The sequence below is a fragment of the Squalius cephalus genome (assembly GCF_949319135.1).
Source record: "Squalius cephalus genome assembly, chromosome: 9".
In the NCBI taxonomy this organism is placed as follows: Eukaryota; Metazoa; Chordata; class Actinopteri; order Cypriniformes; family Leuciscidae; genus Squalius; species Squalius cephalus.
In genome coordinates, this window is record NC_137130.1 from 43,369,732 (window position 1) to 43,441,820 (window position 72,089).

Here is a 72,089-nt window from a genome sequence, read left to right on the forward strand (position 1 = left end):
AAGTAAAAGAAAACAATCAGACGCACTTTCATGATCTCCGTAAACTGGAGCGCGAGAACTGAAACAAAATATAGGCTAAAGCTTGAAATGTTCACTTTAAAACGAACAAATTCGAATCGAAAGCTAATACCTTCTGATTTTGTAATTCGTATGAAAGGTGCATTTCTCTCTAAAAGCGCATCTGCTTAACAGCGGAGCGGAGATGGAGATGTGATTTTAGCCAAAACAATAGTTTATTAATAGCCTAATATTAATGGCTCTTCTCATTCAGCACTGCGGGAAAACATCAATTCCAGGTTCTAATTTGGTCTTAGAAAACCAGTAAAATCGACATGTTTTCCATATTAATTTGTGACTATTTTAAATGTTAAGGGGCAAAAAGTCATAAACAAAAATCTGAAAATTCGTCGATATTTACTTTTTTGCGCAGCAGTTGGTGTAGCCAGTTCAAATTAAAATTTTGGTGTTCAACTTTGCGTTTTAAAAAGACAACAACCGTTCATTTTCGTTTTTCAATTACGGGTTAAAAAAGGAAAAACGAATGGACACAAAATAGCCTACGTGGATCGTTTGGACAGAATACGAGACAGAGTTCTTTATTAAATTCATTAAAAAAATAAATAATTAGACTATAGGAATTCTGGATTCTAAATCTCAAAGAAATGCCACAATCAAAACCTCGGAGCAGAAATGAGGGCGAAACACTCAGAAACTCCATGTGTCGTTCGCATTATAAGGGTCTTTCCCTGCCATTAATGCTTGGATAACACGCCACGTGTTAATAATAATGTTCCATTAATAATAATAATGTCTAATGCGGTGGCTGTGATATTATATAAACCAACGTCAGTTGCCGTGATTTTGGGAATGACTTATCGCGAGAGAAAAAATGACGTTTTAGTAGCATAACATCGGTTAATGGAAACGCCGTCATTTCGCAATAGTTTTTTATCGATATTTAGATAATAGCGCAAAACATTTGCGCAAATCTGTAATGGAAACGCGGCTTGTGATAGCTGGAGAGGGATTCTGTCAATCACAGTCTCTTTGTGGTTTTATACAGGCTGCCAACAGATAAGCCACGCTCCTGCTAATTGGCATCAGCTGCGGACGATTTGGAGTGCTGCATGAGAGAGAGAGATAGATAGAAAAAGAGAAAACAAAAATCACCAGCACAATTTAAACAAGACTACGTCACAGGACGTAACAGAGTGTTTGAACATCAGGTGCAGGTGTATGGTGTAATCAGTCCAGGGAGATGCATGATGGGAAATGTAGTGAAAAAGTCCATATTCAGGCGAAGGTGCTCTCTGATGGCTGGAGAGGGAGGTTGCAGAGTCTGTGATTGTGACATTTTGTCTTCCCGTGGATTACTCTTGGACTGTTTATCCTCTCTGTGATTCTTTGCTGCCTGCCCTGGACTGTTTTCTGTTGTGGACTGATTTATATAAGCTTGCTGCCCTGACCTAGCCATGCTCCGCCCTCCTACGTTCTTCCGCTCAATTTTCATTTTCCTTCAGTATACTCCGTCTGGGTTTGCGGTATATTCTTGGGTTTTCTCCGGCCAATTTTTTGGCGGTCCAATCAGTGAACAGAAGGAGTGGCTGAGAACAATGACGTTGGGCGCTAGTTTCATAGATATCATATAAAGGCTAGATGGCTCAAGGCGGAGTCACTTCCGGCATCACCGGCGGCCATCTTAGGACAGGACTCTGTGAATTAAGGTGAGTGAGCAGCACGCACACAAATCCTCTTATCTCGCTGAAATCTGGACGGATTTACAAACGGTTTGGTTTCTTACAAACGTTATTAACGTGGCTATAATTCTGAATGCTTAAACATTTTGAACATAATTATTCATATGTATGCAGTATAATAGCTACATCTCTGACGTTTATAACAAACCAAACCGTTTGAAAATCGGTAGAAAATTGAGCAACTTATGGTTATTTAAAAGTACATGCACCATGTTATGAGTGAGCGAGCACCCTGTCGTAAGATGGCCGCCGTGTGCGGATGTCGAGCTCCATTGGCCAGCAGCGCGGACGAGACATCTAGCCTTTATATGATATCTATGGCTAGTTTGAGTTGTAGGTTACGTCACGACCAAACGTTAGCGATTGGTTATGGCAGATCCAGAGTGACTCTGGGCAGATCCAATCGTTTTAAACTTCAACAGAGTACCCGCCTTCAAGGAAGTTAACGCTTGTCAATGGAGAGTGGCCAGACTCTCTTACAAATGAAATGTACGAGAGTCTGGTAGGACCAGGCTAGCCCTGACCTCACGCCTGTTGTGTTTGCTGACTATGAAATACATTTTGAACAACTACATCGTTTAAAACGATGGATTAAATATTTACAAACTGTTTGTTTGAACTTTTTAGGGTTAGATCTTATTAAAAAGGTTGTTAAATAGAGCTTAATTAATACCATTGCCTGTTTGCATTAAAATAATGAGACCTGACCAGCAATGATACTAATAATTGATCCAAGGTCTACTAAAGTTAAAAGGCAATATGGGGTGTTTAGTTTTTTATTCTCTCATTGTCTGGAGACAGAATGTTGTGAGAAGATTATTATGTGTAATGTGAAGGTTTAAAGCAGGGGACTGTCCGTGTTATGAGATGATGCACACCGAAAGGAATGGTAAAGATGGATTGTATTATTTTTTTTATTAATTAGCATGATCATCTTCTAAATAAAAAGAGCCAGTTTGTGAAGTCATTGCGTTTGAGAGAAAGGACCACAGGTGCTTAGGAGGCTATAGTTCTCGTCCTGGAGCGTCGGTCAGACACAGGACAGGAGGCAGAATCAGTTTGAACACTTTACTGAACTTTCTTCGGCAGCACAGACATTGTGAGTCACCATTCCTTAACGTATTAATCTGTACAGTACAAAAAATTATATACATGTTTGAATAATATAAGCGCAACACTTAGGCTAAATCAGTTACAAACAACATGCATAAGCATTCTGCAATGACGTTCATTCTTTGCTAACTACACGGCATGACTCATATCTCTCGAGTGGATTTATGACCCAAATACTCGATTATTCCTAGATATTCACATATTTAATCGATTTTAAACAAGTAAGGGATAAAATGAAACTCACTTTTCTCATAAGGACTTACATAGTTATTCATATTCAACACAAACACTGCACCGTGACTTCTGTTACAGTCTTGCTGTGGAGAGTGCAGCTGTTTATGTCATGCGCATTTCTCGAGTGATCACTTACAGCGCATCCGCCAGTGGCCACTAGATGGCGCCTTTGCACTACCTTTGTAACACATTGGGCCCTATCTTGCACCCAGCGCAATTGACTTTGTACACCGACGCATGTATCATTCCTATTTTGCACCCGCGCAAAGCGCGTTTTTTCCTCCACAGAAGCACGTCGCTAAACTAGGGAATGAACTTGCGCTCCCTGGGCGGTTCAGCGCAAAAAAGGAGGCGTGTTCCAGCGCAAACGTTCCTTCATGCTATTTTGCAGGTTTAGAAAACAGGTGCGCCACTAACCAGGAAAAAATGGTTTAAAGTCAGTCGCGCGTAGCGCATGTTAGTCATATGCTATTTTAAGGGCGCATGCTTGGCCATAATCAATGTAGCGTGTGCACAACGCGCATACACTTTGATTCTCTCATCTACACAGAAGCAGCAGTTTTAATTTTTGCAAATTATACATTATTACGATAGATAGATAGATAGATAGATAGATAGATAGAAAATTTATTATAAAAGCATACATCTAGCTTACACATTTACCCAAATCATCATACGCCTTTTTAACCGAAGTTAATTTGGGTGTGTTTCTCCATCCCCAACGTCCCTGACGAGAGCGTTGCTCTCCTTGGCTGTGAACCGCTCCTGGCGCGCGCCTGGCAAATCCGCCGTTATAATAGGAATCCGCCATGGAACAAGCGCGCCTGCTCTTAAAGGGAATGTGAGATGACGCTCTGATTGGTTTATTTCACGTTACGCCCAAACCACACCTATGAATAATGAAGCTACTTCAGACCAACCCATTTTAGATTTGCGCCTGGCGCAAGAGTCATTTATCCCGCCGGGAAAATAGCAACAGCGCCAAGACCCGCCCACAAAGTTACTTGCGCTTTGCGCTTTGACACTTGCGTTTCAGATCGTTAAAATAGGGCCCATTGTGTCACTGGCGCTGCTGTAGAAGCTCCTGCACTGCTACAGGAACTGTCAGCGTTTCTGAGAAGCTTATGACTGCACGTGCATTGGCTGGTCTAGCCTGAAAAATAACACTATTTGAGCATATGAAACAGCATTTGGGACAGTTCATGTCCGATTTTGTTGCTTATTTGAAATGTTTTATACACTTATTTATATATAAAAACAAAGAAAAGAAATGCTATATTATTATTATTATTATTTTCAAAATGACATTCCATATTTGTTCCCATACAGAAATAGCTTCAGTAACCCGGCTGGGCTCTGGTTATGAGTGACTGATGCTCAGCACTGGCACAGGTATACTGTTAAAGCTCTGCCTCTGGGGTAAAAGAAACATAATAGAGAAAAAAAAGTCTACTATGTTGAGATATTAAAAGATTAAAGGAGTCACCTTGAAAAGAAGGGCCAACTATTTGGCATTTAAGTTAGTTTGGTTATGGTTAGAAAAAGGAATCACACACACCAAACCACAACAAGTGCAGTGTACGCTGTAGTGAAGAGTTGGTGGATGAAGGTCACCAGAGCTGATTCATATTAAGCTGAAAGAACCGAGTGACTATTACATCAGCTATGATTTAGAGACTTGTATGAGAACGGCAGACGTGTGTCTACAGTCGGAGCGGCTGGGAAGACCAGAATCTCTCCTAAAAGAGAAAGACATGAAACTGACATTTCCTGTGAAATCCATGAAATCTGACAGCTCAAATTGAAATCATTATATAAACGTACCGTTGTGAATCAGGGTAAAGCAAGGAGACGGTGTTGATTTTGATCATATATTGCTCAATAATTGATTTTTATTTTTAACCAAAACATCTTCCATACTGCAGCTTTAAATTCCACCATGAAAGCCTGTGCATGACTTCCTAGATGTAGTTCACAAGACAAAATAACTGCATTTACAGAAATGTCCCTAGTTTGTCCTGAACAGTTAAACTGAACATCACAATTCAGAAAAATCCTGCAACTCTGGTTTTCCAGCATCTTCTGCATATTTCTAAAAACAATCACACTAACAGACATGTGTGTGTGTGTGTGTGTGTGTGTGTGTGTGTGTGTGTGTGTAAGTCGCATTATTCTCTGTCAATTGCCTAGTAATAATTAATACAAAATGAGGTAAACAGTTTATTTTTTTAATATAGTGTATATAATTGCTGCCATAATAACAGACCATTTCAAATGTTTACGTGCTTTTTTTCTTTATCTTTTGAGCGGTGATGAAATATTGTTCTGTAAATGCTTTCCAGCATTTCAGTAATACAGTAATAGCCTACGCTAGATCTTTTACATGCATACGAACAGTTATTGTACGGTGCTCTGCAGTGGTCAAAAAGGAATTAAACAGTGAATTTTGAATTAATCTCTTCTTGTAAACTCAGAGATGTGGATTCGGACGTCAATTAAATTACCACACGACCTTGGTGTTTGTCAAAAACAGTAGGGTGACCATACGTCCTCTTTCTAGACCCAAAAAATGCGTCCGGCCAGGATTTTTCTAAATCGCCCAAAATGTCCAGGATTCGGCTTTTGCTTTCTACAGTCGCCGTTTTGGCTTAGCTTTAGTTCCCGCCGGGCGGTCATGTGTGTAGCGCAAACATTGGTTAAACTGCATCTTAATCTTCGCCCTCAGCACACGAGCACAAGAGACGCTTGCTTGTCAACTGTGGCACATCCGGAACCGCGGACAAGAAAGCCCAAATGTGAATTCACAGATGATTTACTGAGAACATTCCTGTGCTTTCGTCTCGGTCTGGATCTGTGTAAAGCAGAATACATGTCCTGCAACACTGGCACGTACGTGTCAGTGTCAAATAAAGGTGCTATAGCGACCTAGAAGCCCTCATATACAAGAGAACATCAGGAGGACAGAAATGCATTTTTACTGAAATAGTGCTGTAGATTTTATTTAATTTTAAACTATGGCCATGAAAAGAAAGAGTGTGATGTAAAAGCTAAAAAAAAAATTACCTAAAAATAATGGGCCAAAATGTGAATGGAAAGTATTTATTACTTTATGTATTAACACATTAATATATGCTGTAGAAGTGCAGTTCATTATTAGTTCATGTTAACAAGTAATTTTAATCAGTTATTGTATCGAAAGACGTTACAACTTTAATTTTAAAGAGGGAAAAGTCATGAGAAAAAGTCTTGGTTGAATATCATTTCAGAGTTAGATACATACAAAGATAAAAAGATACATACAATAATGCACACGTATTAATGTGTTTGTTCTTGGCATTTTTATATTATTATGATTAGTTAAATGATTGTGAACACAAATTAGGATTTAGGTTTTTTGACAAACAGTAACACCGACTTTGGACCGCGTCGCCTTAATTCACAAATAGGCTACCTACACAATGACAAACTATACTATTTTATATGCGTACGGCAGTGAGCTGTTGATTTATAAACAAAAACATCTTAATTTAAAACGGCAAACCAGCGAACTGCTATAGCCTAAGTTAACAGTTAAGTTACATTAAACTTTATTGTAAGTTCAGTAAACTGAGAAAATATTAACTAGTTCAACCCCTTCCTCGATGAAACGAATAACTAAACGCATAATAACATGCAATATTGACACGTAATGCTGCATATTTCATTTATATGACTTTAAAATGTCAAAACATCACTTACCTGAATGTACACAGTCGTGAGGAAAGCAGAGTAAAAGGCGTCAGCTGCCCAGCGTCGCACTCAAAGTCGCGCTGTAGTCTCACTCCACCAATAGGAGGGAAGATGCAGAGCAACCTGAGGTGTGGAACGGCGGATGTTTGCGGCACTTAATTTCAGGATTCCTGTGTTTTTCCACGTATAAGCCAAATGTTTACCACAAGTCGGTGTTTCTCACTGTGTGCCATATCTCAACCACATATGGCTCTCATGTGTTCGTTGTTATCTGGGCCATATACCTCAAAATCAGTTGTGAACCAAGAGAGCATTTCCCGCAGATTTTAAAGTTATGGCAAAACAAATATGGCTACAATTTGGCCCATATCTGTTCAGCCATGCCACATCTAGGCCATATGTGCCAGATAATACCCAAATGTGGCCCAAACGTAATTGCTATCTGGGTTGTCATCGGGTCCAGGCGAAGGTTCCTCATCAGATCTGGATACGACCTGGATCCTTCAGGCTGAAAACTTCGGGATAAACACAGACACTAAAATTAGCGTAGATGCCATTCTTCTCATGATGTAACGAGTACATCAGGATTTATGGGAAGTGTTCCCGGTTCCAGCTGACCAAATCTATGCAGCCTAACATTGAATTATAGAAGTCTATAATGTATTATGTGAATGCTATGTCAAAGAGATGTGTCTTTAATCTGGCTTTGAACTGACAGAGTGTCTGCTTCCCGGACAATGGTAGGAAGACTGTTCCAGAGTGTTGGTGCTAAATAGGAAAAGGATCTACCGCCAGCAGTCGATTTTGATATTCTAGGTGTTATCAACTGGCCGGAATTTTGAGATCGCAATAGACGTGACGGACTATAATGCGTTAAGAGCTCGCTCAAGCACTGCGGAGCTAAACCATTTAGTGCTTTGTTAGTAATCAGCAATATTTTAAAATTGATGCAATGTTTAATAGGGAGCCAGTGCAGTGTTGACAGAACTGGGCTAATATGATCATACTTCCTGGTTCTGGTAAGAACTCGAGCTGCTGCGTTTTGAACCAGCTGTAGTTTGTTTATTAAGCGTGCAGGGCAACCACCCAGTAGAGCATTACAATAATCTAGCCTTGAGGTCATGAACGCATGAACTAACTGTTCCGCATTTGTCAATGAGAGCATATGGCGTAATTTAGATATATTTTTAAGATGGAAAAATGCAGTTTTACAGATACTAGACACGTGACTTTCAAATGAAAGATTGGTATCAAAGAGCACACCCAGGTTCCTAACCGACGACGAAGACTTAACAGAGCAGCCATCAAGTGTTAGACAGTATTCTAGATTATTACATGAGGAAGTTTTTTGTCCAATAATTAGAATCTCTGTTTTTTCAGAATTTAGAAGTAGGAAATTTTGATGTTTGGTTATGATTAGAAAAAGGAACACACACCAAAACCACAACAAGTGCAGTGTACGTTGTAGTGAAGTGTTGGTGGATGAAGGTCACCAGAGCTGATTCATATTAAGCTGAAAGAACCTAGTGACTATTACATCAGCTATGATTTAGAGACTTGTATGAGAATGGCAGATGTGTGTCTACAGTCGGAGAGACTGGGAAGACCAGAATCTCTCCTAAAAGAGAAAGACATGAAACTGACATTTCCTTTTGAAATCTGACAGCTCAAATTTAAATCATTAGTATAAACTTACTGTTGTGAATCGGGGTAAAGCAACGAGACAGTGTTGATTTTGATCATGTATTTTCTCAAGAATTGATTTTTGTTTATTTCTAACCAAAAAAAAAAAAAACAATTCTTCCATGCTGCAGATTTAAATTCCACTATGAAAGTCTGCACGACATACTCTTTCTGTCACAGGAATTAAATTAAATTAAATTTATTTTCATTTAAAAATGAAAACATGACTTACAAGAAGAGTAACATGACCATATGTTCACCAACACTACAGAAGAACACACATAAATGTTTGTTTGTAAACATAAGGTTACTGTACATACACCTTACAGAATATTTATGTAAATATTTAAAATTAAATAAGTGGGATCATGAAAATGTCATGTTGTTTTTTATTTAATGCTGCCTCAACTAAGCTACTTCACTTTACAGATGTTTAGATGTAGTCCACAAGACAAAATAACTGCATTTACAGAGATGTCCCTAGTTTGTCCTGAACTGTTAAACTGCCCATCACAATTCAGAAAAATCCTGCAACTCTGGATTTCCAGCATCTTCTGCATATTTCTAAAAACTATCACACATCAAACAGACGTGTGTGTGTGTGTGTGTGTGTGTGTGTGCAATCTGGGAGTGGAGATACCCCACAAGAATGATTTTTTTTTTTTTTTGGTTAAGAAAAAGAATGGCAATAAAAACACCAAGCCTTTAAAAGCAGTATCCAGCTTTATTAAAAGCAATATCCAAATGGTATATGCCATAAAGTAAAACGTGAAAAAAAAGATATGAAAAAAACAAAACTGCTATTCATTAGCCTACATGAATACTCCAAATGCATGAGTACAGAATGCAGCTATTATGACTTGTGAATCAAACACATTAGTAGACTTTGGTTACACTATGACAAGACTGAGCACCCTTTTTTTTTTTCTTTTTTTTTTTTTTATAAAATTTCCCAAAGCCTGATTTAGCCACCATATTGAAAGATTTGCAGTTCGGAAGAATGTGTGAGATTTTAAGAAGAACTTTCAAAAGATTTAAAGTAGGATTCTTTCTGTTTCTTTTAATCATAAAGACAAAGTTTCAATAATACCATAATGAATAGTGTTGCAATTTGTAGTTACATCATCTGAAACTGAAAAATCTCTTTGCTATATAAAAACAATTTTAGCTTAATTTTAAGCAAAGCATGCAGATATCTGAGTAATTTTTTGAGAAGTTATAATTAAGGTATTTAACTGAAGCACTTGATTATTCTTGGAGTTAAACCATCCTGATATGTTTTCATGATTGAGCGGGTGGCAGTGGGACTTCAGTCGGAGGTTTTGGCTCATCGTCAATCTTTAAATCACGGCAGAACAACACTGGTTCTTGACCGATACCCAGTTTGTACTGCCACAGATATACAGACTCGTTTGGCTTCAGCTCAAATGTGAGTGTTTCTTCCACTTCAGTTGCTTCGTTCCAGGTTTCTTTTTCAGTGCTGACGTGTGAGCCTCCATATTCTGCAGAAAAGGAGAACTGAGCCTTCGCAATTAGCTTGGCAAGATCTCCAGTTTCAGCTGAGACTGACGCGGCTATCTTCCAGTTGTGTGTGATCTCAGACATCTTCTCCTTATCGTATCCAACCTTTTTATTGATTTTCTTTTGCCATGTCACTGGTGTTTTGCTGTCATTAGTTATAGTTTTAATATTCTCCCACGTGCCAAAGGTTGGGCCTTTAGTTACGGACAGCCCACCAGGAAGGAAGTTAACAACATCGGGATGAACAGAATAGACACCATCGCGCTCATCTTTGCTGAGGTCAGTACCGGTGTAAAACTCAACTCCCCAATCTGAGACTGGCTTTAGGAAGGAGATGAACCCTTTTACGCCCCAGTAATAGAGGCCGTTTCTGAGCTTGGGATTCAGCTTGTGTACTACACCTTCCGAGTCTGTGTTCAAGTTTTTTGTTTCTCGGTAAGTGCCCTTTTCTTGGAAGATGATGAAAAACTTGCCAGAATTTGCAAAGTAGTGGTTTCCACCCTGGCAGTTGGAATGAAGGCTGAAAACTTTGGCATCGCTGTCTGTCGTCAGGTTCTTGACTCTGCGGTAGGAATTGCCCTTGATGATGTAAAAGGAGCCATCTTCATCTCCAAGGTAGTGGTCTCCATTTTGGCAGGAAGTGTGCAGACTGAAAATAGAGATGTCTAAACCTTTATTTAAATCTTTTGACATCATAAAGCAGCCGAGATCAGAGCGGATTATATAATAACACCAGTCGCCCATTGCACAGATGTCAGTGCCTTTTGCTTTGCTCTTGGGAATAATGCCTTTCATCGTGCCTGAACCTGCAACACAGAATAAACCAAAAATTAAATCTCCACACCAGATGAATGCTGTTACTCTAGTCCTTCTATAGATTGAGCTCACTGATTACCAAAACAGCTTTATAGGAAAAATGAAAGCTAACTGATGAAATAAAAGCTCAGGATTATATCAGTGCATTTAATCATCTAGCAGAAGAAGGACTTTTTTGTCGAAATGAACCTCTTCAACTTGAGGATTTAAGACTGTCACGGTTTATGAATTCGCTGTCTCTTTTCTCGTCTCGTGTTTATGTGTGTGTGTGTGTGTGTGTGTGTGTGTGTTCATGTGGGTGTGGTCGCTGTTCTCGGCCACTGATCCGCACACCAGCTGATTCTGATCAGCGTACTCTATTTAGTCTCTCTGTTGTCGCATTGTCTTTGTCAGAGCATTGTGGATGTTCCCGCTTGTGAGAAACTTCATGAAACTTCCTCAGTTGATTACTTACACAAGTATATAAAAAAATGTATTACAAGGTTTTGTTTTTTTAAATTTGTACTTTTAATTATGCAAATTATGCATTATCTTATTAAATATGTGCATTTTGCATGTATTTTCGGGTAGATAAATCTGAACATATGATAAAGGCAGGTGCAAAATTCTTATTTCATTTTGTTTAGTCATAATATGAAAAAAAAAAAAAATCAGAGGTATTTCAGGATATATGCTTTCATTACCTAGGAAATCAAAATATACTGTCCATTTTTTTTTATTAAAATGTGACATAAATAAGGCCAGGGATGATTTATTAACAAATCCCTCTGAAAATATCTTCAGACTACTGTTAAGTTTATAACTGGAAAGTTTGGTGTATAAGTGCTACATAGGCTGATATTTTTGTACTGGAGAATTACAAAAAACTCATTTTGAGAAAATGGAATTTAAAGATTTAAATAGATGAATTTAATAGATTTCTATTGGAAAAAAATTGCTTTAAAACAGAATAAATGCTTAGGCCTATGGGTGGGAATCTCTAGGCACCTCACGATTCGATTCAGAGGGTAACGATTATCGATTATTAATGAATATTAAATTAAATTATGAAATTATTGTTTTACTACTTGGTACTTTTAAAGCAAAGTATTTATGATGACCCATAACGAACTTACTTCCAATAATTCCTATATTAATTTTATTAATAAAACAAATGGAAGTGATTTGGCAAGTCAACTGTAAGGTTACATTTGCCAGCATTATGTCCCAACATTGCTGAGAACCAACAGGAAAATAAATGTGTGCCTTTACTAGCAGCGTACTTGTAGTAAATTAATACAAACTTCAGCATATTCTGAATCTCTAGCATTTAATAATAGACTTCTAACCAACATCCTCTTGTTATTTCAATTAAGCAATATAATCCTTCAGACAAAAAACATTTTGCTGTAGCAAATTCACAAACAGTTTTCGTTCAAAAATATAGAATTATGTACCAGCAGCTATCATAACGTATAATGCTTGTGGACTTACGCATATTCTGAATAATTAGTAACATACTAAGCCTCTCTTATTCACAGCTCAATAACTAGATGTACCGCATGGCGGTACAAAATATGACAGCCGCTCAGGCCTGCACTGGCTTTCAACGCACCGCTCCGCCTCTTCCTGTACACGCGAGTCTGGTAAGACCCATGCCAGTGTCAACGCCGAGCTTCTCCGCCTCCTCACTATGGTCGTCGACAACCTGGGCCTCGAATGGTCCCCGGCTGTGGTGCCCGCACCGAACAGGCTCGACGGGTTCTTCCTACCCAGCCGCCGCCACTCGCCAGCGTCCAGACCAGCGCCTTTTCTGCCCGAGCTCCACGCAGAGCTCTCTAAGTCGTGGGACGCTCCAGTTTCAGCCAGACTTCGCTCTCCAGCCTCGTCGACCCTCTCGCACGTGGACGGAGCCACGGAGAAGGGATATATCCACATCCCTCCGGTTGAACAGGCGGTCGCAGCGCACCTTTGCCCCCCATCCGCGAGATGGCGCTCAAAGTCTGCCTTCCCGTCTAAAGCCTGCAGGACCACTTCAGCCTTTGTCAGCCGCGCTTTCTCCGCCGCTGGCCAAGCCGCTTCAGCCCTGCACACAATGGCGGTTCTTCAGATCTTCCAAGCCGATCTCCTCCGTCAGCTGGACGAGAAGGGCCCGGATCAGACCGCCTTGACGGACCTGCGCAGCGCGACGGACCTCTCCCTTCGCGCTACAAAGATCGCAGCACAGGCTATCGGGCGTTACATGGCCTCGCTCACCGTCACAGAGCGCCACCTCTGGCTAACGCTCGCCGACATGGGAGAAACTGAGCGGTCCGTTTTCCTCAACGCCCCGCTCTCCCCCACCGGCCTCTTCGGCCCTGCAGTGAGCGGCCTTGTGGATCGTTTTTCAGAGGTGCAGAAAGCTTCGCAGGCCATGAATCTCTTCCTGCCTCGCTGCTCGAGTTCCGCTGCAGGCCGCTCTCAAACACAGCCTCCTGCACGCAGCTCTACTCAGCGCTCGTCTCGCCCTCCGCCTTCGCAGCAGCGTCAACGTGGCCGCCCCAGGTCGCTTTCAACCAGCCAGCACAGGCCGCCTCCCCCGCGGGGTCCCCGGCCTAGGGTTTCGCTGAAACCTGAGCCTGCGAAGTCCTCCTAGCACGCGCTGGGAGGAAAAGACGGCTGAGTCCCGCCGCGGCCGGACCACCGTCCAAGCTCGTCTGCCTTCCTCTGCCAGTCCCCTTAGTAAAGGCTACTGCAGTAGTGTTTTCCGCAGCCAACGAGCCAGTTCCACAACTCGCTCGCCTGCACCCAAACGCCGTTTTTACGGCGACCCAGATAAATCGCAAAAAGAGCACAATGTCTGGTCATTTCGGCTCACGCCGACAGTGTTATGAGTGTAGTAAATATGCCCACGCCCCAGTGTTCATGTCTACACACAAGCACGATCTCCCCTGTGTGTCCCACAGAGCACACTCACATAAAGCGTGCGGTTGCCGCTCGAGTGTTAAATGTAGGAAATGTGCCCACTTCCCAGTGCTCACGCCTACACACTGCCCGCTCTGTTTCACATACTCAGGGTCTAGATCTCATAAAGCCCCTTGCCACCGGCCGTGTTTTAATAAAGAGTCTTGTGCCCGCTCCCCAGCGCTCACACTCGCTTGTAAACACCCCCATGACCGCCCCGCATTCGCGCTTCGGGCTGCCCACTACAGCGCGCTCTCAGTCCCTAGAGACCGTGTCTGTGAGCACTGCTCAGCCAGTTGTCGCTATCAGTGAGCCCCCGTTCCCCAGCACCGACAGCGCGCGCGCTCTCTCGCCGCTTCGGGTCTCCTGCCCCGCGCAGAGCAGCGGGCGAGACCCAGAGGCCATTCGACCCCTAGCTATGAGTGCAGATGCAGGGAAAGCTATCCCGGGCGTGTCGAAATGGGTACTGAACACAGTAATACGGGGCTATTCGCTACAGTTATTTCGCAGTCCTCCGCGCTTTTGAGCGCGCGTCGAGACGGAGGTGAACACAGAAGCAGCCCATCTGCTTCATACAGAAATAGCGAAACTATTGCGCAAAGGGGCGATAGAGAGAGTTCACCCTTCTTTAACCGAGGCAGGTTTTTACAGCCGTTATTTCCTCGTTCCCAAGAAGGACGGAGCGCTCAGACCTATATTAGATCTGAGATATTTGAACAAAGCTCTCATGAGCCGGTCGTTCAAAATGCTCACGACCAGACAAATCCTCGCGCAGATTCGCCCGAGGGACTGGTTTATCCCTCTCGATCTGAAAGACGCATACTTTCAGATTCAGATTATACCCCATCACAGGCCATTCTTGAGATTCCAGTTTTGGTTCCCAGAGCTGATGGCGCTGTCAGAAACAGCCCCGTGGCCGATCCCGGTGAGAAGAGACCTTCTCTCTCAAGCCCGAGGCTCAATTCTACATCCCCATCCAGAGCATTGGTCTTTGCATGCGTGGGTAATCAACGGATATTCGTTGATCTGCCAGAAGGGGTAGTTAACACGATCGCGCAGTCCAGAGCTCCCTCGACGAGGCGGCTCTATGCGTCTAAATGGTCAGTGTTTAACAAATGGTGTGCGGGTAGGAGTCTAAATTCTCAATCTTGTGGGGTTCCACAGGTCTTGAACTTCCTCCAAGAGCTCTTGGACGCGGGCAGGTCCCCCTCCACGCTCAAGGTTTATGTTGTTGCGATTGCTGCGCTCGCCGACTCGGCGCGCGGCCGCGCATTGGGAAGAAATGAACTCATCACCCGCTTCCTCCGAGGGGCCAGGAGATTGAATCCTCCACGGCCGCCTTCGGTACCCATCTGGGATCTGTCTTTGGTCCTAGAGGCCCTAAAAGCTTATCCCTTTGAACCCCTGGACTCGGCGGAGTTGAAATACCCGACGTTTAAATCCGTTTTTCTGTTAGCCCTGGCTTCAGTAAAACGCGTGGGTGACTTACATGCGCTATCAGTTAGCGCGACGTGTCTTGAGTTTGGACCTAATGACTCGATAGTCATTCTCAAACCAAAGCACGGCTATGTCCCCAAGGTGTTGGGTACTCCGTTCAGAACTCAAGTTATTTCCCTCTCAGTCCTGCCGTCCGGCAGTAGCCTCCTTTGCCCTGTCAGGGCACTAAGGTGTTATGTCACACGCTCCGCCGCCTTCAGGCTCTCGGAGCAGCTCTTTGTTTCGTTTGGTGGGCGCACCAAGGGTCTCGCCGCCTCGAAACAGACGCTATCCAGATGGATAGTGGACGCTATTGCAGCAGCTTATGCGTCCAAAGACCTGCAGTGCCCAGAGGCATGGCCTCGTCGTGGGCATGGTCCAGCGGAATTTCCATTCATGACATTTGTATGGCGGCGGGCTGGGCGTCCCCCTCTACATTTGTTAGGTTCTATAACCTGGAAGTTCCCGCCCTGCAGGCTAAACTTCTGTCAGTCTAGTCGGGTAGATGCCCTGCTTATGTGTGCGCAGGCTAGTTACTCGATTTAGCTCTCCTGGTCGAGCTGCACTTTGGGGTATGTAAGTAATATATAGACCCGTGTTGGGTCTATATGACACACGTGTTGGCCCGCCCCGCTGGCCACCTGTTCTTTCCACTTCTATGCTCCTCGGGCTTCCGGGAGTTTTGTGTGGATGCAAGGCGCGCACGGCATTGACAATGGGGCTTACGCAAATACGAGAGAACCTCTCGTAAGAGAACGATACTTGGTTACTCACGTAACCTCGGTTCTCTCTAGAAGAGGGAACGAGTATTTGCGTTCCCTGCCGTGCTCACGCCACGAGCTCATGTCGCTTCATTCGACAGAAACCAGAGTTTTAGCCTCCGAGCCCTCCTTATATACGCTCTGACGCCGCCCATTCTGGCAGGCTGTGACGCGCTATGGCGCACGCGCCCTCATTGGGCGTGACGTCACGCCGGGCTCACTGGTAGGCTTAAGCAGTTGCCGCGCGGCAGCCAATGAGCGCACAGTATTGCCCGCTCTAGCTCTGCTAAGCTGCCTACTGCACTGCGTTGACAATAAATGAAAATTAAGGATAATTTTTTGGCTTCAGTATCTCGAGAAAAAGATAACTTTTCCCGTAGCGTAAGCTAGCTTACGCAAATACTCGTTCCCTCTTCTAGAGAGAACCGAGGTTACGTGAGTAACCAAGTATCGTTTTCCCTACATAATGTATTACAAAAATGAGTTTCAAAAACACACTTATTGTGTTCAAGCAAGTCTTTTTCATGCTACATCGGCAGTTTGTTTAATAATTCACAGAGTTTGTAGGACACTTGTAAAGTGTGTGTATTTCATGTAATGTCCATAACGCTGATAAAATGTATTCATAGGATGTAAAATATTATATGAAATGTGAGGATTTTTCAAGAATCAGAAGACAGAGGTTACATTACATTGTGTATTCTTACTCCCCAATATTTTAAGGAAGAACATTTATTTTTTTCACGATACATTATTCATTCACAAAGAAACTTGGTGTCCTTAAAGGTTGGACTTATTTGTTATTCCTCTTTTTAGTCAACTTTAGCATGGGTGTGTAAAATTATGCACACAACTGTAAATGGCATTAAAGGCAGTTTTAAATAATTGTGAAAAAACACAAACACCAAATAACATTTACTTCATGAACAATATATGAAATACATGAAAATGCTGATAAAAAAGCAAGTCAGTTATAATGTTTCTTTGTAAACCTATACTACAGTGACATTATTGAAAGGTGCACGAGGTATTGTTATAAATGTTGAATGTCTATTATTGATCTGTAATTAACTACATTTGCTTACTAACTAATATATTTTAACATATAAACATGTCAAATTCAACAGCAACACATTTCCAATGTGGTACTTACATATAATGTCAGTTGTCCTCAGGGTTAGGGTGTGTTGTGAAATTACTAATTTCCCATGTACGGCATTCAGAAGAAACCGCAAAACCATATGTTCGTTAACAGAAATCTCAAAAGCCATAAGATATTTGACTTTGCAATAAGATTTATGTCATCAAATGATAACAATGGATAACATCCATGCAAAGTATCAATATGAGAAATACAAAGTCCTGCTATAAAAGAGCCTTTTATAGTGTTATGTTACACATAACACATAACCATAACGCAACCTTCTGAGTGAGTCCAATATGTGAGTGAGTTGACCTTTTAATGACTATAGTTAACTGAAGTGTCTAAGAAAATTATCTTGTCAGGGTTTGAATTATGTAGGTTTTGGAGTATGTACAGTTATAACTGTGTGAATGTGTGTGTGCCTGCTGCATATGTATATGTTCCAGTTTATAACTGTGTGAATGTTATAACATGTTGCAACATTACAAGAGGGGGTTGTATGTCCATGAATGTGTGTGTTTATCTCAGCAGAAAAGACATTTCAACATCAACATCAAACGTGTGTGCATGGGTGTGTGTCTGTGCGTGTGGATGTCAGTGTGTGTGCATGCTTGCATTTGTTTGTATTCCTGCATGTGTGTAACGAGGACGCTGAGGCTGAGTGGGAATCCATGTGCAGAAGTTTATTAAAGAAAGTTTCCACAGACAAATACGATGAGGCAGGCAGAGGGTCAAAACCAAGGTAGCAGTCAGATCTTTCAACGTACAAAGGGGAATTCCAAAAGGCAAGAGTGAGTAGGCAGGCAATAGGTCCAAGCAAAAACATCAGTCCGATCAGGCAACCAAAACAAAGGGGATAATCCAGAAAATCGATAAACAGAGGACCAGGCAGAATCATACACAGTAGACAGGCAGGATAAACAGGAAAATAACACTCGGTAAGGCAGATAACTGGCAATACTTCGCAATGAGTACAAGAATGGTCTCTGGTTAAATAGCAGTCAAACAGGAAATGAGTGCAGAAGAAGCAGAGGGAGTGGAACACAGTCAGTACTCAGGCGAGGGCTCCCTCTGCTGGTTTGGCATTACAGAACCCCCTCCTCTAGGAGCGACTCCTGGAGCTCGACGTGGGCGTCCCCGTGGTCGTGGCGCTGGTCGGTCGGGTCTGGCTCGATGAAATTCCTCGATGAGAGATGGATCCAAAATGTCCCGGGCAGCTACCCACGATCTCTCCTCAGGTCCATAGCCCTCCCAGTCCACCAGATATTGGAGCTGACCCTCTCTTCGTCGTGAGTCTAGTAACTCATTCACTTGATAAGCAGGAGTTCCATCAATGTCCAATGGAGGTGGTGGTTCTGGGGTCTCATGGCCAGGGTCAGCATTCAGGTGGACCGGTTTGAGGAGGGAGACATGGAAGGAGGGAGAGATTCGGTAGTTATCAGGAAGCTCCAATTGGTAAGTGACCTCATTAATTCTCTTAAGAATCTTAAAAGGGCCAACATACCTTGGACTGAGCTTCCTGCTTGGCAGCCGTAACTTGATGTTCTTTGTCGAGAGCCAGACCCGTTGTCCTGGTTGGTAGGGAGGATGTGGGCGACGTCGTCTGTTGGCCTGGAACTCCTGTGTTCTCACGGCCCGCTGGAGACGGACGTGTGCACTGTCCCACACCCTCTCGCTACGTTGAATCCAGTCGTCCACCGCTGGGACTGAGGAAGGTTCGCCAGACCACGGGAACAAGGGAGGTTGGAACCCCAGGACGCACTGAAAGGGGGTCAGGCCAGTGGATGTGTGTGTGAGAGAGTTCTGAGCATATTCTGCCCAAGGTAGAAACTCAGACCATCGGTGTTGCTCTCGACTGCAGTAGGTTCGTAGGTATCTGCCGATTTCTTGATTGAGGCGTTCAACTTGGCCGTTGGCTTGAGGATGATATCCTGACGTGAGACTAACGTTAATATCCAGTTGTTTGCAGAAAGCTCTCCAGACCTGGGAAGTGAATTGTGTGCCCCGATCGCTGACAATATCTTCTGGGAGACCATATACTCTGAAGACATGGTGGAACAGGGCTTGGGCTGTTTCCATGGCGGTAGGTAGTCCCTTTAATGGGATTAGGCGACAGGATTTTGAGAAACGGTCTATAATGACTAGGATAGTGGTACAATTGTCGGAGGGAGGTAGATCAGTGACAAAGTCTATGGATAGGTGGGACCAGGGGCGTTGTGGGATGGGTAGTGGTTGTAGGAGACCGGAGGGTAATTCTTTAGGGGTTTTAGACTGGGCACAGACTTGACAAGACTTTACATAAGCGGTGACCTCTTTGGCCATTGCAGGCCACCAAAATGAATTTTGTAGCAGATGAATAGTACGAGAAATACCGGGGTGGCCTGCACTAATGGAAGTATGAATCCATTGCATGATGCGTTGACGTAGACATAGTGGTACGTACTGTTTGTCATGAGGGCAGTGAGCAGGTGGTGGTTCACGTTGTTGCTCTTCTTGTAATTCCTCCATGATGTCCCAGGAAACTGGAGCGAGGATGACAGAGTAAGGAAGGATGGGTTCTGGAGTGAGATGTTTTGTGGGAAGGTCGTATCGTCTGGAGAGGGCATCTGCTTTACAGTTCTTACTGCCGGGCCGATAGGTTACTGTAAACTGGAAGCGAGTGAAGAATAGAGCCCAACGAGCTTGACGTGGGTTAAGACGTTTTGCGCTTTTGATATACTCCAAATTTTTGTGATCTGTGATGATTTGAAATGGGTGGACCGCTCCCTCCAACCAATGTCGCCACTCCTCCATGGCTGCCTTCATGGATAGCAGTTCCTTGTTCCCCACATCATAATTCCGTTCAGCGGCAGTTAGTTTCCTTGAAAAGAACGCGCATGGATGTAGTTTGCCTGGTTGACCATGTCTCTGTGAGAGTACTGCCCCGATACCACAGTCAGAGGCATCCACTTCTACTATAAAAGGTAAACTGGGGTCTGGGTGTTTCAGAATGGGGGCAGACGTGAATCTTTCCTTCAGGGTGATAAAGGCATTGGTGGCTTCATTATTCCAGCTGAGTTTTGTGGGTTTACCTTTTAGAAGTGATGTTAGGGGGGACGCTATGGTGCTGTAGTTGCGGATGAAGCGTCTGTAGAAGTTTGCGAAGCCTAAGAATCTTTGTAATTCCTTGACTGTTGTGGGTTGGGGCCATTCGGTGACTGCTTGAACCTTTAAATCATCCATCTTTACTCCATGGTGACTTATGTGGTAGCCTAGAAACGAGGTTTGATTAACATGGAATTCACATTTTTCTGCTTTGACGTAGAGTTGATTTTCGAGTAGTCGAGAGAGGACTACTTTAACATGGTTGATATGCTCTGCCTCAGACTTAGAGTAGATGAGAATGTCATCAATATAGGCTACCACAAACTGGTTGAGAAGGTCCTTGAAGATTTCATTGATGAATGATTGGAAGATGGCAGGTGAGTTGGCCATCCCATATGGCATAACTTGGTACTCATAGTGCCCCCTGGTGGTCAGAAAAGCAGTTTTCCACTCATCACCTTCCTTTATTCTAATTAAGTTGTAGGCACTTCTTAAGTCCAGTTTAGTGAAAATGGTGGCTTCCCGCAGCTGTTCTAGGGCAGAGGGTACTAAAGGAAGGGGATAACGAAATTTGACAGTCACATTATTTAGTCCTCTGTAATCGATGCAGGGTCTTAGTCCTCCATCCTTCTTTTCAACAAAGAAGAATCCTGCAGCTGCTGGTGATGTAGATGGACGAATAAAACCTGAGTTCAGAGCCTCTTCAATATACTCCTCCATTGCTTGACTTTCGGTTTGGGAGAGAGGATAAACTTTACTCTTGGGAGGCATGGCATTGGGAAGCAGATCGATAGCACAGTCCCAGGGTCGGTGTGGTGGTAGTTGTGCGGCCTTGGTTTTGCTAAAGACTTCAGAAAGATTGTAGTAATAGGCGGGGATGTTCACAGTCTTGAGGGTATCTGGACTTTCAATGCTGGTTGTGAGACATGGTTGGGGTTTAGTGGGAAGGCAGTGATCTAGACAAAATGTGGACCAATGAGTCAACTCACCATGATACCAGGAAATGTCAGGGTCGTGAATAGATAGCCAGGGATGTCCCAGGATGATCTCGAATTTGGGAGAGTCAACAATATACAGTGTGATAGACTCTTGATGCAGCAAACCGACATTAAGTGTGAGAGTTTTTGTTTGATGAGTGATCCCCTCTCCAATAAGTGTGTCATCGATGGCCTTGATTTTGATAGGTGGGGTGCATGGTTGAATGGGGATGTTATACTTTGTGACAATGTCCTTATTAATCAGGTTCAGAGCGGCTCCAGAGTCAATCATCGCTGTTAATTCAAGAGACAATGTGTCAATCCTGAGAGTAATAGGTAAAGTAAATGATTTGTTACTGAGTAAGGAGAAATGTTCAATATTTACCCTGGGAACAGCTTGGGATTTGTGTGGACATCCTAGACTGCGATGGCCTGCTTCACCACAGTAAAAGCATAACTGATGTTGTCGACGCCTCTCCCTTTCCCCTTCAGAAAGTCGGGAGACGTTGAGTTGCATAGGTTCGTCGTGAGGGCGTGCATCGATCGTGACTGGAATCTGTGAACTGCTCTGATTTCCCCTGTTGCCCTTACGTTTCGGAGCCTGTCTCATGAGGTTATCAATTTTAATGGCAAGAGTGACAAATTCAGAAAAGGAGGAATTCTCTCCTTTACAAGCTAGTTCAGTTTGCAGTTCAGTGTTGAGACTACGTTGAAACATGGCTTTTAAAGCGATATCATTCCAACCACTCTGTGCAGCAAGTGTTCTGAATTCAATAGCATATTCAGCAGCGGTGCGGTTACCTTGTGTGATGTTAATGATTTGTGTAGACACATCTTTGCCTCCGGCGGGGTATTCAAACACTTCACGGAGTTGCTGGATGAAATAATCCACTGAATATCTGAACCGTGAATCAGAGTCCCAAACTGCTGCAGCCCAGTCGATAGCTCTCCCCGTTAACAGCGTCATTAAGAATGCACATTTCTTTTCCTCTGACTCAAATTTATCCCCTTGATGATCAAAGTACAGTCTGATCTGACGAACGAAGCCTTTACATTGTTCAGCAGTACCATCAAACTTTTCAGGAAGGGCAAAGCTTACCGTTCTTGGCGTGGGTTGTGGAAGTGATTGGATGTAGTGCGTTAGATGTTCGTTGACTGATTGGAGCTTGGTTAATTGTTCCTGGTATTCCTTTAACATATTGCTTTGATAAGCGAATGCTGCTTGCAGGTTCGAAACTTCTGCTGGATTCAGGGGAGGCGAAGTATTCTGTAACGAGGACGCTGAGGCTGAGTGGGAATCCATGTGCAGAAGTTTATTAAAGAAAGTTTCCACAGACAAATACGATGAGGCAGGCAGAGGGTCAAAACCAAGGTAGCAGTCAGATCTTTCAACGTACAAAGGGGAATTCCAAAAGGCAAGAGTGAGTAGGCAGGCAATAGGTCCAAGCAAAAACATCAGTCCGATCAGGCAACCAAAACAAAGGGGATAATCCAGAAAATCGATAAACAGAGGACCAGGCAGAATCATACACAGTAGACAGGCAGGATAAACAGGAAAATAACACTCGGTAAGGCAGATAACTGGCAATACTTCGCAATGAGTACAAGAATGGTCTCTGGTTAAATAGCAGTCAAACAGGAAATGAGTGCAGAAGAAGCAGAGGGAGTGGAACACAGTCAGTACTCAGGCGAGGGCTCCCTCTGCTGGTTTGGCATTACAATGTGTGTGTGTGACAGTATCATCCTAAACCAGCAACCCTTCGCTCAACACCACCCCTGGGGACCAAACGAAATTTCCCACCAAATTTCATGTTCCCCGGTGTTTCGGTGTCCCTGGTATCGTTGACGAAAAATTCAGTAGATGACAAAAAAAAAAAAAAAAAACTTTGACAATCCCTATATGACCGCTTTCGCTAGCTATGCTAGCGGCGGTCATAATAAAGAGTTATGACTTGAAATGTTTGCTGTATACCATAATCAAAAACAGCTTAAAAAAGTGAATGAACATCTGCAGAGAGCACAGTCAAAATGTAACTTTTTGTGACTGGCATTGCACATATTGCAGGGCAGTATAACGTAACTTGCGTATAACAGATCGGTTTACAGCATATTGATGTGAAAACTAAACAATACCGAAAGCAGCTCTCATACAAAAAAATACTAAATAGGTCACAATGAAATTGCCAATTTTCCATAAATTAGCTTTTAATGAAGAGGGTGCCGTTCTAATTTGGCGCTCAGCCATCATGCGTCTGTTATGTGCGTGACTCTGTTATGTGCACACCACAGACTGTCCGCGCACTGCACTGCACGTCCGCTTTAGAGTTCCGCCTTTTGCGTTCCATCAATATTACGTTATTAGAAACAAAAATTATTATTATTTTTTTTAGAAAATCGATTTTTGACATTTGTGAATCAATTCAGAATCGTCCACGTCCCTCATCGCGATGCATCTACTGTAAGAATCGATTTTTTCCCCCACCCCTACTCATGCCCTTTGTAATAATAATATATAATATTTCAAGCTCATGAAAACTGATTATTTAATAACATGGCAGGCATATCCACAACTTTCCCGAACTCTGACCTTTCCCGTGATCGCTATGGCAACGTAGAACAAGGCAGTAACGAACTTCCGGTTTACGTTAGCCTGAAGATACTGCTATGGGAGAGCCTCAACAAGCCCAAACAACTTGCTTGGGTAATGACAAGTAGAGCTTAGATCGGGCCCAAAAAATCAAGCACGACCCTACCTGAGCTCGTTGTGTCCGAGCCCGGCCCGGCCCAACACAACATATAACTGTAATTATGAGCCCATGCCCGATTTAGACCCAACCATTTTTAATACGTGGGCCGTTATAATATAACCAGGGGGGCGCCAGATCATTTTTTAACATGTGCTGAGGGGATGCTAGATATATTATATATAAATACTTTTAATAAATGGGAAAAAATGGCCACTTAATGTTTAATATTCAATTATTTTAATGATCACAATTAAAGTATTAATTTTATTAAATTGAACAAGCACAACATTCAGCATTCAATCAAATATTATTAAAGATTTATTATTATTAATAATGTTATTTCAACACAATATCTCATTATTTCGACATAATATGTGTGCCGAGTGTGCGTGCAACAAGCAATATGTGCATTTGTAAATCCGGTGACATGCATGCATTGATTTTTATTAATAAACTAGTCTTTTCTGTCAGTGTCTGCTACAAAGATGATGTTGACGATCGCCATCTCCGTAGTGAACGCGCATAACAGCCTAGAGAGAAATGCACATCTTGGATTACATAATCAGAGAGTAGCCTATTTCTTTTCATTTTGAATGGTTTCGTCTAAAGACATTTAAAGCTTTCTTTAGATTAGCTATATTTCTCATGTCTGAGTTTCGGTTAATTTATGATGAGATGCGCTCCTGTTCACGATCAATGCAAGTGACCGCGCCGGCGCCTCCATGTCATGATTTATATTGTCTATATATGCTATATATGCTTATTACTTATTAATAATAAAAATTTATTAAAATTAAGATACAATTTATACAAAACAAAATTCACTTTAAAGAAAAGCTTTCTACAAAAGAAAACTTAATGAAGAAAATTAAGTTTAATCATGTCTGAACCATTAACAAAATCATGTCTGACCCACTCTATTGGCGCTTTTCCATTACCAGTACCAGCTCAACTTGACTCGACTCGACTACGCTCGGCTCGTTTTTCGCTCCATTTTCCATTGCAGATAGTACCGGATAGTACCTCCACAATAGTACCTGGTCATCATAGCGACGCCGCAGGAAACTGCCGTGACTTAATCTTCTACACGACACACACCCGCTACCCACACACACAGGACAATGGAGGAAATCGAGTGTATGCTGTTTTTGGATGTTTTTGTTTTTGCTGTTTTTTATTCAGGATACTCCGTCTGGTGCATGCAATGATGACGCAGTGAATAGTGACGATTCTCTCTGACCAATCAGCAGTCTGCCGTGTTTTCACGTCACATTTTAGTATCGCCTCAGAACCTCGCCGGAGGTGGTACGAAAAAAAGTACCTGGAAGCAGGTACAGGTACAACTTTTACACAGTGGAAAACCAAACAAAGGCGAGTCGAGTCGAGGCGAGCTGGTACTGTGTAGTGGAAAAGCGCCATTAGTCTCCCGATGCATCCTATGGTGTTCACTTTTCATAATCGACATTGATGAAAAAAATTACATTATAATATTTGAACAAATATGAAACCAAATGCTCTTATTTAATGGCTACAACGAATATAGTAGGCCTACATACTCTCTATTTGTACAAATTGCTGCACATTCAAGTTAATTCTCTAATTAATTTTCAAATTATTGAAAACAATAAACATACCACTTAAATACATATATATACAGTTGTACTGCAGTTTTTTCTAAGTACAAGAAAAACTCTTTCTGCGTAGAGGGTCTGTTTATGTTGGAAATAACATATGCTCCCATTCATAAAATCCTTCAGTTTTCGCGTGTTGTTTGTGCACCCGACAACGGTACACGTTGAGCCACAAGGAGCCATTGCTTATCTGTCAGCATTACTACTTGTCAGTTATCAGTTTTACCCGTTTGTACCGTGACGCGAGTGTCCCTTGTGTGCTAGCTTCATTAAGCGTTAGGCTAAACCTGAACTGAGATACCGTCAACAGGAAGTATTGAGTGTCATGGCGACGCCCAATAAGACTCGCAGGAAAGTTGTGGATAAGGCTTGAATGAATTAACAGAGTACACCACGTTATGCGTCTGAGCGAATCACGTTAGCAGAAACCAGCAGTAGCCAATGAGATTTCAATAGCGTTGTGCAGGAGACTCGGAGCTTTACAACCGGTCATGACAGACTTCAGTAAACAGACGGAACTCGGCTTGTCGCGTTGGAATGCTGCCGCAAGTAAAAAAAAAATTAAGAAAATAAACATCTTAATGTATATTTTCAGCGTTTTCTTTATAGCGGCTTGAAAGAACACATTTTGAAGGAGTAAACTAGCCCAAAATCTGATAACCGACCACTGCATGAAAAATCTATGTTTTTGCCTGCCATGTCTCACCTTAAAAAAAGTATTTTTTTCAGAAAATTAACTGTCCTGTTTGGTCTTTGTTTGATTTGGACTTTGAGCTGGTTTTTCAGTGTTTCCTGATCTGTTTCCTTGGTTACTCATTGTTGACATGCACCTGTTTCTTGTTTCCATTCATTAGTCTGTCTTTGTATATTTATCCCTGTGTTTGTTGTGTTCATGATCTGAGGGTTGTTCCATAAAAGACGCTTAGAAAAGCGGGGATTAAACTCCAAAACCGGACTTGATTGAGCCTAACAAATAAGTTGGGGCTAAAGTGGTTCCATAAAAGGTAATTGAAGTTCACGCAATCTCACTAATTTGATCCAGGTTTATCTAGTCTAGATAATTGCGTGTGCACGCGTTTCTGAAGCAGCCCTAAAGGTCGATCGTGGATCAAATCGATCCACCATCAAACAGCGTATATTTTGTGCTGTTTTATGCATTTGTGACAATTTTTTTTTTCTCAGTGCAAAACGTACATTTTACAGTTATATTCTCCATCTGTAAATGTTAGAAAGTCGTGCAAATGTATCCATATTGAACGAGCGCTGCTGTGCCCATGCGCGCCAAATAGGAGCGCAATAATTCTGACTATAATATACATTTTGCTTGGCAAATTAATATGCAATATTTTATAACATCAGAAATATCTTCGAATTATAATACTTTATCTTTAGGATGTTGGATAATGTCACGGTTGTGAATTCATTGTTTCCTCTGTGTCTCGTGTCATTGTTGTTTACATGTCTGTGAGTTTGCGGGAGTGGGCGTTGTCCCGCTCACGTGTTTGTTCAGTGCTCCAGCTGTTCGCAATCATCCCATTCCCCACCTCAGCTGATTCACATTACCGTTCCCTATTTATACTCACTCATCTCTCCATTCCAGTGTCCATCCGTTGTTTGCTGTTCCTGCGTGTATGTTCGTGTCGTCTTCCGGGTTGTCGTGTCTTCAGTGGATCCCTGTTGTTTCACCGCACCCGAGCACAGATCACCGAGCACCAGCACTCAGCACCGAGCACTTGACCATCGAAGTCCCTGTGTGTCCGAGTCTGAGCGTTTCCCCCTGTGTGGACCGTCCGGAGCTGATTCCTGCACGCGAGATCGCGACCGCACCCTGAGAGGAACTTTCATTCCTGAATTGTCTTATTCTGTGTTTGAGTTCCAATAAATATTGTTCACCTGCAATTGTTTCCAGTCTTCTGTCATGACAGAACGGATGGACCAAACGATGGGAGCAGCGGGTGATTCATCTGCTTCACTGGAGGATTTCATTCGAGTATGCATCGGCCGGATGGATGCACAGGATCGCAGCCAGGGGGAGACAGGACGCGCTATCCAGACTCTGGTCACACAGGTGTCCGAGCTCACCCAGCGTTTTCATCAGCTACAACCCCCCACTGCGCCAGCACCTCCAGCTGCACTTGCAGTTCCCCCCACACCACCTGTGCCTCTCTCCCAGTCGGAACCCAGACTGCCCACGCCTGAATTATACTCTGGTGAGCCGAATTTCTGCCGTCCATTTCTGACACGTTGCAGTATGCATTTCTCATTACAGCCCAGAACTTTTGAAAAGGAGGAGGCGAAAGTAGCCTTCGTTCTGACGCTACTGACTGGGAGAGCGGCGCTTTGGGGAACTGCAGTGTGGGAGAATCAAGACCAGTGCTGCTCCTCGTTCCAAGCCCTCTCGGCGGAGATGAGACGTGTCTTCGACCGAGCCGTCGAGGGGAAGGAGGCTGCCAGGGTCTTGACTGACCTACGCCAAGGAGACCGATCGGTATCTGACTATTCCATCGAGTTTAAGACCCTGGCGGCCGGGTGTCGCTGGAACGAGGAGGCGCAGTGGGACCATTTCCTGCATGGGCTGGCCGAACGTGTCCAGAGGGAGATCTACGCCCTGGACCTTCCTTCAACGCTTAATGGACTCATCGACCTGGCCCTGAGAGTGGACGCCCGTCTGTCCAGGATTGGGCAGAGAACACCCACCAACCCAGTTCAGAGTCGGAGTGAGAACCAGCGGTCCAGCGGCCTGGACACGTTCGGCTCCCACGATCCCGAGCCCATGCAGGTGGGGCGAGCTCGGCTTTCCCGGGAGGAGAAAGAAAGGCGGAGATCCCAGGGCCTCTGTCTCTATTGTGGTGGCAACGGACATTATGCCTACAGTTGTCCAGTAAAAGGCCCAGCCCGATAGTAAGTTTGAGGCTACTATCGGGTGGGATCTCCGCAGGTAAGACCTCATCCACTTCCACCATCCTCCCGGTAAGACTGAGATGGTCAACTCTGGATCACCACTGCACTGCACTCATTGACTCTGGGGCAGAAGGTAACTTTTTGGATCATCAGTTTGCACTACAATTACAGATTCCTCTTCGTACACTTTCCCAGAAGATCACAGTCAACGCATTGAACGGACAGACTTTACCCACCATCTCCTTGGTCACCGAGAAACTCACACTCATCACTTCTGGAAATCATGCTGAAACTATATCATTTTACATTACGGACTCTCAACTCACACCCATAGTTTTAGGACACCCATGGCTCAGTTTACACAACCCCCGTATCGACTGGAAAAGACGGACCATCTCAGCTTGGAGCACTGAGTGTCACAATTCGTGTCTTGTGTCTGCTTGTTCTGTTGTTTCTGTCCCTGTGTTACAGGAGGAAGCGGTGGATTTATCAAACGTGCCCGAGGAGTACCGTGACCTGAGTGAAGTGTTCAGTAAGTCTAGAGCTGCTTCTCTCCCTCCGCATCGTCCCTATGACTGTGCTATAGATTTATTGCCAGGTAAGTCTCCGCCTAAGGGCAAGATTTATTCACTTTCAGTTCCTGAGAGAGAGGTTATGGAGAAATATATTTCTGATTCTCTAGCAACCGGGTTCATCCGCCCTTCCTCTTCTCCAGCGGGGGAGGGGTTCTTTTTTGTGGGGAAGAAGGACGGTTCTCTGCGACCTTGCATTGATTACCGAGGACTGAATAACATCACGGTAAAGAATACTTATCCTTTGCCGTTGATGTCTTCAGCCTTCGAGAGGTTGCAGGGAGCGTCTCTCTTCACTAAATTGGACTTGCGTAATGCTTATCATTTGGTCCGCATCAGGGAGGGGGACGAATGGAAGACTGCTTTTAACACCCCTAGGGGGCATTTTGAATATTTGGTTATGCCTTTTGGGCTTTCCAATAGTCCCGCAGTCTTCCAGGCACTAGTCAATGATGTGTTGCGAGACATGATCGATCAATTCATATATGTTTACCTGGATGACATATTGATTTTTTCTTCGTCTCTCCAGGAACATGTGCAACACGTACGACTAGTGCTTCAAAGGTTGCTAGAGAATGGGCTTTTTGTCAAGGCGGAGAAATGCGTTTTCCATGCACAGTCAGTTCCTTTCCTGGGACACATCGTGTCGTCTGAAGGTATGCTTATGGACCCTGACAAGGTTAAGGCTGTGGTAGAGTGGCCAATCCCAGATTCCCGCAAGGCCCTGCAGCGGTTTCTGGGATTCGCCAACTTCTATCGGCGTTTTATTCGCAATTTCAGCCAACTAGCCGCACCTCTGACTGCCTTGACCTCTCCCAAAACTGCGTTCAGGTGGTCAGACGCAGCTGAGGCTGCGTTTGCCAAACTCAAGAGCCGCTTTGTTTCAGCTCCTATTCTCATAGCCCCTGATGCTTCACGTCAGTTTGTGGTAGAGGTCGATGCGTCAGAGGTGGGGGTAGGTGCAGTGCTTTCACAACGTTCACCTTCAGACGACAGAATGCATCCCTGCGCGTTTTTGTCACATCGATTATCTCCTGCCGAACGTAATTATGACATTGGTAACCGGGAGTTGTTGGCAGTCAAGTTAGCTTTGGAGGAATGGCGTCACTGGTTAGAGGGTTCAGGGGTACCCTTTACAGTCTGGACTGATCACAAGAATTTGGAGTACATTAGAACCGCTAAAAGATTGAACTCCAGGCAGGCTCGGTGGGCACTTTTTTTCGGTCGTTTCGATTTTACACTTTCCTATCGTCCGGGTTCCAAAAACGTCAAACCCGATTCTTTGTCGCGTATTTTTGATCGTCCCGAACACGAAGCTACTCCTGAGCGCATTTTTCCTGAGAACCTGATTATCTCTTCGCTCACATGGGAGGTCGAATCGAAGGTCAAGAGGGCCTTAGAAGGGGTAACGCCTCCGATCCGGTGCCCACCTAACCGCTTATTTGTGCCGGAGGAATTACGATCAGACGTCGTCCAGTGGGGTCATAGTTCCAGTCTAGCTTGCCATCCAGGGGTGAGTCGTACCATATTTCTAATTAAGCAGCGATTCTGATGGCCCCTGATGGCTCGTGATGTTCACAATTTTGTTTTGGCTTGCTCTAGTTGTGCCACTGGTAAGTCGTCCAATCGACCCCCAGCTGGGTTACTTCAACCGCTGTCGGTGCCTTCGAGACCTTGGTCCCACATCGCTCTAGATTTTATCACCGCCCTCCCACCCTCCCAGGGTAACACGGTAGTTTTGACCGTGGTGGACCGATTCTCGAAGGCAGCCCACTTTATTCCTGTGAATGAATTTTAATTAATCAACTAACATTTGTTTTTCTTGCAGGAATAACATTCATATACTTTTAATGTGTCAAAACTCTTTGGGGAAAAACTTGTGATTTTGAGTATGTGTCTATGGGTAAAAATAACATAGTTATGGGAAGTGAAACTAGACAAGTCTGTTAGAACAAATTAAGTCATCTTTAAAACCTTGTGATAAGTAATCACAAGATTAGAGTTTTCTTTACCTAGTAACAGAGGGGTTTGCATATGAAGAACCAATCAAATAGTGGGGAAATTATGTAATGCAGCATGAAATTTATGCCATACCCTGATTCTATAAAAACTGTTGTATATGTATTTTTCGGTGGGATTCTCAATGGAATTTGTCTGAGATCCTCCGGCCTTGCTTCTTGGGAGAGATTCCCTGAGAACTGCTCGGGAAGATCTCCTGGCCGTGATTAAAGCATTTAAAGGATATTTGCAGGTCTGTTTGTCAATTTATTCCTGCGCAGGAAGCTAGTTTAGGGAAGCAAGTTAGTTAGAAACTCGGCCAGTTGTCGACTGAAGACGCAAGAGCTAGAGTATAAAGGTATTGGTGTCGAGTGTAGACGCCAGGGATATTAAGGCAGGTGTCGAGTGTAGACGCCCCGGATATTAAGGCAGGTGTCGAGTGTAGACGCCCCGGATATTAAGGCAGGTGTCGAGTGCAGACGCCCCAGATAGTTAGGTTTAGGAAAAAATCCACGACATTTTGGCGGGCCAGATCCAGGAGGCCTCGGAATTCTCCCTCTGTCGGATGGACAGGGAGCGAGGAACCACGTTGTCTTCACTCTGCCAGACTGCAGAACCCTGTTCGACAGAGGGACCATTCCAGTCGGGCTAAAAGGACCTAAAGTATTAAGGTAGGATGAACAGACTTGACACTTTTCCTTTGAAATGCTTCTAAATTAATTAAAAAGTTTAATTAAAAATTGGCTAATTCTGTTAAGTAAAATTTTGAAGAAAACTGGTAATCAGATCTAAAAGATTTAAGTGATTTAAAAAATATATTTTTTAAGATTTTACCTTGTCTATTAAGGGCAATGAATGATTATGGTTAAATTCAACCAAATTAGTATATGTTGAGTATTTTATTTGTTGTTTTTGAGAGTGCGCCTAGAAAGCTGTCAATGAAACTTTGTTCTGCAAATAGCAACTTGTCATGCTGGAAACCAGATCCAGGAGGAGAAAATACCCTGAGATGCTGTAGTAATGAAACTTGCTTTTTGTTTGAAATTTTGTTTGAAAAAGACTTGGATTTTGATTGAATTAAAGAAAGAAATGTGGAAACAAGATAAATAGATTAATATTGTTATCCTGAGACTTATGAAGTTTTTACATTTTGAAATCAATTTAGAAATTGTTAAAATTATAAGTCATAATAATAGGAATATGCATTCTGTGATAATTAGGAAATTTTGAGTAATGAAGAAACTTTTATGAGTTAGACTTTGATTTATTAAAGTAGATGAGATATATAAAACCGAGCATAGGGGCTCTTAAAGTGAGTGAAAAAATAATAAGATATTAACTGCACGTGTCTAAATATTATACTTTCTATATGAAGGTGTCTAGAATTTGTATCCCGTTATCCCTTGTGGGAGACAGTGTGAAAAAACTGATCCATTGCGGAGAACCTAAGAGTCAGTGGTTTATGTTTAACTAAGATAATTTTTTGTGCATTGTGCATAGTATGAGAATGAGATTGGGTGACCAACTTTAAATATAAATTGTGATTTGAACAAGCACATAACTGACATCTTACAGTCATTTTATTTTGGTTTCTGGTAAAAGAGAAAAGAAAGAATTATTTTTGTTTACATTATACACTGTATTAATTAGAGGAGTTTTCCTGCTTTTTCCTGCGTCTTTGCAAAGAAGAAGTGCTTGCTTTTTTCCGCAATGAAGGACTAAGCTTTTTAATAAATTGAAGAATTGCTGTGTTGTAAACCAGAAGAGACTTTTGGAAATTAAGCTGTTTAATTTGATTTTTGCGGTTCTCTGAGTGTTAAAAAATTTCAGACAGCTGCCTTGAAAAGTGGGATGACTGCAGAAAAATAAAAGAGGAAGTGGGGCCTGCAGCCGCCCTCCTGAAAGAGGAAGTTGAGACTTCTGAGAGGGGTCACATGGGGAGACTGAGACAGTGCAAAGGTGACAGTTCACTTGAGACTTTTCCTAAAGACAATTTTGCCATGCATTATGACATTTTGTGGCAGGATGGATCAAAAGCCAGACCGATGAGAGTGCCATCACAGCCTGACGATCCAATGTATCAGCCTGAAGTTCAACTGAATGACAATCCACACAGAAAGACAATCAGCCGTGTGGGCTAGGTGCTGCATTTTAAATGATCACTACAGAGACTGTTTCAAATTTAGTTATTATTAACTTGATTGTTTTTGATTATCCACTGGTTTCAGCAATTCTTCATATTTCTTCATATTTCTTCATAATTCTTCGAATTCTTCTCTGTTTAAACTAACTCTTTGAATCTGCTTTCAATAGGTACCAGTCAGTAACAGCCCTTCTGCAGGAAGTTCAATAGCGGAAGTTAACATTTGAGGCTGGATATGGCAGTAAGAGTTATGTAAAAGCATTAATAGGTTATTGATAATGCAGAATTCTATGGAAAGAAAAATACAATATAGGCCACAAGGCGTCTAAAGAGAAATTATGACTAGAAAAGTAAAAATATTGGTCACTCCATTTCATTTAAAGGTAATTTTCTAGATTCAATAGAAACAATGTTTTCTAATTATAAACATTTGAAATCACATGCTGTCATCATCAGGGGTACGAGATGGAAATGTTATTTTCTTTTAGACCAAAGATTGTGTGAAGATTTCTAAATCTTCTTTTAAATAGCTTATGAGCAACAACAAAAATTTGGAAAATTTAAATTGTGCAAAAAATGACAAATTGCATTTGAGAAATTAAAATGGATTCTCTCAACTGCAATTGTAGGTCTATATGATTATTATTAAAAGTGTTTAATCTATTTGATTTTTGAAAAGTTAGGTTTACGTCCACTGTGTAAACTCAATCACATGGCGACTACATCGGACAATTGAAAAATTGATATCCTAACGTTCAGACACTGTTGCAAGGGGAATGCCACAGTGTGTCTACGTTCAGTAGTTTCTGTCGTCGGCGAACTTTGTTAACGTTCAGATTTGGTGGTATTCCACACATAATAAATATATGTTCCCCATTCAGTTCATAAACTGCTATGGCAGACAAGAATGTATGAATCTCTGGCCAGAGAGGGGTGTCAGAGAGGGGTGTCAGAGAGGGGTGTCAGAGAGGGGTGTGTGAAAGTGTGTGAAAGTGAGTGTGTGAAATATGGTGTTCTGAGAAACACAAAGACAAATAAATTATGTCAATCAAAACAGCTGTATCTAAATTTATAAAATACGATACACAGGTTAAAATATGCCCAACAAAACAACGACCATGGATGACTTTGACTAACTATCCTGGTCTGGGTTTATTGTTATGGCAGAAATAAACAATGCCACAACTGCGCAGCGTATAACACAAGATTAGAGTTTTCTTTACCTAGTAACAGAGGGGTTTGCATATGAAGAACCAATCAAATAGTGGGGAAATTATGTAATGCAGCATGAAATTTATGCCATACCCTGATTCTATAAAAACTGTTGTATATGTATTTTTCGGTGGGATTCTCAATGGAATTTGTCTGAGATCCTCCGGCCTTGCTTCTTGGGAGAGATTCCCTGAGAACTGCAGGGAACTGTCGAGTGCAGACGCCCCAGATAGTTACGTTTAGGAAAAAATCCACGACATTCCCTTGCCCAAATTACCTTCAGCCAAGGAGACAGCGGTGGCAGTCGTTGATCACGTCTTTCGGTTACATGGCCTCCCGACAGACGTGGTCTCTGACAGGGGACCCCAGTTTGTGTCCAGATTTTGGCGAGAGTTTTGTAAATTACTGGGGGCGACGGTCAGTCTGTCCTCTGGGTTTCATCCCCAGAGCAATGGCCAAACTGAGAGAGCCAACCAAGATTTGGAAAGATCATTACGATGTTTGGTCTCCAAGAATCCCTCCTCCTGGAGCCAACAACTTTCCATGGTGGAGTACGCCCACAATACGTTACCAGTGTCATCCACGGGCCTATCTCCGTTTAAGTGTAGTGTAGGGTACCAACCACCTGTTTTTCCTAGTACTGAGTCCGAAGTCGCGGTCTCCTCCGCCCACGCCTTCATCCAGAGGTGTCACCGTACTTGGACGAGGGCCCGAGAGACTCTCCTCCAAGTGCGGGAACGCACCAAGGCCAAGGCCGATCGCCACCGGTCAAGGCCTCCCGTATACGTCGTCGGTTCCAAAGTGTGGCTTTCTACTAAGGACATTCCGCTCCGCTCCGTTTCCAATAAACTGGCACCCAAATTCATTGGCCCGTTTTCTGTCACTAAGATCATTAGTCCAGTGACAGTCCGCCTCAATCTTCCTCTAGTGTACAGGAGGATTCATCCCGTTTTCCATGTGTCTAAAATTAAGCCCGTCTTTTTTGCACGCATTAATCCGCCAGCCCCGGTTCCCCCCCCGCCGCGACTCGTAGATGGGGAACCATCCTATTCGGTTCGTCGTATCCTGGATTCCAGGCGGAGGGGACGCGGATTTCAGTACTTGGTGGATTGGGAAGGTTACGGTCCGGAGGAGAGAAGTTGGGTTCCTGCTCGTGACATCCTGGATCACTCCCTTATCGATGATTACAATCGACAGGTAAGGAGGTCTGGGAATGCCGTGAGGCATTCCTAGGAGAGGGGGTACTGTCACGGTTGTGAATTCATTGTTTCCTCTGTGTCTCGTGTCATTGTTGTTTACATGTCTGTGAGTTTGCGGGAGTGGGCGTTGTCCCGCTCACGTGTTTGTTCAGTGCTCCAGCTGTTCGCAATCATCCCATTCCCCACCTCAGCTGATTCACATTACCGTTCCCTATTTATACTCACTCATCTCTCCATTCCAGTGTCCATCCGTTGTTTGCTGTTCCTGCGTGTATGTTCGTGTCGTCTTCCGGGTTGTCATGTCTTCAGTGGATCCCTGTTGTTTCACCGCACCCGAGCACAGATCACCGAGCACCAGCACTCAGCACCGAGCACTTGACCATCGAAGTCCCTGTGTGTCCGAGTCTGAGCGTTTCCCCCTGTGTGGACCGTCCGGAGCTTATCCCTGCACGCGAGATCGCGACCGCACCCTGAGAGGAACTTTCATTCCTGAATTGTCTTATTCTGTGTTTGAGTTCCAATAAATATTGTTCACCTGCAATTGTTTCCAGTCTTCTGTCATGACAGATAAGTTGCAGTGAACTTCTAGCTCATTACACTCATATATTTTATACTTCTAATAAAAATAAAAAAATGAATAGAAGTAGCCTAATTCAGGGAAGATTTTTTTTAAAGAAACTAAATATATAAAGATACAAAATATAGTTTTGGTATAGGACCTATGCTACTTAATAAAGATGATGTATACTTATTTAGAATGCTGAGAATTACAGCTTTTAATGCAATATTTTTTTGGAGAAAGCAAGAATCCCCAGTTTTAAATGAGTGGTTAGATTTAGTTTCTAAAGTACATTATGGAGAGGATAACTTAAGATTTAACTTAAATTAAGAGCAAATGTATACATTTTGAAAAGGTATGTGCAACTCTTATATTCCATAAATTAAAGGAATATATAGGCCCTATTAGCCTACATTAACTACATTTTTATATAACCCTCCCTTTTATTTCTAGTTATTTATTATTTTATTTATTTACTTATTTAATATTGAATATTTGATATTTAAATAATATTACTTAAATAACTATTAGGAATTATGAGTCATCATGTTTGATATAAATATGTGAATGTTACATTTTTATTAATATTTATTTATTGTTTTTTTGTCTTTCCCCCCTTAAATCATATGTATGTGTTGGTGGGTATAATCACAAAAGAAAAAAAAGTAGAAGGAAAAATAAGGAATATTTATTGGGGGAAAATATGATGTCTTTAAAGGAACTGTCCATTTGTATAATTGTGTTAAATGTGTTTGAATTGAAAGACATAATAAAGTACATTATATATATATAATGTAATGTATCCAGGCTAGTTTATATATATATATGCTAAAATATTTGTTAGTTGGACATTAGATTATTTTTTTTTTAATTTATTAGAATTTTAAACCTACAAGTGTATTTTTATGATAGCAATAACTGTAAAGGGACTATTGTAATGGGGTTAATCAAATGTAGGCTAATATACTGTCAATTACTAAGCTCAGATTCATCTTACCAGTTAAAATTTATACTGTGCTTTTGTAATTATATATTTTTAATTTTGTGATTTTAACTTCTGCTTTAAAAAGCTTTTTTCAGATTGTGTTCTAATGTTCTTCTAACCATAAACGTAATACAGCTGCCAAACAAAACCAGAGAGAAATGTATTCATAAATCTTTAAAACAATCTAATTAAATCTTGGGCACAAAACATTCAGCCAGCAAAAAAAGAAAATCTGTAGTATATATATTGTATTTATCTATCTATTTATCTATATATCTATATGTATACTATATCTATAGTACATATATACATATATACATATATATATATATATATATATATATATATATATATATATATATAGGTCTATATTGTCTAATTTATCATATACTGTGTTTTTATTTTTGGACTAATAGTGGTTAATAAAGTCCAATAATGGTATGAGAGAGTGTCAGTGGTAATATCATTGTGTTCTTGTCGGTCAGTGTTAGAGGATCTGTGTAACAGCTGAGGCTTAGCCTGACAGTTAGCCTGCCCTGGACCAGGCTAGTTTCCCAGCATAAGTTGTCAGGGTAACTGAGTTTGAACTATTTTAAGTTTGCTTTATGAAACAGAATCCACCAACAATAAGTCTGACTACCCAAAATAAGCCTGGCTTGTATTCTAATCTTGTTTTATGGAACAACCCTCTGATCTCGTCATCACAAAGATGTTGTTCTGTTCGCTGTGTTTTTAGTATTTCATTCTCTGTCAACCAGCCGTGACACTGACAATAACCGATTAATTTGATTGAGGTCAATAAAATCGTAGATATGTTTTGTTCTGAATTTGATTCAAACCTGTACAGCTTTGGGGATATGAGAAATACACAAGTGTTTATCATAGCACCACCTAAGCTCAAATGTGAGTGTGTTTGACCGCACTTGCGTAGTGGGAGGAGTTTAGGACAAACCTGCCAAATTTGGTGCTTCTAAGACTTACAGCTTTGGCATTTAAGGCAGAAAATGAAATAACCAAGCATACAGTAACATCATGTGAACATCTGTGTTTGCTGAGTCAGATCTATTTATTTTGAGTTTGCGAAAAAAAAAAACTTTTTTGATCTCCTAAACCACTTGAAATTTTGCATATCATCTAGAAACACACAAGAAAAAAAAAGATAACAGAATTTTAATTATTCAAACTGTTTAGAAGATATAAGCAAACCCTTACAAAAAAGAAGTATACTTCAAGTTAATTTTATGAAGTATACTTAAGTAATGTTCAAGTATATTTTTAAGTATACTTTATGTAGTAACTGTTATGAATTGGAAGACTCAGTAGGATCCATTTGCAGCTTTTAATGAAGGAACGTCAAAACAGGCCAGGGTCAGGCAACAGCAAAACAGGGTGATCAGAGAACAGACACAGAGAGTAGTCAGGTCACAGGCAGAAGTTCAGGGCAGGCAGCAAGAGACAATAATCCAAGATCAATCCAAGTCGAGACAGGCAGCAAACAGACAGAAACGAGATAACAATCCGAGGTCAATAAACAGATCAGTAGAGTAGGGGAAACCGCTCAGTGATTACAGTCCGTGGCAATGCAATACTTCGCAGTGATCCTTCTTCTTCTTCTTCTTCTTGCTTTTTTACGGCGGATCGCAGACAGATATGTGCATTACCGCCACCTATCTAGGAAATGGACCATTGACACTTCCTAAACTATAACCTTGTAACAGTATAAAACGTTACTTGTGTTTTTTATTGTTTTCCTTTGGCTATTGAATGAAAATGAGTATCTGGGTTTAACTTAATACCACTACAAGCCGCTAGGGGGCACTAGTGCAAGAGGGCTACCAAATATAAACCTGTAAAACCCATGAACAAGTCAGTTCAGTTTGGTAGAAGGAAACCTCATGGTTAACTTTTATGCTACCTGCTAGCTGTTGGAAGTCCTTTTCTGAGAACTCGTAGAGTTTATGCTCAAATGTGAGTATTGTTTGACTGTATATTGATGTATTTGAAATGAATAATGTCTGATGTTATGTTTTACTTTCTTTGGTAGAAAGGACTTTTTCCTTTATCAGTCATTATCATCATTGGACCAATACAACTCTTGTTGTGCTCTATTGAACTATGTTTGGAGGATCCGCTATAGATCTCTGAGAAACGAGAGTTAGGGATCTGTGGGTTACCATACTGTAGCCATTGACTAACTTCACCTCACCTTCATTTTGGATTATTGGAGTATATCATTGCATCGCTCTCAAATAACATTGTGGATTTAAACTCATCTCATCTCATCATCATCATCATCATCTCTGCTCATCTAAAGACTGGACATTGACGTTAAGTTTCATTTATTATTTTGTCACACCACCTCAGAGTTAAAGACTTTGCTTCAGTATATTTGTTTATTGTTGGAGGAATTATATAGTATGTACTTATGGAGAAAAAGAGAAAAAGGAATATTTGTTGAATGAAGTGGTTTAATTTTTCAGTACTGGTCAAATTTCTGTTGAACCTCCTCAGTGTAACACCTAAAGAAAAAAGTGGTTGTTGCAACCTCTATTTACCCGCACAGAGGCTTCATAGAAGCCGTTTCTCAATACCAAGTACGCAAAGTTCGGACTTGAGTCCTTGGTAGTTCGGACTGACAATTTCGACTCAGGAGAACGAACTCCCGAGGACGGGAGGACACAAGTCCGATAATTCTGCAAATGGAACAGCGGCGTACTTGATAGCGTCACTCATGCAGCTCGCTCTGGCTACTCCGGTTATCTCTTTAGGCTACAAATAAAATGAAATATGTTATAAACCACCACTTTGCCTCTTTTCATTTTCATTTAAAAAAATCTTTAACATAATGGCCACACAAATGTGGTTCAGGAAACGCAATTGATTATCTTCACTGCATATTTACAACAACACGAAATATAAAGCACAACCCTGACTCTTTTTGTTTTCATTTTAAAAATATGATGAATAAAAAACATTATAATATTGATCATTAAAACGAATATTTAGCAAAAAGAGACAGGGTTGTGTCATATACAGTGAAGAGAATAGGCAACATGCAGACTATAATAAAATATTGTATAGGCTAGGCTATGTTTTAATATAAAATAAAATGACATAACCTTTTTTGTTAAATGTCAGTTTTAATGATCAATAATAGCCATTCTAAAAGTATAAGTAGCCTAAAAGGTATAAGAAGCTATACAACAATAAAAAGCCAACGATTCAGTCAAACATAAGTCAGCTCTCGCTAAAACGTTAAAGGAGTCATGACCTAGTATTACCTTGGATACCTACTGCTGTATTATAGTCTTTCAGGCCCTTCTAAAAAAGAAAAGTGGAAAAATAATAAACACAGAGCTCCTCAGACCCTTATTTCTGAAGGCATTATTGTCTCGCGAGATCTGATGCGATATTTTGGCTGTCGTGGACAGTCATTTTAATAATGCAAATGAGGGGCGCGTTGATTGGTGGCAGGAAGGAGGGGGGTTCGCTTTAGCATATCATTCCAAAATGACATCATGGCGCAAATTATGAATGAACCCGACCTGGACGCGACCGGCTTCCCGGCCAGTGTATAAGGGCTTAAATCAAACTTCATTCACGCACACATATATGAAACACGCTTGCATACATACTAAGTAGTCACACATACATGTATATGAACTCTCCACGCACATACTCATACACATAGTTACTCATGAGACGTGAGCACACACACACACACACACACACACACACACACAAACTAGACGGCGCCTCATATATAAGCGTTAGGCAATCAATATACAATAGCCGAATTCATGATGATCTCAGTCATTTGTTGTTTGCAAAGTAACGTTAGCAGCCATTCCCCATGTTTACCTCGAAGCTAATACTCCCGCTAGCATACAATAGCCGCATTAGCAGTTGGATGCTGTTTGTGACACAGAGTAGAGCAATAAAAACACATTCTTACTGTTTCAATTGCAGGCAAGTGTCTGATTGTTGAAAATGGCCCCTTTTTCCCGAGCTTCGATGCCAAATTTGTGAAGGATTCCGGCGTAAAATGTTTAACGTTAGTTAGCACAGACACATAACGTTAAGCCAGTGGGAAGGGTTGTAGGAACCGCGTCATTAAAAATGAATTTAATCCACTGGTCTCTGACAGCTTGGTCCGTTCTTGGGAGAGAAAACACATTTACATGTTGATTCTGGCAGTCAACAACAGAGCAACTCAGTGGAGCTGAAATCAAAATCTCGTATTTGAGTGCGCGTGCACGCGCGCTGGTTTATGAACCCTGGGGTAAACGAACGCTTCACTTTTAAATATCGGCTTCCCGGCCAGTGTATAATCGTTAGGCAATCATAACATACATTGATTCTCGTGGAAAAGTGAAAATTGCAGGTCATGACTCCTTTAAATTTAAATAGACTAACGTTAAATAAAGCTATGAAACTTCACTTTGCTCTCAGCTAAAACGTTTTGCCAGAGAACAAATTATACATTAATGAGACAAATAAAATAAATAAATCGCCTGTTGGATATACACAAGACGATTTATATCTCATGTTAGTTAAACCACTAGACTAGACATCCGAGCCACCGGCAAATCAGCAGCACTAGCCGAGAGAGGCTGTTCTCGGCGGGGTACGAGCGCCGAGCGTCCGATTGCCTGGTTCTCAAAACTCCGAAAACGTCAGATCAAATTTTCAAATAGGCGCTATCTTTATAAATAAACCAAAGATTTGAGCTTTTAACAACTACATTCTCGCCTGAAATACTCTTAAAACTACATTTTGTGACACAATTATAGCAGTATTTTTAAATTACGCGGAGATTCTCCTCTGCTATTGACGCTTGCTGGTTGGTGTGAGATGCATTCTGGGATACCTGGCTGTCTGAAGTCCGCACAAGTCACCTCTCGATGCATCCTCGGTAAAAGGGGCGGATCAAGAACACATCCGGGGATTCGAACTGGACTTGGCTTGATGTGAACTTTGAATTGGAACAGTACTAGGGCAGCGACTGATGACGTTTCACAAGTCCACAAGAACACAAGTACAGACAAGAACGCATATTGAGAAACGGCTAGAGTTTCATCCGGCGCTGCGTGTTCAGCTCCTCCGTCTACTCTCAGCCCCCATGACAGGTAGAGAAAAAAAAAAGAAAAAAAACAACAACAAAAAACTAAAAATAAAACACCCTTATTTAAATGCGCTTATTTAACCCAGTATTTCCCACATATTCTACCATTAGATTTATTATACTCCTATCTGACTTTAATACATTTTGAATAGTGAACTTAACTCCTATATTATTTAATTCCTCCTTCAACTCTTTCCTTTCAACATTATATCTACTACAGTGCATTACTACATGCTCAACTGTTTCACTAACTTCACATGCCTCACATAAACCTGTTGGACTCTTACCTATTAAATGCAATGTACTATTCAATCTTGTATGTCCCAATCTTAATCTTGTAATCATATTCTTTTCTATTATTCTTTATTAATACAGGGTTGCCAACTTTGGGACTTTGGCTGGAGTGACACTCTGTAAAACATCAGTGCGCACGCGTAACCCTAACCCTAATTTTAAAAAAATGTCAGTCCTTGTTTACTTGGTATAAACCCTGATTTATGAAAGAAAAAAAGAAAAAAAGAATGGAAAGGTTTTCAAAATGTGCAATTAATTTATTGATTGCACTATAAAAAAATAAACTACTATCAGAAATCCTGATGTGTGGGGGAACCCCAAGGACAAACTGGAGATTATCTTGGAAACAAAACAATATCCAATTAGAGAGCGAGATGATGGAAGATGGAAGCATAACAAACGCAGTCATGGCGCAGCACAAAGTGAAACTGATGTGGACAGTAGAGATGTGGCAAAAGCACAAATGTATATACAACATGTTGTGTAAAACCTTTCCAAACACTATCATCGCAATTTCTTCCTGCATATCGTCTGCCATGCTTATTCTGAAGTTTCGCGAGATTTTGCGAGATTTCCTGTGTTCACACTCGAGACTCTTGTTGAAAATCTGTTTGTGTGTGGTGTGCTGTCTATGTCACATCATGGCACACCACACACACTGTAGGAGCAAAACGCTTAAATCTAGGATTTTTTGTCCTCATGTTTGTGGTCTATCACAATTAAGATGTAAAAAATCTTTTGGTGTGTACCCAGCATTAGAGGTGTGCGTACAATATATCATGTTTCCACTGATGCAGATGTATCAAAAATGTAAACAACAAGGATAGTTTCTTAATATGGAAGTGGATTGTGCCATGTGTAAGCATGGCATATATACGTTCCATTTTTAAAGTTCAAAGCAACATGTTTTTCTACCATAAAAGGAAGCTGCTCAGTGATGTATATAATCTCAACCTTACTGTATTACCCAAGAGAAACTAAGAGATGTGAGGGAAGAGAAACACGGAAACGCAGAGATTAGGCATGAATACAACATCTTCTCAAAGTTTCTCTCCTGACATATAAGAATGGGAGATTTTTAAAGATTAAAGATTTTTCTTGGCAAGATAACTGGTGTCCGGTCCCGTGAATCAAATAATGGGGAAAAGGCTTAATTCCAAGTCTACAAAAGTATATTTTTAAGTGTACTATAAGTGTAACATTAGTAAACTTTAAGTACACAACTAGGTTTCTCATTTGTAATGCATGTGTACTACAAGTGAACTTATAAGTATACTAGTAGTTTACTATTTTAATACAATAGTACATTTTTTTAATTTACGAAAGTACACACTGAAGTGTACTCTCAGTAAACAACTAGTTTAATAGTTTATACTGCAAGTATACTGTCACGATGTGGGTTTATGTCTGGTTCCTTGTTCTTGTCTGTCATGTAATTCCCTGCTTGTCATGTGATCCTGCCATGTGTGTTGTCCCATGTTCAGCTGTTCCCCGTTATGTTGATTAGTCTTCCCAGGTGTTTCAGTTTAACCACGCCCCCTTGTTATCTTGTTAGCTTGTGTTCCCTTGTATTTAAGCCCTGTGTTTTAGTTCAGTCCTTGTGAGTTCTTCATTTAGTAATGGTTGCTGTTGTCTCTTTGTTCCTGTCCTGAGTTCCCGATTCCTGTTCTGAGTGTTCTGTTGTGTACCCTGGATTACCTGTTTGTTTGTTTATTAAAGTGCTTGCAATTGGATTCACTCTCCGCTTCATTCCTGCCAGTGCCGTTACAGAAGAACTCACCATCACTGAATCCAGCAGCATGTTCGCCAGTGTCTCTTCCCCAGCCACTGAGCGGGAGAGAGGACAATCTTTGGAGGGGACCAGGTTGGTCATATTTCGCGGGACCCGTGGAGGCCGCAGTAGAAGAGGTGATCGAGAGGAGTCCTGACACCACTCTCCCCTCTGGCCCCTCTTTGACCCTGGGTTGGTGATGTCCAGCCCAGCGCCCCATTCGCCACTGGTTCCATCCAGCACAGAGCCTGTTCAGGTGGTCCCGGGTCCGGTGGTCCCAGTTCCGGTGGCCCCGAAACGGAGGAGGAGAAGGAAGACTTCCTCCATGCCAGTTCCGGTGGTCCCAGTTCCGGTGGTCCCGAGTCCGATGGTCCCGAGTCCAGTGGTCCCAGTTCCGGTGGTCCTGAGTCTGGTGGTCCCAGTTCCGGTGGTCCCGAAACGGAGGAGGAGAAGGAAGACTCCCTCCGTGACTGCCCCGGTGGTCCCAGTTCCGGTGGTCCCAGTTCCGGTGGTCCCGAGTCCGATGGTCCCAGTTCCGGTGGTCCCAGTTCCGGTGGTCCCGAAACACAGGAGGAGGAGAAAGGCTCCCTCCGTAACTGTTCCAGTGGTCCCGAGTCCGGTGGCTCCTAACTCGGAGACCATCCCGGAGGTGACTGCCGTTCTTGACGCACCGCCCAGGCGTCTTGCTCTGCCCGCACCGCCCAGGCGTCATGCTCTACTGGCCCCGCCTGAGCTGCTCGCACTGCCTGCATCACCCCAGCACTCCGTCACGTCTGCCGGGCCTGTGTCTTTGGACAAGATGGCAACCAAAGAGACTGTTCACGTCACGTTTGCCGAGCCTGTGTCTTCGGATAAGATGGCAGCCGCAGAGACTGTTCACGTCGCGTCTGCCGAGCCTGTGTCTTCGGACAAGATGGCCGCCGCCGTGCCTGTGTCTGTTCCTGTTCCTGAGCCGGTGGTGTCTGTTCCTGTTCCAGACACTGAGCCGGTGGTGTCTGTTCCAGAGCCGGTTCCTGTTCCAGTTCCTGAACCGGTTCCTGTTCCAGTTGAACCGGTTCCGGTTCCTTTTCCAGTTCCTGAACCGGTTCCTTTTCCAGTTCCTGAACCGGTTCCTGTTCCAGTTCCTGAACCGGTGGTGTCTGTTCCAGTTCCTGGGCCGTTTGTGTCTGTTCCTGAGCCGGTGGGGTCGTCTCCGCCGTGGCCGCCCGAGGGGTCGTCTCCGCCGTGGCCGCCCGAGGGGTCGTCTCCGCCGTGGCCGCCCGATGGACTGTCCGCTCCGCCCTGGCCGCCCGATGGACTGTCCACTCCGCCCTGGCCACCCGAGGGAAAGTCTCCACCCTGGCTGTTAGATGGACTGAAATTCCCGCCCTGGTCTGTCCCTCCCGTCCCGCCCTGGTCTTATGGAGCGTCTGGTAGCTGCTCCGTAGGGAGGGGGTAGTGTCACGGTGTGGGTTTGTGTCTGGTTTTCTTTGTTCTTGTCTGTCATGTAATTCCCTGCTTGTCATGTGATCCTGCCATGTGTTTTGTCCCATGTTCAGCTGTTCCCCGTTATGTTGATTAGTCTTCCCAGGTGTTTCAGTTTAACCACGCCCCCTTGTTATCTTGTTAGCTTGTGTTCCCTTGTATTTAAGCCCTGTTTTAGTTCAGTCCTTGTGAGTTCATGTTGTAATGGTTGCTGTTGTATCTTTATTCCTGTTCTGAGTGTTCTGTTGTGTACCCTGGATTACCTGTTTGTTTGTTTGTTTGTTTGTTTATTAAAGTGCTTGCAATTGGATTCACTCTCCGCTTCATTCCTGCCAGTGCCGTTACATATACTTGTAAGTTTTCTTTAAGTGAACATAACATTATACTTATAGTTTACTATTTATATATTATTTTTTGCTCTTGCAGTATACTACTATGTTCAAATGTAGATATATACAGGTGCTGGTCATATAATTAGAAAATCATCAAAGTTGATTTATTTCAGTAATTCCGTTAAAAAAGTGAAACTTGTACATTATATAGACTCATTACATGAAAAGTGAGATATCTCAAGCCTTTATTTGAAATAATTTTGACTATGGCTTACAGCTTGTGAAAACCACAAAATCAAAATCTCAGAAAATTAGAATATTACATGAAATCACAGAGTAATTACACAGTAATCCCATGGTAATTGAACCAGGTTTTGTTTCTTTTGGCAGTGTAGGCCGGTGCAAATCCTGCTGGAAAATGAAGGAAGCATCTCCATAAAGCTTGTCTGCTGAAGGAAGCATGAAGTGCTCTGGAAATGTCCTGGTAGACGGCTGCGTTGAGTGGACAGCACAGTGGACCAACACCAGCCGATGACATGGCTCCCAAACCAACACAGACTGTGGAAACTTCACACTGGACTTCCAGCATCTTGGATTGTGTGCCTCTCCATTCTTCCTCCAGACTCTGGGACCTTGGTTTCCAAATGAGATGCAAAATTTGCACTCATCAGAAAAGAGGACTTTGGTCCACTGTGCTTTATTAAATCCAGAGTCTACCAGGACGTTTTCAGAGCACTTCATGCTTCCTTCATTTTCCAGCAGGATTTGCACCGGCCCACACTGCCAAAAGAACCAAAACCTGGTTCAATGACCATGGTATCACTGTTCAATTACTGTGTGATTTCATGTAATATTCTAAATTTCTGAGAATTATAACAAATAAAGACTAGAGATATCTCACTTTGCATGTAATGAGTCTATATAATATACAAGTTTCACTTTTTTAATGGAATTACTGAAATCAACTTTTTCATGATATTCTAATTTTATGACCAGCACCTGTATTTTTTATACTTGAAAAATACCTTTAACTGTACTTTAATTTGAAAAACATTTTATTAGCTTCATGCATCATTTTTTAATCAACACCTGAATGTCGGTAAGTTTCATAAATAAAGGCAACATTTTAAACAAAAAACGTTGAGAAAATCACATTTTTCGCCTTGATCAGATTGAGAACGATGATCAAAACTCAGATGGAGTAGATCGAGTCCAACACCCCAAAGCTTCACAGTCGTTTTCTCTTCATGGGTTACGCTTCATTTCATTTGGTAATATTGAGTTTTGATTTACACGCTGTTTAATGTTTGATGATCACGTTATTTTACATTTGAGTGTTTCGGCTTCTTCTCCTGTGTTTTGATCCAGAGATTATGTACTAGAAGATGTGTCATAGCGCTCCCTAGTGCAGTGAAAACATGGATAGCTGGAAAATTCAGTCACAAAATAGTACATAAAGTAATGCACATGCTCAGGCTTGAATCGTTTAGGCCAATTAGATTGAACCAATTAAATTGGGGGTGGGGGGAGCGACAGGTGTAGCCCCGCCCCATTGTCCAGACTGCACTCTGTGGCTCATCCCGAAAGACACGAGCGCACCAGAGGGAACATTCAGCCTTTGTGGTTGGATTTTGAAGAAGAGACATTCTGTTCTTGCATGTACGCATGCTAAAAAATATTTAATTTTACAGTACAGCAAGTAAGCCAACAATTTTTGTTTATTCATATTTTTGGCTTCACCTGTAGTTTTGAGTGACAGATGTCATATTTTATTTAGCCTATTTTACTCTGTGACTTTTTTTTCCAGTGTTGACCGTATCATAAGACAAAAGACAAATACAATTATTTTATAACCAAGATATTTGTAATCCCCAAATCACTTTCTGATGTGTTTTACACAATAGTTAACTGAAGCTTAATGACTGGATGTAAAGTAAACCCCAAACACTAGCATACCTTATATTCTTCTAAGGAACTTTATATAAACTTTCTGACATGTTTTACAAAAATATGAGCAAGTTTTTATTTATTTATTAACACTGCAGTTATCAATCTCCTATCCTCTGTATTTTATATTCATTATCTTCTTCTGACTTTAATATTCAATTTCTACTCTATTTGATTAAGGTCTGTAATACAAAATAACATTGGCTCCAGAATACAGGTGTTCAAATGAACTATGATGAGTCCACAAGTGCTCAGTATTGGAAACATACTAACCTGTTGGACTGTAGCTGGAGTCAGAAGAGCAGCTTCTCCTCGATCGAGTCTGAGAGATGTTTGTCTGACAGATTTCTGTCTTATATAAAGCTCTTCAGAGGGCTGGACAAACACACACACACAAGCCTCAACAGACCTGTCAGTGCAATGCTTCATTCATGTGAAAGGCATTTGGCTCTGTTCCTGTTTTCTCTATATGTAAAGGTTTTTTTTTAAAGATTTTTAAGAGTGCAGGGTTGCCAACTTTGGGACTTTGGCTGGAGTGAGACTCTGTAAAACATCAGTGCGCGCGCGTAACCCTAACCCTAATTTTAAAAACATCAGTCCTTTTAGTATAAACCCTGATTTATGAAAAAAAAAAAGTTTTCAAAATGTACAATTAATTTATTGATTGCACTATAAAAAAAATTTAAAAAAGAGATAAAGGTGATTAAATAACAAACACGATCAACAACATCAAAACAATAAGAAATCTCAAAACAAAAGGGACACATAATAGTTCCTAAACCTCCCCAGAAAACCACAGCACAAGTTTCACACATGAGGCCTGTTGTGCCACAGCGGCAGTGTCGGCCTGATCACCACCACCTCTGCAGGAGCTCGTATCTGAAGCAGGGTTCAGTCCGTTCATGAACATTCATTGCGTCTGTCACGTGACAAATGAACGAAAGGCTCAGAAAGTAATTATGTTCCCTGTAAATTATTTTTGACTGCATTATAATGATTTCTTAATTCAGAATATGATAAAGACTGCGTAGGTGGATGTGTCCGGGGAATTTGGCTGTTAAAAGTATAACATTTAAAGCCCCTTAAATGAATGAAATGACTCGAAAAAAGATTTGTTCATTTTAATGAACGAGATCGAACAAACGAGTGTGTAAAATGATCCGAACTTCCCATCACTCACAGGGTGCCATCAAGTGACAGTCTGTTCCTGGTGTCCGTCTTGTTTAGGCCAGTAACTGAACAGGTTCGCTCAGCATCCGCATTGACTGTGGCAGGCTCAAAACAATCTGGGCAACCTTTGAGCATTTTTTCATCATCACACAAAATGGGGGGAAAAGTTTTTGCACTTTTAAAAAAAGCAAAAATGTTTTTCACAATTTCAATCACATTTCCTGCATTTACATACCTTTAGGGACTATGGTGATACAAAATCCAGGAAATAATTAAGTTGATTATAATGATAAATTCTGCCAAAAAGAATATAGTAGGCTACTAAACTATGTATAAGAAAAATATGACTTACTTTCTTTATTGTTTAATAGGGGCCAATTGCCAAGACTTGAGAGAATCTTTTTATAAAGTCAAAAATGTTCACCATTAATGTTTTGTGTGCAAATAAAATTTAAATAATGTGAGACTCAATTTCCACTGTAATATAGAAACAACATGAAGACAGTATATTTTAAACAATTGTTTAATGCCATTTTTTTCTGAATGAAGGCCAGTATCACTGTAGCTACTGATGTCTCCATGAAAATTATTTTTTACTTTTGAAGATTATAATAACTTTTAATATAAGTGAACTTAAAACTTTCCTCACATGAACCCAAAAATAAATGTAATATTTACATGTGCCCTTCCTGTCTAACAGGTATGAAATATACAGACATTGAATTAGGTTATCAAACAGTCCGCACTGCATAAATTATTAATTAAATTAGATTAATCCTTATTAACCCTCTGAGGTCTGAGCTGTTTTCTGGGCCCTGGAGGTGTTCTGACATGCTCTGACATTTCTGGTTATTTCTGTTTCTTGTGACATTTTCATGGCTAAAGTCTAATTACACTGTATTCAGCACAAACTCTGCTACAATAATATATCAGCAACATGTATGTAAAAGTTTGTAGTTTTGAGATAATGACATCTATGCGTGGTTTGTGAAAATACAAAAAAAAATTCTCACTGAAATAAGGTCATGAAACCCATACTGATTATTTCTTCACAAGACTTTTGAAAATTGTATGACGTAGCCTTGAATATTTGCTGCAAAACTATGTGAAAATCACCCTGACGGCTCATTCAGAGAAGACAATATATTGATGTAAAAAATTTACGACGTGTTTTGTGTGAGAAAACTCTATGCGAGAGCTCATTAATATGTATGGCTTTTCTCACCTGAGAAAGACAAAGAACCTCCCCTAACGGCCCTATTAGGAGCTATCAGGCCCCTATCATTCTGAGCAACCTTGCACAATACTGTAAATGAGGAGATTTAAAAAATAATGGCTTTTAAATTGTTTGGATTTATTTACAACACAGCATCGTCCAAAGATACACAACAAGTGCCAAAAAGCTCTTATTGAAAACAATGATCCAAAGACAGAGACCTTTGTGCCATTCCTAAAAACATTGTACATACCTTTCATTTCCAAGGTGTTTGATTTTCACTTTACCATGTATAGAGACTGATGTGAATGTTGGAGTCAGCAGGACTCATCAGTGGCATCTGGGCCCTGAAAAAAAAAAGTGAACATACTGATATCAAGAGAAAGGCCTGCACGATTTTGGGAATACATTTTTAGATTTTTCTGGTTAAAATTGCTTTTTAAAATTCACAGAATACACACACACACACACAAATGTTTCCAACAGTATATAATATAATGAACACCAGGTTTGTTGTGCCTTGTAGGCATAAGCTGTGCGCAGTGCTGGATTAAAAAATAATAATAACCTATAACAGTATAAATCTTCCAAAAGATTTCAGTAACAACTAAGCTAGAGAAAAATATATTGATTATCATGTTACTTCAAATGTTTCCATTCGTGTTCCATATGAAATGAGATAATAGTAAAAACATGAAGCTGTTTGCTTTTCAAACGCGATCGCGATCCAAAATCTGATGCATTCAAACGTGATCACGATCCAAAATATATACATTCAAATGCGATCACGATCCAAAATAAGATACATTCAAACGCGATCGCGCTCAAATATAAAACATTATGGTTACCATATACATATCTACGTTTGAGCAGATATCCACAAACACAGTAACAGTAAACACGGGTCTAAATATTATAATATTCACCATCTAGCAACAGTTCAACTGCAATGTGAAGTTTATGCAACAATAGCAAACTAATATGTACAAATTTCTTACCTTATCTTTCTTGTCTTCAAATCGCGTTCTTCTTCTTCTGATGTAAATCCAAAGTAAGCTCAGGCACGTCTTTCAAACTCGACGAAAAGTGAAGTGAAGTGTTTTGTTTCTGAGGTAATGAGGGCGATCGCGTTCCATGTGGAGATTTGCATGTGAATATCTTTTGCGCGAGTGGGCGTGGTAAATTAAAAAATAATTAGGAAGCGTTTGAGAAGCTGGACATCTTGTTGGTTTTATACAAATTACTTAAACAGAGAATATTTGTTTTCAGTTTGAATCCGATCATTTAAAAGTACACACTTAAATGTTTATAAAGATATATGGCTCATAAATGTGTGACAAGTATTCGCTGAGTTTTGTTTCAGTTTATAGACGTGCTCAAGAAAAAAAAGTTCACCGCGATGGAGAGGCAGAACGCACACCCTGTTTATTTTCTTTATTTTACAAAAGCACAATGTTTTGATTTGATTGGAAGTGGACACATACAAAAGGAGAAATAATCACAGATTCTTTTTTTATATTTCTTTTTTCTGTATGACCATAAATGACGGAGAAATTTAAGTTTATAGTGCTACAATGTGGAGAAAATCCAGCAAAACGCGCCGGCGCGTTTGTCGACCTCAGAGGGTTAAAGCTGCAAACGTTCTTTAGTCAAGAGCAGTGAGTGATTTTCTCTGTTCCCTTTGTTCTTTGGTTAACTTTACTGACTACAGGATTAGTGGCTGCTGTCACTTTAAGATCTGCCGCTGCTGACAGGCTCTCACGCATCTCATTTTCTCATTTACTCTTGTTCATCAAGACTTTATGTAGCTAATTTAAGACTGCTTATTGTTATGAGGATACTCGACAAAACTGACGTGTTATTGTTCGTTCAAGCGCGAAAGAGAACTGCCCAGCAAAACTGATTCTGACTTGCTGTCTGTGCGCTCGATACTGGCGCGAGTCTTTCTGTGCGTTGTGTGTGTGTGCGTCAGGACATTCACAGACAGCGCGATACCTGCTAATTATAACTTTCAGTGAGGTATTTTTAGTGTGTGCAAGCGACGTTCCTGGACGCGGCTGCGCGCATTGTGTGTCCTGCTCGGTCCTGCTCCTCTCTGGCGATGACGGCATGTGGTTAAAAAATCATAACAAACTAATTTGAATTGGGGGGGGGACGAACGGGATTTCGAAAAGAGGGGGGGACATGTCCACCCTGTCCACATAGGAAATTACGCCCGTGAGTGAAAGGCACACCATTTTGTTATCTGCTAACCTTGTCATCCAAACTTTCAAACGCGCATCAGTGGCTCCGACTCCGAACCTGTGCTCTGAACTCTCTCTCAACTATTCACACGCAAATGACGTATCAGGTTTCAGTGAATCAACGATCAGAATATACTGCAGTGAGAACGTTACGCAGATATTGCAGCTGTGGGCCTTAAACTCCTCTCCTGTCATTAATACGCTGTGGTCTTCTAGTCATCAACAGAAAATGAACGGATTGAGAGGGGAGAAACGTGGATTTTGGCGTGACATTTCTTGCGTGTGCGTGAAAGCGTGAGATTGATGCTGAAAGCGTGAGAGTTGGCAACCCTGAGAGTGAAATGTAGGCAGTTTTCCAGCACTTTCGAGCAGTGGCGGCCAGTGCTTTGCAAGGGCAAGACCTGACAAAGAACTCATGAAACACAGTAGTTTAATTACACAGTAGCAAACAAGCTCAACAAGTTATTAAGACACACCTGAGGAAGACTAATCGACTGAGAAAACTACAAACATTGCCACAGGACATAGGAATGAACACAGAAACAACGAGAACAAAGAACACTGCAACTTAAAAGTGCTTAAGACAGGAATCATGACACATATAGTCAAGTCAGATTTATTTCTAAAGCGCTTTATACAATACAGATAGTTTCAAAGTCGGAAGTCGGACACTTTCTGGTTCCTGTAGTAGTGACCGCTCACGTGGTGTTTGCATACTTTACCACAGCTGAAGTGAAATAAATGCAATATTTGCCAAATAATAGATGTTTCAGACACATTTTTATTCAATACTTTATGTACTGCTTCATACAGTGTCTGTTTGAACAAGAATAAAGGTCAACATAAGCTACTATCAATGAAGTGGAGTCTACGTTTTTTAATCAGTTTTAATTTGATAAACATGACACAATATAGCATCGCAACTACATGAAAAGAGTGTTTACTGTTATAAAAAACTGATTTGTGCACTTTAGAGGAACTAAAGGTGTTCGAATAAACACGAAACACACGTGATCGTTGTCATGCGGTGAATCCGGCCAATCGTGGAACAGCTGTGTCGTCATCAGCCCACGTGCAGCCACTCTTGAGAAGCTGCGCTGGCTGAGTTCTCCGGCTACTCTCCAATCGCTCTCGCGGTACTTTGATGGCATACGTCACAGTCACGTGGCATCGGCGCTGGATCAAGTCGGACAAAATTTCTAACCGGCATGCACCGCTTCAAGTCAGCCGCCAATCGGTCTGCGCAGAGCTGCATGAAGTCCAACAAGCCTACTGCTGAATATTAACTGTTTCCAGCCAGAGGCGAGAGTGACAAGGAACTGAAAGACTGAAATTCCTGATAAGACTGAACGCACAAGCTCTCACAAAAAATAAACACCATGCAATAAAACAAACTTACTAATCTGAAAAAAAAAGAATCATGAAGCAAGGACAAAGAAAGCTTTATCACCCTCTCCCCCCTCTCTCCTCAGTTTTCTTTCACCTGGTTGAAAGTTAACAAAGAATGGCAATGTACCACATATGATGTATCTTGTTGTAGCCGGTAAGGTGTCAATTAGTAGAGGGCGTGGCCAGGTAGGTAGAGGGTTTTTAAGCAGGCACCTGTAGGAGGCCTAGAGAGGATATGATCGGTGTGGACGTGAAGCACGTTTGTAGAAAAAGAGACGAGAGCGAGGGAAATGAAGAAGATACAAGAGGAGTTGAGAACAGGAAAAGGAAAAAGAACAGTGTTTCAAGTGACGGAAGCCAGACAAGAAGAACTGTTGAGAGATATCAAGTAGGAATGATAGCAGTAACAAGAAGTGGCGGGACCTTTAAGGATTCGCATGAGGTTGGAAGATTCGTTGGAAAGAAACTAGGAGATGTTCGGTCTATTAAAATAACAAGGAGTGGGATGGTTATTATTGACTGCGTGTCAAGACATCAGAGAGAACAAGCTCTAAAGATTAAGGTGTATACAGAGTACAGAACTGTGAAATGCTTCCCACTCCGGCGCATGCTCTGCTGCGACGACACACATCCTGTCTGTGATCCATAGCGGTCTCATGTCTCTCGTTTGTTTTGATTGTATAACTGCCTAGCGTCTCATGCTATTGAGAAGTCCTTTGTGAAAATCTGTCTTCTGTCTATTGCTAAGCCTCGTCTATCTACAATGGTGTATTTCTACAAAGCAATCGGAATTACACTTTTAGTCTGGACTATCAGCATCCACTCGGTGATGGCACTAGAATCAAGTGAAACCAGCAACCGAGGACTACTCACCTATAGCCGTGAGGATCTTTTACAGCTACGGTCCTCCATCTGGTGCAAACAGAAGCCTGCGATCTCACTACCGCCGGGGATAAAACTGAGGCGAAGAGGTAGACGAGGCGGTGTGCGAACCAGACTTCGGAAGCGTCCCTTCAGACCCCCTCTCCCCTCCATCATATTGGCGAATGTCCGTTCCCTCCGGAATAAAATGGACCTGCTGCACGCCAAGTGTCTGACGGAGAGAGCCTTCAAGGACGCCTGTATCATCGTTCTGACTGAATCCTGGCTGGACGAAGATACTCCAGACACTGAGGTCAGTCTTGATCACTTCACCATCATAAGGGCCGACAGAACTAGCCAGTCAGGCAAGGGGAGAGGTGGCGGGGTCTGTGTTTACATTAACAAAAGGTGGTGTGAGAACATCAAAGTCCATAATAGGACATGCACACCAGACGTGGAGATGCTAACCCTGTCCTTGCGCCCCTTTTACCTCCCGAGGGAATTCCCTGCTGTGGTTGTCACCTGTACGTACATCCCTCCTAGTGCTAACATCAAGGCAGCCGCGGAGATACTAGCCGAGGTGGCTAATTCCATGCTAGCCAAGTACCCCGAGGCACCGGCGTTTATTTTAGGGGACTTTAATAAATGCATTCTCTGCGATGTACTGCCGTCCTTCCAACAGTACGTGGATGTCCCCACAAGAAAAGAGAACACTCTGGACTTGTGTTATGGTAATATAACTGATGCCTTCAGCGCTCGGGCTTACCCCCCACTTGGCTTCTCTGACCATAATGTCGTGTTCCTTCTCCCGCAATACAAACCGGAACTGAAACGCATCAAGCCACAAACGTACAGCACCACTCAATGGTCGGAGGATGCAATTGCACAGCTGCAGGGCTCTCTCGCCTGCACCGATTGGGACGTTTTTCAGGGAAGTTTGGATGAGCGGATTTCGCTAATAACAGACTACATAAAGTTCTGTATCACTACAACTATTCCAATAAAAAACATCACCAGATACCCAAATTCTAAGCCCTGGATCACCCCTCATATCAAGCTCACTCTGAAACAAAAACAAAAAGCTTTCAAGCAGAAGGACTGGGTTACTCTCAAACTACTCAATAGACAGACAAAAAATGATATCACCAAAGCCAAAATGAAATATAAAGAAAAAATGGAGCAGGAATTTAGTAACATGAACACAAAACAAGCTTATCAAAGAGTCAAAAAACTAACTGGACAGGAACAAAAACAGAACCACATCACAACATCAGACCCATTAACCTTTGCCAACACCCTAAATAACTTTTTTGCTCGGTTTGACACCCATGACTACTCTACCACATGTGAGGACTTGCTCAGCGCCCTCCCCCGCCGAGACCCCACACACCCCCCCTTTACAGAGGAGGATGTCCGACAGCAGCTGGCCAGGTGCAAACCTGGCAAGGCAACAGGGCCAGACGGCATCCCAGCAAGGGTGCTTAAGCTCTGTGCCATGGAACTCTCTCCCATTTTCCACAACATCTTCTGGGAATCATATAGGACAGCCTCAATACCCACCCTCTGGAAAACCTCAACCATTGCACCTATCCCAAAGAAATCCCGCCCTTCAGAGCCTAACCACTATCGACCAATTGCACTCACACCTATAATCATGAAATGTTTGGAGAAATTAATTCTTCACCTCATCTTGCCAACTGTCAGACAACACTTGGACCCACATCAATTTGCATATAGACCCAGACGAGGTACGGAGGACGCAGTGGCATGCCTTCTCCATCCTATTCTTCAACATCTACAGATATCTGGGAACTTTGCATCAGTACTCTTCATTGATTTCAGTTCCGCTTTCAATACAATTCAACGCCACCAGCTCATCAAGAAATCACATCACCTCAACATTCCCCCACCTCTCATTCACTGGATCCATAACTTCATCAGCAATAGACCGCAAACGGTTAGAATTGGTTCAACAACATCATCAACCATCATCACCAACACTGGTGCCCCACAGGGCTGTGTTCTCAGCCCTTTCCTCTACACCCTGTACACTAATGACTGTAATAGCCCATCACCCGTCACCACCTTCTACAAATACGCGGATGACATTGCCATAGTTGGATTACTCAACAACAATAACTCCATTACAGCATATCAGGATTCAATTTTACAGTTTTCACAGTGGTGTCAGGACAACTACCTCCAACTAAACACAGACAAAACAAAAGAGTTGGTCATGTACACATCCAAATCACCACCTGGACTGAACCATACCCACATCTACGGTCAACCAATCGAACAGGTCAGCAGTTTTAAATACCTGGGACTCATTATAGATAATAAAATGAACTTCAAGGAACATGTCACTGCCATCCAGAAACGTGCACAACAAAGATTACACGTAATACGCAAACTGAAAGCCCTCTCTGTTGCTCCTCACCTCCTGCTTCTACTTTACAAAAGTATCATTCAACCCACCCTGCTGTACTGTTCAACCTGTTTCTACACAATGCTAACCGCCACCTGCAAAAACAAACTCATTAAAATTACACATATTGCCTCCAAGATTATCAGTCTCCCTACACCCAGCTTATCAGACATGAATGATAGAGCCATCACACGCCTAGCACGCACAATAGTAGCTGATACAGACCACCCCCTGAACAAATTTTTCACACTACTCCCATCCGGTCGCAGATACAGAACACTAACCTGGACCAAAGCTTATTTTAAAAAAAGTTTTGTCCCCACTGCCATCACAACGCTGAACAAACTGTAATACTGCCACCGACCCCCCCACTACCACCACCATCATCACTACTACTACCACCAACCTCAGTTGCCTTGTAGTTTTTTATATCTGACAATTTTTTGTGAGTGTCTTAATGAGCTGTATGTTTGTAGATGTATTTGAATATGTTACTCTCTATCTCTATCTCTATCTCTCTATCTCGGGACAGAATACAAAAAGAAAGGAGTAGTAAGTGGCGTACCGCTGTCAGTGGAAGACGAGGAGTTGCGGGCCGTTGAAAGAGTTTGTGAGGCCAGAAGACTGACAAGATTCCGTCAAGGAGAAAGGGAAGAAAGTACTTCTGTGTGTCTGACTTTTATGGGAGATTTGCCAGAGAGGATATATTTAGACTATATATGCTACAAGGTGAGGTCTTATGAAAGAGCTCCGTTAAGGTGTTTTTGCTATCAGGAGTATGGACATGTGGCTGCAGTGTGTAGAGGAGTCAGGAGATGTGGGAGATGTGGGAAAAATACTTGTGTAAGAGGGGAGTGTGAAGAGGAACAAGTAAAATGCATTCACTGTTTGGGAAATCACCATGCGGGGTCAACGCAATGTCCTGAAAAAATCAAACAGGTAAAAGTGAGTAAAATCAGAGCAGAAGAAGGGCTAACATATGCAGAAGCTACTAAGAGAATGGAACGAGCAGTAATGCAAACAGAACAGGAGACGGGAAAGAAGGGAGATGATCAGAATAACGTTATTGGCATGGACAAGAAGCGATTTCTAGGATTTATTGCTATGGTGGTCAATTGTAGTGTGGAAATTAAAGGGAAATCAGAGAGGATCAAGATGGTGTTGGATGCGGCGAGAAGATCTTTGGACATTGTGGACATATCAGGAGAAGAACTAGATAATACGCTGAGGAAAGAATTTATACCATCTCAGACAATTGAGTATGACATATAGAACGGGCAGTGAACTTTAGGGTGGTCACTGTAAATATACTGCACTGGGAAAACTATTTAATTCAGTAGGTGGCGGTAATGCAACAATTTGGATGCCAACTGCCATAAAACCTAAAAAGAAGAAGAAGAAGAAGAGGAAGAGGCCTAGAGAGGAGGTCCAATCTTTTGTGTGGAATTGTGTTGTTTGGTAGCCTTTCCTTGTGTTGGTGCACAGACGTGGTCTGGGTGAGCAGGTAGGTCAAGCGAATATTGACTGTTTTGTTTTACATTTACAAAGCCTTTTTCACTAAATTAGATGTTTTTAATGTAGACACAAACATTGTGCTGTCCGGTGACATGTCTATGTTGGTTTGTGCATGAACGGTCTGGTAAACAGGTAGACTAAATCAATAGTGATTGTTTTGTTTCATATTTATGAAGCCTTGTTTTACTAAATTAGGGAATTGTTTTTAATGCAGACACAAACATTGTGGACTTGTAGGCCGTTGGTCACGTTCGTTGCTATCTTGGAAGTTAGTCCAGGGTTGGTGGCTGTGTTGCTGGTAATAACTTTTGCTGTAACTCAAAAAAAACCCCAAAAAAAACCCTTCATTGTAGCGGCCAAGCCGTTTAAAACAACTGGGGCCCGTTCTTCGTACATTGCTTAAAACATCCGAGATCAAATGAGACATCCAAGATGATATCATCGTGCTAATCATGATCTGGCTAACTCGGTTCTTCGAACACACATGCCGGATATGATTAGTATCGCTGGATTGAGTTATCTGAGATAATTGCGCGTTCATGCGCTGGTTAAAAGGGGATATGTGTCGATAGTAGAAACATTGATCAGCAACGCTGCTATTGGCTGCTCAGCGTGGCCAAAGAGTGCGCTCAGTTTTACTCAGCAGAGCAAGAACTAATAGTCGAAGTTTATTCGGAATTTTAATGTTTAATCAAAACGCCAGGGAACACCTCAAAGTCTGCAAAAGCCAGGAGAGAGGGCTGGCAAAAAGTAGCAGACAATTTAAATCCGTAAGAAGTGGCCATGTTAGATGTTTTTATCACTTATTAGCCTAAATTTTTGTATTTTAATAATTGCATAATTACTTTGTGCATTGTAATGTCAGAGTCGCCACACTAGAACATGGGAACAAATAAAAGTGAAGTACAAAAATATTCTACATAATGGTCATTTTTAGTTATATAGTCTCTTCTATAAAAGGCACTGTTAAATAAATGGTTGTCTGTTTATAAAAGCAACCAAGAAAAAGGCTGAGAAAAAAATAGAAAAGATCTTAGTAGCCTACACTGTAAAATAATTTTTGCTGCATTAAATTAAGGCCGTATAGTCATTTCAACTGTTAAATCTTGAGTAATGATGAATTGCTTTGACTTGTGAAAGTGGTGGCTGAAATATGTGCAGTAAGTGGACATTTTCTAACTTTACAAAGGAAAGAAAGTATAAGACTTTGTAATGTCCATTTGTTTCCATTGCACTGGACAGTGAATAAAGCCTCTCAGATAACTGTCATATGGAGGAACTAGCCTACCTGCAAGTGCATAAATAACTTTACTTCATTTATACTTGTATGCTTTATGGCTGCAATATAAGTTGCAGGATTCCACATCTACAGAAAGGCCTACAGAAGAGTCTGCACACACAGAGGAGACATAGGCCTACAGGTGGGCAGTGTATAGCCAACTTTTCCTTTTTATTTGTTGCATGAGGCATGTGTCTAATATCTCTTGTTGCAGGCACTTGACCACTGGCTTTTCTTTACAAAGAACAACTGAAATAAAACTCAAGGAACTAAGCATATTTGTCTTTTATTAAACATTTAATGAAAAGTGGTTTTTTTTGGCAATGTTGTGTAATATGGCACATGCAACAATGTCCCAGGCCCTGTCAGGTGTGCAACCCTCAGACTTCTCAGACACTCAAATCTTCCCTTTAGTTAGCCAAAGTTCATTTCATTGTGTACCCTTGTCCTGGCTAGAGCTGCATTGTAACTGGTTTGGGTCAGGGAATGGGGCCATAAAACACCTGTCTGCAGGAACATGTCATAATCACCTATGAACAAATGCAGTTCTGTTAGGATCAGCATAAGTGTATGTAATACAGTGAGCTTGATATTTAATTGTGGAACTTTTCTTACCACTTTCAAATAATGTACATAAATGTGAATCTCTGAAAATGCTTAAGTCATCCACAGATCCTGGCCATTTTGCTTTCATATTTGTGATTTGGAAGATTTGAGTCAACTGCCTTTTTTTATTTGATATAATATTACTAATCTGGAATATTAAGAATCACAATAGTAACTGGGCTGCACATTTACATTGTGAACCCCCTTTCTGTTCACATAATCCCCTTCATTGAGGCCTTGATGGTAGCCTATAGTCCATGGTACCAATCACGTTATTGAAGCCTGAGTGACATATACTGTAATTGGCATGGTCATGATTGAATGATCTTCATAAAAAATTATGATAGCCTAAAAAAAAAAACTGCTTTAAAAAAAACTGCTTTACAACATTCACAAAACTGGGTCTTAAGTGGCTTGGACATGCCACAAAAAAACCTAAAACTGTTTTTTACACCTAAAAGTGCCAGGTAAACTCCGAATGTCACGACAGACAGCACTTTCCATCAAGTTCTCCGCATCTCCAGTAGTGTAAAGGAAAGAGCCACTCGCAAATAATCTTAGGGCAATGCAAACAGTTTGTGCTGTAGTTAAAGCCCGACTCTGACAAGTCAGAAATAAATGTGCGTTTCCAACAAATTAATAATGTAAACGACAATCTCATGAGTTACGAGAAAAAATATATATCTCAGAGAGTGTACTTTCGTGCTGCGCTGGACTTCCCGTATCAGCTATACATGAAATAAGCAGCTCCCGAGCAGGTTTAAGCTTACGCACCTGTTGCTATGACAGCAAGTCCAGGATGAGCTTCGAAGAACCAAACAATTCAAGATCATGCCAAATCGCCAACAATCAAATCCAGCTAACTGAGTTAGCGAGATACGAAGAACGGGCCCCTGGTGTTCATCCATAGCCATCTTGCAATGTTTACTAATGACTTCGACGTCACAGTGCTGTCGTCATGTGTTTAGCTCGCACACACACACAGGCAGACACACACACAGACAGACACACACACAGACAAACACACAGACACACACAGACACACACAGACACACACACCTACCTGGGGTTGAGTAGAGTAGTGATGCTGTAGAGGGGTTGTTCTTCCACATCAGAAAATCGCCTCCTGACAGTTGCAGCTAAGGTCCCTTTCATAGTTTTGATGCCATGGTCACCGTCGGCCGCTCTAGACAGAAATCTCTGCAGTACAGTGACAGCAGGAATCACATCTGCTGCCATAGCATCAGAAGAGCTAACTTTTCGTGTTAACTCCTCAAACGGAGCCAGAACAGTCACAATCTTCTCCAGCACTGCCCACTGGTGAGCCTTGAGATTATCAGGGAGTTCGGACACAAAAATTCCTAGAGCCCGTTTCTGCTCAATCAGGGACTGGATCATGTAAAATGTACTATTCCAGCGGGTCTGTACGTCCTGCTGTAGTCATTTTGCAGGCTGACCGATCTCTAACTTCGAGGCAGGAGTAGGCTAGAGGAGAATGTTTAAAATGGCCAACGATTTTGCGTCCGATAGCCAATGCATCAGCAACACTTCTCTGTGACAAAAGGCCCTCGTGGACCACCAGCTGGAGAGTGTGAGCGGCACAAGGTAAGCTGGGGAGTCCAGCATGATTCATGCCTTTAATCATAATTTTAGCGTTGTCTCGTAGCACAGCGTGGACAGAGGTTTTCGGAATGCACCAGGTCTGAAGCATCCCATCGAACGCACCTGCTATGGCTTGGCTGGTGTGCGAGCCCCGGAACAGCTTTGCTTGTAAGGTGGCTTGGCGAAGAGTAAAGTCGTCATTAATCCACTGTACAGTTGAACTGAGCAGAGACATTGGGCAGACACTGCTTGACCAAATATCTGTTGTAAAACTGAAGGCAGACGCCGTCTGTAATGTAATGGCAACTGGGAATTTCGTATCGCGGCTTTAGTATGCTAAGAAGATGTCGAAATCCTATATTTTCAACAGCCGACAATGGCTGGTCATCAAGTGCAATAAAGTATGCAATTTCCTCTGTTATTTTTAGTGCCCGTGGATTATCTCTGGACATCTTCTCGTGCTTCTGTAAAACCTGTGTTAATGTTGGCTGCTGATGAGTTGCTTTAGCTTTATTAAACTGTTGTGTATTCAGCGCTATGATGCGTCTTCAGATGTTTAATTAGATTGCTCATGTTAAACGATGTACTTTCTTTCCCTCCTCACGACACCTTAGCTGAGCATAACTTACAGTCTGCCTTGCTGTTGTCATCATCCCTTATCTTGAAATGAGCCCAAACCGCTGACATTATACTTTTCTATGCATCATTACACCTTGACAAAGCACTCGTGGCGGCCAGTTTCGTTTTGCAAAATGTACGTGGTATCGGTGCGTGGTATCGGCGAATTTTTACGAGTACGAGTATATGAGGACAGTATCAGCCCGATGCCAGTATCGGTATCGGGCCATCCCTAAATGTGTAGCATGTTTGGTCTCTATGAACTCCAATCTACGCTCTCAATTTGTTAATTTACATTACATTTTGCTAACTCAGTGCCACATTAGTATAATAAGAATCTTGAGGGTTCTTCGCTTAAACACCCAGTCAAATTACATATTCAAATGCCCTGCTAGAGGACAAAGCATCGTAAAACTTCCCCCTTAAGAAACAACTTCTTATTGGCTCACACAACTCCAGAGTGTGCGACATCTTCATGCTTTAAAATCACTGATCACAAGATCATGTCTGGCTTTGTTTTTTTGTTTTTTTTTAAGAAATCCTGATGTGAAGATGATGCTAGAAGTTTCTAAGGACCCCCAAGCGTGTGCCAGGCTGCGGCCTTGTCTTTCCATTCACCAAAGATACTTACTCCCACTGGTTCTCTCTCATCAAGACCACATCAGCAAAGATCAGCTGAATTGAATTTAATTCAAATAGGCGAGACATGCAAGTATCAAACTTAGTCTCATTATTTGATACATTAACCCTCTGGGCGCGTTTTGCTTGTTTTTTTTTTAGCAATGTAAAATAAACACTAAATGCTCTGTTAATTTTGATCTTTTATTTTTGTGTAATACATCAATCGATCCTGTTCAGTTTCTTTCTTTTTTCTGTATACTCACAGTAAAAACAAAGTGTTGTGCTTTTTGCCAAATAAAGAAAAATAAACGTGATGCAAGTTCTGCCTTCTCTCTGTCAGTGTAGTCCATTCTGAAATGCGTCCGAAAATTAACGGTAACTCCGCGAAAATTCAGTCAAACAGGCAAACAAACCCACGGGCATAAAGCTTGAGATCGCATCTTTTAAATTAAGTAATTTATATAAAAAACAAATATTCTCTGCTTGTGAAATCTGTATTAAAAGAGAACGATTCCAGTCGAGCTCATTACGAGCTCATTTAAAAGTAATGTGACCACTCCCCGGAGAGTGCGTGCTATTCAAACGCAAATTCTGAGAACCATTTCAGAGCTTATGGAGAAAAGATTCCTCAGAACAGTGCTGATATGAAGAGAAATATCTCCTGATATGAGGAGCAGATCCCGCTGAGGAGTGAGGTAGGCTGTTATCTTTTCTCAAGTGTTAATGTGGAATAACGTTATGGAATAACGTTAGTGTAGGCCTATGTAAACCGCAAAAAGATGAATCGCGTTTCTATAATATTTCTGTGAGATGAATGAAGGGTACATATTTGTAAAGACTGTTTAGCCTAAATATGAATTGCGCGTCTGTGTGTGAAAGAATAAACTGCTTTGCTATAGCCTACTGAGATGAGTAAAAATCGACTGAAATATGTTGAAATAAAATGTTTTTGTATAAGCAACGTATTAAACTGCAAATTAACATTTATATGCCCTAATATTTCATAAAAACAACGTTACAGTCAGACGAAGTATGAAAGACAACATTTTGTTGACTAGATCTGGGTACAGTTTTTACTGTAGAATATACTGCCACATCAAATAAGCTTTTGTTTAGCAATTTCTGCTCATATCTATATAGGCTATATATATATATATATATAAAATACTATTTTTGTCAAAAATAAAGTCATAGACTAAGATGTTAGATGTTCCAATGTTGGCTATATTCAAACTAATGAATACATATGATAAAATGTAGGCCTGTAATCTTTTTTTTTTTACAAAGAAAGAGTACACTTGAAATATTGTTCAAATTGTAATTATTGTTGTAATTGTAACCTTTTTAATAAAATAGCAAAACATATTTACAAGATAGATGTAAGCAAAATCTTAAATGGTCAATATAAGTCTTCTTCTAAATATATCTTTTGTCCTTGCATTGTGGTTCAGTCAGTGTCACACCTGAATGAATGGCTCATTAGGCAGAGTCATTATGCAGAGTGGGTGGGACATTGTATTCTCAGGTGTAAACCACTCCTCCTTCACACCCCCCTCGCATATTGGCTTTCCAAGCAAAACCTGTTCTACATCAATTTAAATCAATGTATTGTTTTATGTGAACGATAAAGCAAGACTATTTTCACATAATTTTGAAGCCAGAACTCGAAGGAACAACATCCATTAGTCAAAAGTCTTGTGAACACATATTTAATATGTGTTTTGTGGTCTTAATTCAGCAACTTTCATTTTTATTTTTTCCAATAACCACGCATAAACATTATTCTCTTAAAAATACAAACATCTACATACACGTTGCTTGCAATATTATGGTAGCCCTGTTTGTGCTATATAGAGTGAATTTACACCTTTGCCATTAACATGTTTATAAATAACTGAAAAAAATCACAAATGTCAGGGCATGTCAGAACATCTCAAGGGCCCCAAAAACACCTTGGTCCCCAGAGGTTTAAGTATCCTTACCCCTTTTAAAGAAGGGCGTGTTAGAACTAAACTGATGGTTTGCTCAAGGCTGTTGATCTGCTGAATTCCAAACAATGCTATAACTTCTTGCTTTCCTGTATTCTGCTTCAGCTCTCTTTCCCTTGGTAAACTGTATGCATGTATGTGTGTGTATGTTAGAGTAGTTAAATTGTTTAGTCTAGTTAATTAAGTCTTGTTCATGTCACATGTAAAGTTGTCCATGTTTCATACTCATATACTTAATGAGGTTTTATTATTCGGGAGTAGCAAAGTTCGGGAGGAGCACGTTCAGATAATTAACACAAGTGGAGAGCACTCAGCAATCAATGGTAAGAGGTGTATATACACTCAGCAGTCTCACCTCATTCCATTGACAGTTTTGCAGCCTCCCCCCACCACCCCTTCTCCTGTTGTGTGATATGGAAGTGAATGTTTTTTTTTTTTCAGGATGTATTTTTATTATTGCTGGTTAACAACCCAGGTCATTGATTTAATGATCAGAAGAGACAAAGGGTCGGAGGCTTGGTTTTCAGATTGAGCAGCAACGTCCATAATGTCTGTAATGTCTGTGTGAGAATGAAACGGCACAAATACAAAGCATTGCTGTTAAATACAGTATATAAAATAATAAAAGATGACATTTTACTAAGCATAAGTATTTTAAAGTTAGTTTTAATCTTTTAAACATGAGTTGAAGTGAACTTACCACAATGAGGCTGTCTTTTTGTCTTTATCTGGTTAAAGTCCACAGAACATTGACTTTTCGGAGCAGATGAAATATGTCAGGGGTTTTGTTTTTAGAATGCTAAATGTCTTTGAGAATGAACGGTACAAATACGTTTTTAATAAGTGAGAAGCATTGCTGTTAAATAAAATGTATAAAATAATATATATATGAAATAAGAAATTCGATCAAGGATAAGTATTTTAAAGTTAGTTTTAATCTTTTAAACATGAGTCGAAGTGAACTTACCATAATCAGGCTGTCTTTTTTGTCTCTATCTGGTTAAAGTCCACAGAACCTTGAATTGTTTTCGGATTACAACTGTCCATAATGTTTGTGTGAGAATGAAATGGTACAAATTATTTTTTAAGAAATAAAAAGCATTGCTGATAAATAATACATTTAAAATAATAGTAATAAGATGAAAGCTGATGAAATATAAGTATTTTAAAGATAGGGTTCTTGTTATCAACATGAGATGAGATGTATGAGAAACTGAGATGAACTGAGATGCAGGGGTACACCAGTGTTAATTTTGGCAGCCATTTTTGATTTAGTCTTAGTCTTCATCTTCAGACGAAAATGCTTATTGGTCTTAGTCACATTTTAGTCATTTTGTCTTTCATAGTTTTAGTCTAGTTTTAGTTGACGAAAAGTCATTGCATTTTTGTCAACTTTTAGTCATTACTTTTAGTCAAACTGCAGTACCCGACATTAATTTTGGTAGCTATTTATATGTAGTCTTGACTCTTTAGACAAAAAATGTCATTATAATTTTTTCCTCTAGGCCAATTCAATTAAGCTTATGAGAAATTTAAATTAAGGTAACAGGCTGTATTGACATTGCACTCTTTAGCAGTAGCACTTGTGCAATTCTATATAGGCCTACCCATTTTCCTTAGTTCAGTGGTTTTTAGAGTGCAGTCACACCTTTTCCATTAAGGGACAATATTTGCCCCCTTTAATCGATTTTTCCCGTTCATTTTTTACCTTTATAAGTACCTTTATGAAATAAATAATGCTTTAAATTAATCAATGTTCAATACATAGCCTATGCAATGATGGTAAAAACGAAGTGATACTTTTATGGAGTCATTCATTCATTCAGTAATGAAGCAAGCAAGTTGCTATATTTATGAACGGATCACTGAATCTCACGATTCGTTCAAAGCCACAGATTCGTTCATGAATCACCGTGCTGCAGTTCTGCTTTCGTTGTAAAATAGAGCAATAAACCTACTGACAATACTGTTTTAAATGTACTAGGCTACATCACTTAATGTTACCCTTCTGTTTGTTGAACTGTTGTATAAAATCAATGTCTCATTTGAAATCGTGTGGATATTCAGGAAACATTGCATTCTTGCTCGTATAATATGATCAACATGAAAAACACTGTTTGATATCAGCTTGCATTTTGATCGTAGATTTTGTCGTACAACCAGCGCGGCTCGTGGCAGAACACAGACCGACTTAATGACACTTTAATTTAAGTAGAACATCTCAAATGAAGATCGCTAAACTCCAGCTTACTTGTCTGTGTTTTCAGATCATCCGCGCTACTTCAGCAGAGAGCGCGCGCGCATGGTTGCCAGATACTATGGAAAAGACCGGGTAGAAAACGTGTTCTTTTAACAGAAAAGCTCTGACTGGGGATTTAAATTATAAAAATCTGGCAACCATATGCCTAAACTCTCGTAAAACGGTCAATGTGTTGTCGTCTCCTTTATTTGACTCTAACAAGTGGTTTTGGTCAAGTTTAAATACATTTAAATACATTTCAGTCTCGTCTTTTTTCGTCAACGATAATGCATGTGTTGATATAGTCACAGTTATCGTTTAGTGACGTGGGTGTCGTCTCTCATCGTCTTGTCTTAGTCAGGGAAAAAAAGGTCGTCAACAAACATTTTTCGTCATAGTTTTCGTTAACGAAATTAACACTGGGGTACACTCCCCATCCTGACTGTGTGTTGGTGTTGTGGATTTGGTTTGCAATTTGTTTCTGGAAGCATCAAACGATTAAGGATAGTTACCTCTAAAGTTTTATTATTGTGTTAGGGGTTAACAGTTTAGGACCCAAGGACCAGATGTTTGGAAGAAGACCTGGAGTCAGAATTAAAAAATTGAAGAAAAGTTTTACTGAAGATAGTTTGCAGTTTCATCAGCAGAAGTTCAGCTTCAAGACTCACGCAGGAGTTCGTAGGCCACCCCGCTTACAGTTACACAGATCACAGCAGTTACACACACACACACACACACACACACACACACACACACACACACACACAGTTATACCCTTTCCACGGTCTAAGCCAGTGGTATTCAATTCCAGTCCTCGAGACCCGCTGCTCTGCACATTTTGTATATCTTTCTTATTCGTTCAGGTGTGTTAAATAAGGGAGACATACAAAATGTGCAGAGCAGCGGGTCCCGAGGACTGGAATTGAGAACCACTGGTCTAAGCTACAACCTTGCTTACAGGTTGAATGATTCTCATTGGCTAAGAAATAGATAAACATAGTCCTTTTCCACATATAATTTCCCTCGCTTTTTTTCTTATCAGTGCAAAAGAGACTCAAAATACTTTGATCTTGCATACAAGTTTCATACATCAATCGATCCTGTTAAGTGTGTTTTTTGTGTGTGTGTGTGTGTGTGAATACTCACAATAAAAACATGTTGTGCTTTTTACCAAATAAAAAAAAAAAAACCATGATGTGAGTTCTGCTTTCTCTCTGTCAGTGAAGTCCATTCTGAAACACGTCCGAAAGTGAACTGTGACTCAGCGAATACTCAGTCAATCAGGCATACAGACACACAGGCATGAAGCTTGAATTCTCTTCTTTTAAATGAAAAATGTTTTTTTATAAAAAACAAATATTCACAGTTTATGGAATATGTATGAAAGGAGAGAGATGTCAGTCGTTCTCATCTCAGCTCATTATGTTTTAATGTGACCGCGCCCACGGAGAGCGCGCACTATTCAAACGCAAATTATCTGAGGCAATCCATGCAAACCTCTGAACGCCCACATCAGCTGGATAACACACACACCGCGAGTTAACAGAGTCATGAACTTTACGACGCTGTGAGGAATAATACTATCTTAATAATAAGAACGGCCTGGCGAAGGTTTAAAGCGTGTATGTCTTTTCAGCGCTCCAGTGAAGTTCACTTAATTTATTGGAACTTAGTATTAGTATTACTTTAGTTCTGTGCGTAATCTGACTCCAATTTCAAATGATAATCAAATTTAGATCCTATTTCTGATTAGAAAATAATCATAAATATTGATTATGAATTCATTTAGATCTTTGCTTATTCTGATTATCCCATACTTTCAATTATTCATTCATTACGGACCTAGTGTCGCTTTGAGACGTCACTTCGCGACTGCGTGCTCACGATCACAAACTAGCCAGTCCTGAAATAGTCAGAGGGTGCAGTGCAAGTATTTTACCCTATGCAGTCGCGCACTACAGACCCATAGGTGTAATTGTTTATAATATTTGCAGCATACAACATGCTAAGTCAGGGAATAGTCAGAAATCAGAAGGTCTTCTTAAGATGTGCCCCATGGTCCATTCAAAGTGCCTTCAGTTTGATCTATTCTGGACAAAGATTTGCGGAAACACCAGACTACACATTAACCTACTGGAAATAATGATTTCAGAAGAATGCAGAATAAATCAAGGTTAACATTTATTTGTCAGGTAAAAATGTATCATGCCAATTACAGAAGTAAATTATTAAAAGCCAATTCAAAAATATATGACATCATTTACTCAAAGATGAATCTAAAAGTAAGTAATGTTTTCCTGACAAAGACACAGTAATGTGCCAGGGCTTTCCAACAGGAAAACACTGAAACATCACTGTGGGGGATGATCCTGGTAAAGAGTCCCAAAGATTGCTCTGTCCCCTCGCCTTAAATACCAGACCAGAACAACAGGGGTTATACAAATGTTGTTTAGAGTTGGTTGGGCCAATCCATGTACCCCAGGGGGGTAGCACCTGGTTTCTTGAGATATCGTAAAGAGATATCAGCCAGAGAGGAGAAACAGGATTTTCCTAGTTCTCAATCTTTCTCATTAAACCAATGACTGCAATGAAATTAAGACCATTTTACCAATCGCACTGCGACCATTAAAATGACACCAAACATGAAAAGGAAAAACCAACACATTCACAAGATACACCATATGCGATATATAGACATTCTTAATGAACTTTCAGTGCCTTGAGGAAGGAGAGGGGGGATGAGTTGAAGTCAAACAAGGGGACAAGGAGATAAGTTTGGGCAGGACAAGGTTCTGTGCTCTGTCTTTGCTATCTGCTGTCCAGGGTGCATTTTATGGCTTTATTGCAGGGTGCGTTTTGTTTTAGCTGGAAAATCAGTCCTTACAGTTCTATTTGTTTTGTTCTAATCGCAATAGTGTCTGTACACGCAAAAAGACTGTTTAAATATGAATTGCGTTTCTGTGTGTGAATGAATGAACGCACAGATGCGCGCTGTTGTGTAGCTACAGCTGGCACAAATATTGTTTCAAAATGAATCGCGTTTTTGTGTGTGAATGAATGAACAGCTTTTACCAAACTCTATTGCTATACTGAGATGAGTAAAAACCGACTACAAAAATCGGATAGATTATAAAGTTTTTACTGTAAAATATTGCCACATCAAATAAGCTTATAATGTTGCCAATTTCTGCTCATATGTTTTATATATATATATATATATATATATATATACACTATGTTTTGTCAAAAATGAAGTCATCAACTAAGATGTTATTATAGTGTTTGTTCCAATGTAGGCTATATTCAAACTATTGAATCCTTAACTTTGAAATACGTATGATAAAATGTATACTTTAGTTTTTACAAAGAAAGATTACACTGGAAATATTGTTACAGTTTTAATTGTTGTAATTGTATAACCTTTTTAATAAAATAGCACAAAAAAAAAAAATTCTTAAAAGGTCAATATAGCCTTCTCTTTAAATAATTTGTATTGTTTTATTAGTGACATATTTGGGTAGAGAATATATTCCAAATCTGAAAATACAGCATGAGAATTAACTGCAAAATTACTAGAAATGTTTACCTAGGATGTTATACAATTTGCAAGCACAATTGGTGGGGAAAAAACAACCGTGTTTCCAACTGTGAACCAATTATATATATCTTTTTTTTTTGTCCTTGCATTCTTTCTTGTGGCTCAGTGACACACCTGAATGAAAGGCTCATTATGTGGGTCCTTGTCTTCTCAGGTGTGAATCACGTCCGCTCGCATATTGCCTTTCCAAACAAAAAGTGTCTTACAAAATTTAAATCAATGTATTGTTTTATGTGAATGATTGAGAAGAAAAATCTCTAGGCGACAAAATGCATTATTCAGAAGTCTTGTGGACACATATTTAGTATGTGTTTTGTGGCCTTATTTCAGACACTTTCATTTTTAGTTTTTTCAATAACCATGCATGGACATTATTTTCTCAAAAATACAAACATGTACATACATGTTGCTCACATATTATTGTAGTCTTGTTTGTGCTAAATAGAATGTAATTACACCTTTGCCATCAATATGTTTTTAAGCAACTGAAAAAAGCACAAATGTCAGGGCATGTCAGAACATCTCAAGGACCCCAAAAACACCTTAGGCCCCAGAGGGTTAAACTGTAACCAAGAAGACTAACACACAAACAATGACACACAGCTTTTCCCAGGTTGGG

The 72,089-nt window shown here is 41.2% G+C and overlaps 1 protein-coding gene across 1 annotated transcript; it reads right to left on the bottom strand.

Annotated features, from left to right (window-relative positions):
* Positions 1-9,189: 9,189 nt before the first annotated feature.
* Positions 9,190-48,465, bottom strand: LOC307164976 (uncharacterized protein). The gene is made up of 2 exons (XM_079882228.1): positions 48,371-48,465; positions 9,190-10,843 (listed from the first exon to the last, which is right to left on the bottom strand). The coding sequence occupies exon 2, from the start codon at positions 10,830-10,832 to the stop codon at positions 9,798-9,800; it is 1,035 nt and encodes a 344-aa protein (XP_079738354.1). The 5' UTR covers positions 10,833-10,843; positions 48,371-48,465; the 3' UTR covers positions 9,190-9,797.
* Positions 48,466-72,089: the final 23,624 nt, after the last annotated feature.

Excerpts from the sequence above, each read along its gene's own strand:
- LOC307164976 (XM_079882228.1), bottom strand. The coding sequence starts at position 10,832 with ATGAAAGGCATTATTCCCAAGAGCAAAGCAAAAGGCACTGACATCTGT.